The sequence below is a fragment of the Gossypium hirsutum genome, chromosome D09, assembly GCF_007990345.1.
Source record: "Gossypium hirsutum isolate 1008001.06 chromosome D09, Gossypium_hirsutum_v2.1, whole genome shotgun sequence".
Lineage (NCBI taxonomy): Eukaryota > Viridiplantae > Streptophyta > Magnoliopsida > Malvales > Malvaceae > Gossypium > Gossypium hirsutum.
Genome location: NC_053445.1, coordinates 22,416,303 through 22,488,391, shown reverse-complemented (window position 1 = coordinate 22,488,391; position 72,089 = coordinate 22,416,303). Strand labels below are relative to the sequence as shown.

Here is a 72,089-nt window from a genome sequence, read left to right as displayed (position 1 = left end):
CTTTGAAACAATTTTGTACTCCTCGGATAGCAACAAAGATCGTGTTGATGAACACTTAGATCGAAACGTGCTTGACTGTCCTATTTTATTTATTGATGATAAATCTATTTTGATGGTTGATAAAAAGATTCTTGTTTTTGATAATGCATGTGTGAGTGAATCTATAGACCGTTGATTAAGGCATGGTAATCTGAATCTGTCCATTCACATGCGTTATACCTGTTCTATTATGCTTATAATTGGACTACAAGCTTGTTTGCGTTGCTATTTACTATTTCATGGCTATTCTTTTCAGTGGACTCAATTGCCATTAGTCCCATTCGATCGAGGAAAGTCGAGTTCATTTGATTTTTTAGATTCGAGGACGAATCTTTTTGAGGAAGGAGGGAATGATACGAGTCATAAAGGCCCAATCCAAGTTCAAGAACGTGATGGGCTCAAATTGCCACAAGGCCCAATAACGAGATTAAAGGCCCGACAAATGCGGTCCAAACTAAATGGGACCATTCAAGAGCTTGTTAGAAAGGCCTTAAATGCATACACGAGAGAACAAGAAAATCAAGATTCACTTTCTTGTTTTCAAGAAAATCAAGAAATCGAATCTTGGCCCAATTTTGCTGTTCGAAGAGATTTCAAGAATCAAGAAAATCAAGATTTCAAATCTTGGAAATCTTGGTCCAAGAAACCAAATCTTGCAGCCAAAACGCATTGGATCTCCATTACGAGCGTTAACAACCCAATTTTGGTAGGAGATGGATCACGAGCCCAAATTCTTGAAGGCGAGGCCCAATAACCAAAATCCAGCCCAATCAAGAAATTTCTTCATACTTAGTTGAAAATCAGGCCAAAATGTCAAAGGGCCCAATTTGTAAACATCTTACTTGTTTAATTTAATTTTTAATCTTTAGGAGCATTACATGTAAAATTCGGCCCAAAACAGCCCATATAAGTGCATGGCCGAATTTACCTTGTTATTTTATTAATTAGGTTTAATTTTTATTAGTTACTTGTGAGATTAGGATTTGTTGGAGGCCTATATAAGCATTGGCCAGCCACCCTTTGTAAACACATCTTATTATTATTATTTTCTATCAAATTTCAGATTTGTTGAGTGCAGAATTTTCTTTGGGGTTTTCTCCAAGAATTCTCTCTTGAGTTTTCTTTAGAAGTTGTTTTAACAATCTTTTGATTGTGGGAGCCATCTTCAACCTTCTTCTTGCCATCGATATTCTTTGGAGGGGAGATTAGAGCCGTTTGAAGAGATTTGTGAAATCTTTCGGGATTTCAAGGATCTTTAGGACTTATCCTTTAATTTTTGCTGTTCAATTTCTTTTATTTAATTCTACTTATGCCGAATCTTAATTCTAATCTATTTGCTGTTTTATTTGTGTTTCCAGCCCTCGTTTATCTTAAAAAATTGATCAATTTCACTTTTTGCTGGAGTTCGACAATCAGCCCTAAATCCCCAAATTCTAGGGTTCTTGCCGAATGCACACTTATTCTTCTTGGGTGAATTTGGTTGTGGAAACTTAGGGGAAACTTTCGTGGTGGTCAATTGAGCAGATTGCCCTCGCTTTCTCAGCCTCAATAGCCGTTTTATGCCTTCAATTTCTTTCTTTCTCATTGACGCATAAACCCTAATTTGTTTCAAGAAATTCTGGTCGATCTAATTTGCTTGCTGATTTGGTGTTCTTTGACAGATTCGGCTTGTGGGAGTTCATTCTTGGGAATCAATTTTGTGTTCTTGGTTTCAAGAAACCTCTTTCATAAGTGTTTCGTTCCTTGATTAGATCTTGCTGATTTTTTAGGGTTCTTATTCCAGATTTTAATTTTCCAGATTTAATCTTGTTCTTTGTTTGATTTCAGATCTGTTCGTTTAGAGCTTTCGTAGGAGTTTCCCGTGACTTGGCAACTCGATCTTGGTCCGCGTGCGCCTCTATATCAGTTATGGTTTTTAATCCCATCTTAAACCAACGTTAGTCTATTTTCTTTTATTAAAAATATATAAACTTTAAAAATTTAGAAAAATAGAAATAAATATATATAAAAATTTAGGGAAAAATCTAATATATAAAAACTATAAAAATAGAAAGAATTTAATTTTTTTGTTAATTATTATTAAATGTTCGTCTTATTTAGTTTTTTGTTAAATAAATCATCTTCTTCTTCAACAAAGGTTACGCAAATCTAAGATCATTTGACCATCTACTTAGTGGTCAATCTCACCTGCTGCACTACATGAAACAAAAGCCATGCCCAAATTTAATCTACTTGGTGCTTAAGTAAAATTCCAAAGCCTATTGAAGATTAAAGCCAAGTACAAGAAGTAAACCAAATTTCCATTACAGTGTTGCATTTCATTCTGTTGCAAAGGTGAAGTTCATCGCAACCCCAAATTCCAACCTACTTGTCTTGTCCTGAGGCAGTCCCGAAAGACCATTTGACAATCTTCGTCCTCTCCCATCGGCCATCTCTACCATTACCATTTGACCATTTTAACTCAAAGAAATTATAAGCAACCAAAATTTCCACTCCAAAAATTCCATAACCACTAATACCTTAAACTACCATCTAAATCCTCCATAAACCACCATTTCTAACCCCATTAAAAACCCACTGCTAACACCCAACCCAATAGCAACTAAAATTTCAACTGCAAAAACCCCGATCCTTGAAATCCATTCTCGATCCGTTGCCAATGAACACAGAAATTGAAATGGTGCTGGGTTGGTAATAGTAATATATTTAATCTTTTTAATAAAAATATATTTTGAAATGAAAAATAAAAATAAAAACAGTTGGCGTAATCTAATCCATTTAAGATTGGACTAAAAACCTTAATGTTTGGATACTTTAAGTATCTAATTAGGACAAAAAAAATTAATATCAAATGAGAAAAGTGATATTCTTCAAAGTTGAAATAGTGAATTTTAAAGTATATAAATTAAAATTAAAATTTGGTAAGAGTATATAGGGTTTTGTCTAATCTTTTTGCAGGTTGATTAGTGGTGATTGGTCAGTCTTCATTTCTTCCTAATTTTGAATCACTCAAACCCTTTTTCTGAAATGGAAAAGTGATGAAGTATGCTATCTTATCCTGCTCTTTCATCTACTCTTTAAAAAAACACACAAAAAGCAACTCAAGCTTTAAAGGTCATATGTGTTAACTTTTACTCTTTAAGCATCAAGTTTATTTTTATATATATGGTAAAAAGCAGAGGATTTCAATTTTTTATCAAAGTTCAACTCTACAAAAGGCAGTAAACAGATTCCATACTTGTAATTTTCAGTGACTTTGATCTTTTTTTTTTCTTTATTTGATTGGGCTTGGATGATTTTGGAGGGAATAACAATTTTCTTTTTAAATACTATTTTTAGTTCATCAGATTTCCACATTCTCCTTTATTTCTAAAACCTCCAATTTTGTATGTTTAAGTTTGAAATTCACTTTATATAAATAATGTGTAAGCTATATATAAATTTATTTTAATTTTAATTTATTTTAATTTAAATTTCACCATACAAATCTTGTCCAGAAATACTTTTTTATATCAAAAGAAAATAAAAATGCTTTCAGTTTTATGCTTTCATGCTACAACTAAAATTATAACTATTTTCTTATTATAAATTAGAACTTTTCATATTTTCCTTAAAAAAAATTGATATTTATGAAAAATATATATAATTTGAAATTTAAGGAATAATAATATTTTCAAAAAGTAAATAGTTTTTTTCTAGATTAATATTGGGCAATTTAATTTTTTTTAAAAGATTTGATAGTTTAATTAAGAATAATGAGTAGATATATTGAAACGGATATATATAAAAAAAATTTGATCACATCATTATTCTTATAATTTTTTTAATTAATGACTTTATTTTTTTTCTATTTTAATAAATTAAATTAGTATTGTTTAACTCGTTACATCTGATTCTATATAATTAAAATAGGAAAATGTTAATTGATAAGTCATAGTGTTTATTATATAAAAGAAGCATGTATATAATAAATTATTTCTTTAAATTGAATTGAAATATTTGGTATAAAAATATATAATTGATTACTCAAAATACATATATTAATTTATTTGGCCTTCTGACTTTATTAAAAAAATAATTTTAGTTCTTCATTTAATTATTTACCTATTTTAATCTATAAGCTTGTATTATTTGTCAAATTACACTAAAACGAATGGAAAAGTCAACGTCTGTTAACTTTATTGACGTAGCATCCATGTGATAGTCCACGTGTATGTCATGTTAGTAATTAATTATTTTAAAAAAATTAAAAAAATTTAAAAAAATTATACTTTTTTTAAATAAATTTTAATTTTTAAAGTATATTGTATAATTTTAAAAAAAAGTTAATTATTGATGTGACATTCATGTGTATGTCACATCAATAAAGTTAACAAGCGTTAAATTTTTTATCTATTTTAAAAGTGATTTGACAAACCAAATTTAAGGGTTGAAAGAGAAAAATTAAAAGGATGACTAAAATATTTTTTTATATAAAGCTGAAGACTTGAATAAATATTTATGACAATTGATAATATGTTATTATTTTTAAATTAACGAATTAAGTTAAAGTAATGCTAATTGGAGACGAGGAATCAGTGAATATTTGGAACGATCCCTGGACTTGGGGATAGCAGAGTTAAATGTAAGCAAATAGATATAAGATTTACCAAAGTCGCTGATTTAATTAACTCGAAGCAAGGTACCTGGAAAGAAGATGTAATTCGGGAGATTGTCGAAGCTGACCAAGTAGAGGCTATCTTATCCATCCCTATAACCCAAACGAAACCACTAGATCTCAAATTTTGGGGAGTTGAAGGAACAGGGGAGTATACAGTCAAAAGTGGATACAAGCTACTATTACATGAAAACTTTTCCAACCAGAAAGCTCTTGTAATAGCCTGTTTTTCAATGGTGTCAGAAACAATGGTTTCGGGACCATAATTTTGTTGTGTCAGCCCGTAAATATTAATTATTAAATATGAATGAGGTCATTAGTGTCATATTAAAATTTGGTTATGAAATTTTATCGTTTAGATAGTTAATTAAGGGAAAATGATTAAATCGTAAAAGTTGAGAAAGTTAATTGCTATTAATTAAGGTTATCAAATAGCTATAAAAAAGTTAATTAAAGGTCTTGAATATTAAATAGACCATCATTACTTATTATGGACGGTAGTGGGCTTACAAATTGTGAATGCTAATTGTTTATTAAAGGGATAAACTTGTAAATAGGTAAATAAGTATAATAAAACAAAACATGTTAAAATTGTATCATCTTCTTCCTTTTCATTTTATCAAAATTTAAACCCAAAAGGAGTTAAAAGGGAGAGTTTTCGACAAATTTTGGTTCTTTAATTCGATAAGCAAACCTTGCCCATTTTTAATTCGATAAGTAAACCTTGCCCGTTTTTAGTAATTTTTATATTTTTGAGCTCGTATTAGTTTGGTCTAGCTAACTTGAGAACTAATTTGTAAAACTTTCAAACATTCTAGATAATATTAAGTTTGAGTTATTCTTGAAGTTTTATGGAATAATATTAAGGTTGGTTGTTAGTTAGGACTATTTTGTAAAGTAGTTTTTGTTGGTTTTAACGTTTAAGTGAGTTTGAGTTATTCTTGAAGTTTTATGGAATAATATTAAGGTTGGTTGTTAGTTAGGACTATTTTGTAAAGTAGTTTTTGATGGTTTTAACGTTTAAGGACTAAAATGTAAAAATAGTAAAATTACTTGTACTTGATGTGAAATAATTGCAAATATGGATTGAAGTGAGGCTCTTGAACGTTCGGCTAAGCTTATATTTGAATGAAAATGGTTAAATTGCATGTTTTAAGCTTAGGGACTAAATTGTATAAAAGTAAAATATTTGGGGTAATTTCGTAAAAATGTCTTTGCTATTGGTATTGGTTAATTGAATGGAATTATTATTTTAGATCAAGCACGAGTTGGTAATCGTAGAAAGGACAAGGTAGCTGAGTAGTCCTTGTACTTTGGTTGTTGCAACAAATCAGTCCAATAAGTTCGTGCTATTATTTTATGTTTATAATTATTTCTTACACACTACATGTTTTATTAGAAGTTGATCTAATTTTGTAATTATCTATTGAATGCTTAAAGAATAAATAATAAATGAGTATAATGAGTACGTGGTAATAGTAGGCCGTGGGCCGATGATTATTTAGCAGGCTTTGAGTCAGTGATCATTTATCAGGTACTATGTACCGGTGATACAGAACGTAGCGATGGCTTGAGATCCTGCATGTGTTGCAAATTCTCTATAGCTTGTATGAGCAGCATCGTGGGCCTGTTAAAATTCTAAAGTTAACTTGAATGAATGATACCCTTTCGATTACTTGAAATGAGATATTGATAGAACTATGACTTGGTTATGATAATTTATCATATGGCATTTTGATTATGTGAATTATCTAAGTATAAGTGTTTTCGAAAAGTTGAAATAATAGTAATTTGGAATATGATTTGAATTATTGTATTGTGCATTACTCATCTGTTGTGAGTTGTGACTGACAAGAACTTATTTTTTTTAAATCTTATACATTGTTTATTTATGTTCAAACCGATAAGATTATCGTTTAATCATCAAACTTACTAAGCTTCCATAAACTTACTCGTATCTTGTTCCTTTTCTTGTAGATTACATTTTATGGAGAGGTGATCTGATCAACGCGCAAAATCACACTATCCTGATGACTCTTTTGGTGGATTTTGTAAACATTTTGGTTATATGGCATGTAATAGGGCAAATGATTATGTTTGAAATGTTTCATAACCTTATGTGGTTTTTTGGTATGTTTGATGTTGTGGAATGGTAACTTTATATGGTATGCTTGTTAAACTCTAAGTTGAGCTTGAGTGTTTTGTCTAGGGAATGGTAAGTGACATGTTTAAGTACAATATGATGAGATTGAAATAGATTAGTTGGTGTGTATGTTATGACTTGTAGGTGATATGAAATGATAATGTTTGGGTATGGACATTATTTTGTAACTTCATGTATAACACCTTGGTTTGGTTTTAGGTGGTTCAAATTGGCATGTTTTGGTTGCTTTTAGGTGTGGTTATAGTCTTGTGATCATGTGTTATGAATTGGTTTAGGTACCTATGTAATTGGATGAAAAATGAGCATGATTTTGGTTACTTTTAGGTACACACGGCATGGGACACGGGCTGTCACATGACCGTGTGTCACACATGGGCAAACTATACAGACGTGTGCCCCTAGCATGTTAGGTGCAGGATTCACACAGGCTGACACATGGGCTGCGACACGACTATATGACCCAAGTTAAAAAGCTACACAGCCCATGCATACAAGCGTGTAGGATGGCCACACGGCTATGTCTGGAGCCACACAGTTTGAGCTTTATCACACTGCCGTGTAACCTTAGTTTTGAATTTTTTTCATTTTGTCCTAAATCTCCTATTTTGTTTCGAATTAGTCCCTAATTGTTCCTAAACTATTTTTAGGCCTCGTAAGCTTTATTTAAGTCCCATGACTGTATGTCTTGCTTCATTCTGAATTATTTATGAATATTGTCAATTAATTTGATGAATTAGATGCTATTGTTATGAAATGTTTTGCCTTGTACAGTAATACTCCATAACCCTATTTCAGCGATGGAAACAGGTTATGGGTGTTACAGCTCCTAACAAGCCTACTGCAACTCTAGGTACAATTTTTTCTCTACTCTATGAGCTTTACAAATTCCCCAAAAAATAAAAATTCACTTATGGAAAGTCTACAATGACTATATACCTATTTATGCTAACCTAAGAGAAATCTCCCTAGTCTTGGTGCTTGCCCGTTGTGCCTTGAGGGTACTGAATCAGTGGACCATCTCCTTAGGTTTTGTTCAATTACAGAACAAGTTTTGGGCTCTTTGCATGTCATCAGATCTCTTTTCTCAAAGCACTCAGACCATAGATATTGGTTAATAGAATCTTTCAACATGGCAAATGATAAAAACAAGAAGCTATTGATAGTAACAATATGGTCTATTTGGTTTGCCAGAAACTGATTGGTGCATGATGGCATCAAACAATCAATTTAAGATATATCAAGGTTTATTTTAGGGTAAATAACAGAACTAGAATCGTTATTACAAGAGAGCTCATCTGTTTGTATACCTAAGGCTACTTACTAGAGGCCACTAGAGGAGGGCACTGTGAAAATTAATTTCGATCCCTCTTTTAATGTGCATGAAAACAGATCATTCTTAGGCATTATTATATGAAACGAAGTGGGTTTGATAATGGGGGCTTGTACTTACCCTCACTCTCATGTTGCAGATGCATTTATGGCAGAGGCTCGGGCATGCGAACAGGCGATTTGGTTTGTGAGGGAGCTTGGGTTCTATTCTGTTTAGATCGAATGGGACTCTCTTCCGATTATCAAAAAACTACAATTGGACACACCAGATAGGTCAATTTTAGGCCCAATCGTTGCAAACATTAAGTAGAAAATAGGTTTGTTTGCTACTATTACCTTTCACCATGTGAGGAGAGATGCGAATGAGGCAGCCCATGTGTTGGCAAGGGAGGAACGTCAATTATCAGAGGAATGGTTATGGATCGAAGAAGCACTGGAGTTGGTCGAGAGAGTGGCTGCGGTGGATTGGTCAAAGTATTGTCTTTCACGCTAATCGGGTTTTTGCTTTGTTTTTTCGTAAAACTTCATCTTTCACTCTGATAATCTACTAAAGCTTGTCTCTCTATAGGATTTAATTCTTCTACTGATTTTCTTCTCTGGTTTTGGAGAGTTTGTTGGTTTCTTGGCTTGTTGTTCTAGGAGGTTCTTTTATGACATTTCAATTCTTTCTTGTTTAAGTTTTCCTTTCCTTTCCGTTTTATTTATTTAGGCTTTAAATTTTTTTTGTTTTTGTTGTTTCCCGATGATGGGATTGTGGAACACATGGTAGGTTCACCTCCTAATTTGTTTTATGGAAGCCAACTATTTACCATTCAAAAAAAAAGTTAATGTAATGCTTTGGATATAATTTTTTGCCACCTCTTAAGTAAATCCTTTTAAAAAAGGCTAAATTGTCTAGATAGTCCCTTTAAAATTACTTCATTTCTGTTTTAGTCACTCTAATTTTTTTTATTAAACATAGTACAGCTAAGTCGGATTTGTTTTGGTAGATATGCTCTCCAAGCACTTGAACCTGTTTGGATTATATCTAGACAAATAAAAGCAGGGCGCCAAACAATGACATGAAATGTACGCTACGGTGGAAAAATATGGGTACATATATTTCCAGACAAACCCGTTACCGGTAGACCTACAGAAACACGTATAGGTTTGGGGAAAGGATCTTTCGAGTATTGGGTAACTATCACTAAACCAAGCAGAATAATTTATTAAATTAGCGGAGTAACCGAAAATATAGCCAGAAAGGCTATTTCAACAGCAACGCCAAAAATGGCTATAAAAACTAAATTCATTATTTTAGGATAGGAATATAGAACCAAAGGAAAGAAGTCTTGTCTTGGGAATTAAAAAAACAATTGCAAGTTTTTTTTTTGACAAACAATATTTCTTTTTTTCTTCGTCCTTTGTTACATTGAAAAAAGAGATTTTAAAAAGGATTCAACCTCATACCCATTTGAATGTAGCAGATAACAACGAGGCCCAAGAATTGATGTGCATTGGAGTCATAGGAGCTAGTAATCGTCGATATGCTCATATTGGTGACGTTATTGTTGTTATGATCAAGGAAGCAGTACCAAATACACCTCTAGAAAAATCAAAAGTAATCAGAGCTGTAATTGTATGTACTCTTAAAGAACTCAAACGCGATAATAGGATGATAATATGATATGATGACAATGCTCTCGTTGTGTTTTGGTCACTATTTTGTTAAAACTCAAATGGAAAGTTAACTAAGATGCCACATGTTAAAAATAAAAATTGAAAAAAAAAATTTACACTTGATAAAAATAAAAGCTAAAAATTAAAACCAAGGCTAAATTTAGGTTAACTTTTGAAAAAAATTGGGAGTATTTTAGAACCTTAATCAAACCTTGAACTTAAATTTGGATTTTATTTGAAGTTTAGAATTTAATTTAGGGTTCCAAACACCCTAAAAATTTCCCAAAAGTTATCTCGATTTTTTAACCCAATTCTTTTTTTGTGTTTCCTTTTCTTTAATTGAAATGTTTTTGTTTTGCCCTTATTTAATTTTTTTTAGTTTTTATTTTTAATACGTGTAAATTTATTTTTATTTTTAACTTCTATTCTTAATATATGGTATCTTAATCAGCTTTTCATTTAGATTTTAAAAAAACAAGAATCGTTATTGATGACAGTGTTATATTTGATAAAAGAAAATTAAAATATGTAAAAATAGAAATAAAGTAATTTTAGAATGACTGTGTAGCTAAAAGAAACTATTGATATTCCTGACTGAAACTGAAAAGTGATTTAAATTTGTTTCGTTTAGTGTTTTTTTGCGGAGTAAGAAGAGAAGTGAGGGAGATGGTCTGATGTTTTGTTTTTGAGTTGTACTAATCATCTCTGTTTTCTTTTTTATGTCATTTAATTCAGGGAAAAAAAGTACAAATCATTACACCCTCTCAACAACAAACAACCCTCGAACCATATTTTGCTTTTAACAATACCACTTGACAGTTATACATCTAGAAGCCAAAGAGAGAGCCCGATTTTTTTCTTCTTTTTTTCTTTTTATGATGCCTCGCTCGCTCCCACCGCTGCAGCAACCGCCGTTGACCCACCACCGCCCTTTACCCATACGTCTCATCCTCCCACCTATCGTAGCTTTCACAGCGGCCTTTTCAATCTTACTCGTTCTATCCTTGTGCCTTCGCAAAATTCGACGTGAACGCACTGTTCCCGCCGACTCAAAGCCGCCATACCGGTTTTCGTACTCCGTCCTCCGTCGCGCTACCTCCTCTTTCTCCGTTTCACGGCGCCTCGGTCAAGGGGGCTTTGGCTCTGTTTACCGCGCCACCATCTCTAACAACCTCCATCATGACCACCGCCGAAGCAAAAACATTCAAACCGTCGCTGTTAAGGTGATGGACACCAGTTCTCTTCAGGGCGAACGCGAGTTCCAAAACGAGCTCTTCTTCGTTTCAAAACTCAATTCTTCCCTGGTCGTTCCAGTCCTCGGCTTCTCTCACGACCGAAAACGACGTCGAATGCTCCTTGTTTACGAGCTCATGCCTAACGGCAATCTGCAAAACGCGTTGCTTCATAGAAAATGCCCCGAGTTAATGAACTGGAAACAGAGATTTTCAATTGCTGTTGATATTGCCAAGGGAGTTGAATATCTCCATGGATTAGACCCTCCAGTAATTCACGGAGATATTAAGCCTAGTAACATATTGTTGGATCAGTATTTTTCAGCCAAAATTGCTGATTTTGGACTAGCAAGGTTGAAATCAGAGGAAGTTAAACTGGAAATTGCTGAGGATCATGGATCTATAGCGGAAACAGAGAGTGTAGCTACAGGATTTGAGGATTATGGATCTATTGCGGAGAATTCGGAGGTTGTTACAGTTGCCGTTTCTCCGCCGGCAGTTGCAACATCTCCTGAAATTATGGAGAAAGGAAGCGTGTCGGTCTCGGAGGGGAATTTCGATAGAGCAAGTGCTGAGAATGGAAAAGAATTGGTCAACTGTGGCGGGAAGCAGAGTGGCGGCTCCAGCAGCGATTGGTGGTGGAAGCAAGATATGGGCGCAGTGGGAGAGAGTGGGAAAGTGAAGGATTATGTGATGGAATGGATAGGAAGTGAGATTAAGAAAGAGAGACCCGGTAATGATTGGATTACTTCAGTGGCTTCTTCAAGTTACGAAATGAAAGCTAAATCGGGGGAGAAGAAGAATAAGAAGAGCAAAAAACGATTGGAATGGTGGGTGTCAATGGAGGACGATAAGGAAAACAATGTAAAGAGGAGACCGACGAGGGAGCGGTGGAAAGAGGAGTATTGCGCAAAGCTTTCAAAAACAAACAAAAAGAAGAGAGAGATGGCAATGTGCCATAGTGATGATAATGGTGGTTGGGAGAATTGGTGGCCGCTTGATGATGCGAGGAAGAAGAAGAAGAGGAGTAAAAGCAGTATTGGAAGTGTGGACTGGTATGATTCATTTAGTGGGGAGATTCCCAAGAGTGGTGGGATTAGCAGTACCCCCAGTATGAGAGGAACCGTTTGCTACATTGCTCCTGAGTATGGAGGAAGTGATCCATCAGAGAAGTGTGATGTTTACAGCTTTGGAGTTCTACTATTGGTTCTCATTGCAGGGAGGCGACCCTTGCAGGTTACAGGCTCTCCTATGGCGGAGTTTCAGCGGGCCAATCTCACTTCCTGGGCGAAGCATCTTGCACAAACTGGGAAGCTCTTTGATTTGATTGACCAGAGTATACAGTCTTTGAAACAAGAACAGGCTCTTTTGTGTATCACAGTTGCTTTGCTTTGTTTGCAGAAATCACCGGCTCGTCGCCCTTCCATGAAGGAAGTTGTTGCCATGCTCACTGGTGACGCCGACCCGCCTCAGCTACCTACTGAATTTTCCCCCTCACCACCATCACGTTACCCATTTAAGTCACGGAAGAAGGTCCGGTGAGTTACTTTTTCTTCGAACATAAGCGTGTTGCTGACTTGTTGTAGGTCGTTTTTGTAAAGAAACCATAGCATGTTCTTTTCAACTTCATTTCAGTTCCAGTTTGTTAATATTACTGGCATGGACTTGTTATTAGCAGGACATGTTAATTGCCTTCTTGTATCAATATTGTGAAGATACAAATTTAAGAATCTATTACTGATTCCTGAAATTTTTCTCTCAGAATCTAGTTTGTTTTTTCAATGATACAATGCATTTTGAGTGATGGGGAACCATGGGACAATTGCCCAGTTTTCTTAGATTTAAACAAGTTAGATCTAGTAGAAGTACAATGGATTCTCTTATCTTAGGAAGTAGAGTGCATTTTACTTTTACTTTAAAATGCATGTTAGGCCAATAAAACAAAATCCATCTTAAACTTGCTTAACTGAAAAGTGATTAAAATATTTAATTTCAAAAAGTTGAATGACTAAAAATAAAATAAAATAATAGTTGAGTGATCAATATAAAATGAATTGAATAGTTGAATGATTATTTATGTACTTTACCTCTGTTTAAAAGGTGAGGCCAAATTTAGCTCAAAAATAATAAAGGTCAAATTAATAAAAGATATAAACATTAAAGACTAAATTTATCATTATACCTTTAAAAAAATTTACAAGTGATGATTATATACATCTAAATTTCTAGCTACATATATTTATATAAAATTGTATAAGAAATAAACTTATAAATCTCTCTATGAAAAGATTTCTTTTTTGTTTTTATTTTCTTATCCTTACATGAGGTTAAATTATATAATTATTTTTACAAATCAAATACTAACATCTCATATATTATTAATTCATATATAAGTGCTTGTTTTAAAATTAAAAATTTATTAGAATAAAAAGATATTTGTAAAACCTAAATTCTGCCCGGCCCAATAATAAATAAAATGTCCAAAATAATTAAAACAATACACCCATTTTACAATTAGCCCAAACAGCCCAAATCTAACCAAACCCTAGCCCAACAAACTAAAAATTTTCAACAAAACAAAAAGTAAAAAAACCTAGCTGCTGGCCGCCGCTCCTGCCCCCTGGTTAGCCTCCACTGTCGCATCTCGCCAATCGCCTCACGCGTCTACCGCACGCCACCTCCTCCACGCGTCTGACATTGCTCTGTCACCTGCAAAAGACCACCAAACAAAGCAACAAACCAGAAAATGACAAACAAGCATAATCCAAATCGCAAACAACAAAATAGAAGTTTAGGGGTTTTAAGAATCGGCTATAAAAGCCATTAAATATTAATGTATTTTTCTTCTTCTTCCTTTTCGGACAAAAAAATATCGAATACAAAACAAAAAAATAGTTGACAGATTCAAAAAGATGTTTTTATGCTTTTATTTTTCTACCTTTTTTATTATTTATTTTTTACTTGCGTTTCGAAAAGAAAAAATACTAAGAAAAGGGAAAAGCGTTGAAACTTACCTGCTTCCTTCGTACATCGCCGTCATTGGAGGTTTCCTCCATCACAGAAGCCCTAGAAACCCTTCGAGGTTTCGTTCAGGCTTCGAAAAAGGCACAAGAGAGGTCATAAAGGGCGTGGACCGGACCTTTTCTTCCCTTTTTGGGGTTTTCACCCTTAAATCTAAACATAGGCTAAAAAGGGGGATAAAAAGGCTTTTTCGGAATTTTTCAGCCATCGAGAGCGGCGGAGACCGTCACCGGTGATCGGTGGCTACCGTGGGACTCGCCGAACTCTAGGCCGGAAAAAGGGGGAATTTTGAGAGAAAATGGGAGCACTTTCGGTTTTTTTTAAGAGGAGGGAAATGAGACTTTTTGAACAGATTTTGGCTTAAATAGCCTAGTTAAACGACATCGTTTCACTTAGCTCCCAAACACCCAAAATAGCGTCGTTTGGAGCCTTAACACGCGCGACCCGACCCGCTTCAGGGGGATCCGCGTGTTTTCTTTCAATGGTATATTTATGCCCTTGGCCCTTTCGCATTCTTGTTCTTTTTAATTTAGTCCTTTTGCTTATTTATTTATTTTATAAATTTGACCCCAAAATTTACAGCGCATTTCAATCGAGTCCCTGACCCACTGACGCTTTGAAAAATAGACACGTCTCCGAATTTGGGTCTTATTACGCATTTGGTCCTTGACCTTTGTGCGTATTTTGTTTTTAGTCCTATCTGTTATTTTATTATATTTTTACCCTTTTTATTTCATTTTTGTCCCTATTTAGTCCCAAATCTGTTAGATTTCACTTTATTTTTGCAATTTATTTATTTATTTATTTTAAACTTTATATTATTTATTTTAAATTGTTCTATTATTATTTATTTTAAGTTTTTTTTATATTATGCATTTTAAACTATGTTAATCTATTATTCATTTTAAATTTATATATGTATATTATTTATGTTAAACTACATATGTATATTATTTATTTGGAATTGTTTTTATGCACATCATTCATTATCATTTTTAAAAAATAAAATTTGTTTGCATATTATTCATTTAAGATTCCTTTTGACATATTATTTATTTTAAACTTTTTACATATTATTTTAAATTTTTTTATATGTTATTTGTTTTTAAATTGCTTTGAATATTATTCATTTTAATTTGTTTTACATATTATTTGTTTTAAATTGTTTTATACTATTTACTCCAAATTGTGCTATATATTATTTTGTTTCGTTTTCCTTGATTGTTAATATTGATATTAAAGTGACATGCTTCATGTGATTATTGCCATCATGCATTGTAATCCGTTTACTCGTGTTTTCATATTGTTGTCATTCATTAGGGTAATATTTTATTCGTATATCAATTTTAATATTACATTATTTTTTACCCAAATTCATAAATAGAAAATTTTGAAAATAAGACAATATTTTGCGTTTGGAAATTCGACAAACATGCCCTAACGTGCTGTGTTTCGATTTCTCGTTTAACCTAAATAGAAAAATATCCTTTTAAATTATGACTTTTGAATAAGCAAAATTTCGTGTTTAGATTCGATAAGGTCGTACCCTAACCTACGGGGTGTCAATTTTCCCGATAAATCTAAATACACGAATCTTTTCAAACTTAAGTTTTTAAATGATCTCGGGAATTAATAAAAGATCGTGTCCTAACTGACTGGGCATGATCCTTTTTTTTAAATCCGAGATAGCTAAATATCTTTTAAATAAGTAAGTTTTTAGCATTCATTCGCGCATCGGGAATTCAAGACATTGTGTCCTAACTTACTGGATATAATTCTCTTTCTCGATTAACATAAAATATGCCATTTTCTCGAAAATTTTCAACATTTGACAAAGGATCGTATTTTTAATCTCTTCAAAAGTTTCCAATTCTCGACACTAAGACATTAATTAATCAACTAGGTACCAATTTTGGCCATTACGAGGGTGCTAATCCTTCCTCGTACGTAATCGACTCTCGAACCCGTTTTTCTGAAATTCGTGGACCAAAATCGTTGTTTTGATAAAATTAAATTATTTATTAAAAATAACCAGTTTTCAAGGTGGCCCGATCACACCTTATCAAAAAATATTGGTGGCGACTCCCACATTCGTTTTTATTTTTTCAAAACCCAAGTCGACCCCGTTTTCACAACAAAAAATGGTGTCAACAGCTTGGCGACTCCACTGGGGAAGTAAAAAGAGAGTCAAGTCACGAGTTGATTAATTTTTGTCTTTTTATCGAAAATTAAAAATTTGGTTTAAATGTACGATCTTTTCGTTGCATTTTGTCCGTCGTTTTTGTGGTCTTTAATATGTTTACTTTTTTTTGGTTCAAGCCTTTTGATATTTCTGCACATTGCATTGCATGACCGAGGGTCACACCTTTTAAGTGGGAGTGAGAAGCTACGCCTTCGTGAGGCTTTCACCTCCACATGACCATAGGGAAATGCATTCCCCTGAACTGAACTCAGTCCGTATGAGCCTATAATGGGTGAGGATCGAGGAATCTGCCGGTTCAGGTACCCTTACTTTAGAGCCGGACTACATATAGTGAACCTTAGTTGCCCACCTTAGGAATAATTACACCAAACCCTAGTGGTTTCCCGAGTAAACGCTCAATTTGTTTCTTCCTTGCTTGCTTTTGTTTTGTACTAACCTGTTTCACTTTGCTTTGGTTATGATTACATTGCATTTTCATCATAAAAGAGGTGTTGATTCACGTTCAGTATCTAAATAGAGAGCTTGTCATAAGAAAATGAGTTTCTTGATAAAGTGGAAAACAATACGGTCGTCCTAATACAGTCTGAGAAAATGTAACGAGGGATGGATAAGTGCGTGACTGTGTTTCGTCGGTAGAAGAGTCAAACTAACGAAGATTATTCGAGAGTTACTAACGGAGCTAATGACGTGTGGACGAATGACCAGTGGGGCACGACCCAGATCAAGCAAACATGGTGATAGAAAAGGCATCCATTTGGAGAGTTCGCGAGATTCGATCTTGGCATTTGGACATAAGGATCGATGTCTTCACTTCGAGTATTAGGGCAATATGTAAATGTCCGTTTTATGTAAAAAGATTTGTTTTCTAGAAAAGTTGTTCTAATAGAATTGAATCAAGATCAACACCCTTTTTTGCACTCATGCATCAACATTACCTTTCATTGCATACAATAAATTCCCCAAAATCCAAAAGTACGTCGAGTTTAAAACTCTAGTACAGAGCCAGATGGATGATAAAGAATTAGAATTCTTTGAATATATCGATGGTTTGGAAAGAAAATATGTTTATGCCTCTGAAGAAGGAACTAAAAAAAACTATAAGGAATTTGTTTCTAAATCCCTAGAGGCGTTCTGAACAACGGGACTGTGGAGGAGATTCTTGTAATTTTTAGGACCATTTCAGAGTAATATTTGGAACGCTCTTATTGCTCTAAGCCTGGGAGCAATAGAAAATCCTTTTGTGAAAGAGGCGCATGCCCACTATTTTTTTTATTTCAATGAAATGCATCTTGTTCCTTCCATTTTCATTCATACTCATACCACACAAATAATTACCCTTTGATTCATTGGTTCTTTGAGTCTTCTTTCGTTCCTAGAACAGGTCTCTAGATATCAATGATATGAGCGTCACTACTATTGACTCAGAATCTCCTTTTGAGCAAGATATGTGTCCAGAGGAACCTCGGGACTTTGAAAACGACCAAGACTGTGTTTTATCTCCTGATTTGTTAAGGATGGTAGAACAAGTCGAGAAATAGATCCTACCTTACAAAAAAAAATCAGTAGAGATTATGGGCTTAGGAGAAAAGAAAGAGGTGAAGATCGAAGCATGTATCACTGCAAAGACAAAGCGAGACGTCATTGAGTTACTCCAAGAATTCAAAGATGTTTTCGCATGATCATACCAAGATATGCCTGGGATACTAAGACATGTGGACGCTCTTGACGCTAAGAAGACCTTGGAAGAGGTCTATATGAGTGTTTGAGGAACACATGCTAATGGTTTTACAATGGCCAAGTAAATCATGAGATTTGGGTACTGCTGGTCCACCATGGAAGGGGATTGCATCAGTTATACCAAGAAATGCCACAAGTGCCAAACTTACCAAGACAATATTTATGTGCTTCCTTTAACTCTTCATGTTATGGTTTTTCCATGGACTTTCTCTATGAGGGGCATGGATGTCATTGGGCCGACCTCGCTAAAAGCTTCTGGCGGTCATCGATTCATCTTTGTGGTCGTCGATTACATCATCAAGAAGGTAGAGGTTGTTTCATATGCCAATATCGCAAAGCTGACGGTCAGTAAATTCTTGAAAAAAGAAATCATATGCCGATATGGAATGTTAAAAGGATCATATTAGACAATGTATTTGAACAACCGCAGGACATCAGAAGTTTGTAGTCTGTTCAAGATTAACACCATGTTGCCCCAAAATGAACGGTTCAGTGGAGGCAAAAAAAACAAAAAAACACCGAAAACACGAAGACAAAAAAAACAAAAAAACCTTTACCGGGGCAACTCATTTCTCATTGGTATATGGAATAGAGGCAGTTTTAGCCATCGAAGGTGATATTTATTCCCTTCGAGTCTTTTCAGAGCTGAAGTTGGATGAAACAAAATGGATATAGGCCCGATATGATCAGTTAAATTTGATTGAAGAGAAAAGTTTGAAAGCTATCCGTCATTGTCAAATGTATCAAAAGTGAGTGATGCGAGCTCACCAAAAAAGGTTCACCCCAGAGGATTCCATGAGGGGGACCTGATATCGAAGAAGATCCTTTCCATACAAAAAGACTTCAGAAGAAAGTGGATGCCAAACTGGAAAGGACCTTATGTGGAAGGCCTTATCTGAAAAAGCGTCGATATTGACCAAGATGGATGACAAGAACTTGTCTAATCTTGAGAATTCTTATTCAAGCAATAAATAATTCACTTGAAAAAAGAAACGAAAAGAAAAAAGAAAAGAAAATAAGGAAAAGGAGAGGCCAAGGTAAAAACCCACAAAGGGCGCCTTAAGACCAAAGGGGTTTTGAATTGAAAACCCAGGAATGGGTAATTCAAATTTTGATTGAAGATGGGGCATGCAATAGCCTTGTCCTCTCTGAATTAGCAAGAATGAGAGATGCTATATCTTGGGGCATCGACAAAGTCTTCTAAGACTTCTAAACACATATCAAGTTCAAAAGGGTCCTCAAGAAGTTTGGGGCAGAGAAGCTCATGCTATGATATCTGGGGCACCTATTTCCATTTTATTTATTTTTTGTATTTTTGACAAAATACGCCATCTTGATTAATTTATTCTCATTTTGTATTCTAGCAAAATTTGCTATCTTGATTGATTCATTCATTTTGAGCTTTGCTCTTAACAAAATTTCATCTTGTCCATTTTGATAATCTTTTTCAAGCGTTTTTCATTGAAATAATGATTACTGGACTGATAATATTCAAGTAGAAGAAGTTCTGCATATTACTCTTAAAGCTTCTAAACAGTACGAGGACCTGAAACAGGACTATTGTTTAGAACTAACCAAACCTAAGGGTTAGAAGCATGGGAGAAAGAATAGTCTAAATTGCGACTATTTCTTTGGTTTTTCTGTCAAAGATACCGACTGAACAAGAAGGCATCAGTGACTAAAACCTTGATGAATGACGAGTAATGACAACCTAAGCATTAAAAAGGGATCATTCTCATGACATTCTACAAATATCATACATACACATCTAATTAGGAACATTTGATTCATTTTAATCATGATATCCTAAACACTAGGCATAAATAGTTCAATGAAATAGATTTTGCAGGTCATGTTCCCCAGAGAACAAATAAATGGAGTTACTCATACCCCTGAGATTACAATTAAAAATATTGAAGCCACAACGGCGAATTTTACTTCCCTGGCGGTGTAGTGGGACAGATTGAAGCCACAACGGTGAATCTTACTTTCCTGGCGGTGCAGTGGAGCAGATTAAAGCTACGACAGCGAATCTTGCTTCCCCCGACATTGCAATTGAAAAGATTGAAGCCATACATTACATATCTTATCTCTCTGAAGTTGTAGTAGAGCATATCACATCCAGTCTTATCTCTCTGAAGTTGCAGTGGAGCAGACAAAAGAAACCAACCCTATCTCCCTGAAGTTGGAATGGAGCGGATTAAAACTACAGATCTTATCTCTCTGAAGTTGCAGTAGAGTAGATCGCATCAAGTATTATCTCCCTAAGCAGTAGTGGAGCAGACTGAAGAAAACCAACCTTATCTCCCTGAAGTTGCAGTGGAGCAGGTTGAAGAAACCAATCTTATCTCCCTGAAGTTGCAGTGGAGCAAATTAAAACCACATATCTTATCTCTCTGAAGTTGCAGTAGAGCAAATCACATCCAGTCTTATCTCCCTGAAGTTGCAATGGAGCAGACAAAAGAAACCAATCCTATCTCCCTGAAGTTGCAGTGGAGCGGATTAAAACCACAAATATTATCTTTCTGAAGTTGCAGTAGAGTAGATCACATCCAGTTTTATCTCTCTGAAGTTGTAATGGAGAAGACAAAAGAAACCAATCCTATCTCCCTGAAGTTGTAGTTGAGCGGATTAAAACCACAGATCTTATCTCCTGAAGTTGCAGTAGAGCAAATCGCATCCAGTCTTATCTCCCTGAAGTTACAGTGGAACAGACGAAAGAAATCAATTCTATCTCCTTGAAGTTGCAGTGAAGCAGATTAAAACCACAGATCTTATCTCTCTAAAGTTGCAGTGAAGCGGATTAAAACCACAGATCTTATCTCTCTGAAGTTGCAGTAGAGAAGATCGCAACCAATATTATATCCCTCAAGTTACAGTGCAACAGACAGAAGAAATCAATCCTATCTCCTTGAAGTTACAGTGGAGCGGATTAAAAACACAGATCTTATCTCTCTGAAGTTGTGGTAGAGCAGATCGCAACCAATCTTATCTCCCTGAAGTTACAGCGGAGCATATTGAAGCTATTAATCCTATCTCCCTGAAGTTGCAGTGGAGCGGATTAAAACGATGAATCTTATACCTCTGAAGTTGCAGTAGGTCTGATTAAATTTACCATAATAAGTCTTATCTCCTTGAATTGTAGTGGAGCAGACTAAAACCACAAATCTCGTTCTCCTGAAGTTACGGTGGAATGGATCGAAGAAACAAGACGCAGTGGATTAGAGTAGTACCAAGAAGTCAAGAGTCGGCGAGACCGGGCAAAATTTGTCTTTCTTAAAAGTCTTTCCTTCATTCCCGTTACACGACATTGAACAAAGAGGGGCAGCTGTAAAACCCAAATTCTGCCTGACCCAATAATAAATAAAAGGTCCAAAATAATTAAAGCAGTACACCCATTTTACAATTAGCCCAAACAGCCCAAATCTAACCAAACCCTAGCCCAACAAACTAAAAATTTTCAGCCAAACAAAAAGCAAAAAAACCTAGCTGCTGGACACCACTCCTGCCCCCTGGTCAGCCTCCACCACCATATCTCGCCAATCGCCTCACGCGTCTGCCGCACACCACCTCCTCCACGCGTCTGACACTACTCTGTCACCTGCAAAAGACCACCAAACAAAGCAACAAAGCAGAAAACGACAAACAAGCATAATCCAAATCGCAAACAACAAAATAGAAGTTTAGGGGTTTTAAGAATCGGCTATAAAAGCCATGAAATATCAATGTATTTTTCTTCTTCTTCCTTTTTAGAAAAAAAAATATCAAATACAAAACAAAAAAAATAGCTGACAGATTCAAAAAGGTGTTTTTATGTTTTTTTCTCCCTTTTTTATTATTTATTTTTTACTTACGTTTCGAAAAGAAAAAATACTAAGAAAAGGGAAAAGCGTTGAAACTTGCCCGCTTCCTTCGTACATCGCCGTCATCAGAGGTTTCCTTCGTCACGAAAGCCCTAAAAACCCTTTGAGGTTTCGTTCAGGCTTCGAAAAAGGCACACGAGAGGTCATAAATGGCGTGGACTGGACCTTTTCTTCCCTTTTTGGGGTTTTCACCCTTAGATCTAAACTTAGGCTAAAAAGGGGGATAAAAAGGGCTTTTTCGAAATTTTTCGGCCACCAGAAGCGGTGGAGACCGTCGCTGGCGATCAGTGGCCACCGTGGGACTTGCCGGAACTCTAGGCCGGAGAAAGGGGGAATTTTGAGAGAAATTGGGAGCACTTTTGGTTTTTTTTAGGAGGAGGGAAATAAGACTTTTTGAAGAGATTTTGGCTTAAATAGCGTAGTGAAACGAAGTCATTTTGCTCAGCTCCCAAACGCCCAAAACGACGTCGTTTGAAGCCTTAACCCGCGCGACTCGACCCGCTCCGAAGGGGATCCGTGTAATTTCTTTCAATGGTATATGTATGCCCTTAGCCCTTTCGCATTCTTGTTCTTTTTAATTTAGTCCTTTTGCTTATTTATTTATTTTATAAATTTGACCCCAAAATTTACGGCACATTTCAATCGAGTCCCTGACCCACTGACACTTTGAAAAATAGACACGTCTCTGAATTTGGGTCTTATTATACATTTGGTCCTTGACCTTTGTTCGTATTTTGTTTTTAGTCCTATCTGTTATTTTATTATATTTTTACCCTTTTATTTCATTTTTGTCCCAATTTAGTCCCAAATCTGTTAGATTTCACTTTATTTTTGCAATTTATTTATTTATTTATTTTAAAATTTATATTATTTATTTTAAATTGTTCTGTTATTATTTATTTTAATTTTTTATATATATTATGCATTTTAAACTATGTTAATCTATTATTCATTTTAAATTTATATATGTATATTATTTATATTAAAGTACATATGTATATTATTTATTTGGAATTGTTTTTATGCACATCATTCATTATCATTTTTAAAAAATAAAATTTGTTTGCATATTATTCATTTAAGATTCCTTTTGACATATTATTTATTTTAAACTTTTTACATATTATTTTAAATTTTTATATGTTATTTGTTTTTAAATTGCTTTGAATATTATTCATTTTAATTTGTTTTAAATTGTTTTATACTATTTACTCCAAATTGAGCTATATATTATTTTGTTTCGTTTTCCTTGATTGTTAATATTGATATTAAATTGACATGCTTCATGTGATTATTGCCATCATGTACTGTAATTCGTTTATTCGTGTTTTCGTATTGTTGTCATTCATTAGGGTAATATTTTATTCATATATCAATTTTAATATTACATTATTTTTTTACCCAAATTCATAGAAAGACAATTTCGAAAATAAAACAATATTTTGCGTTTGGAAATTCGACAAAACGTGCCCTAACGTGCTGGGTTTCAATTTCTCGTTTAACCTAAATAGCAAAATATCCTTTTAAATTATGACTTTTTAATAAGCAAAATTTCGTGTTTAGATTCGAGAAGGCCGTACCCTAACTTACGGGGTTTCGATTTTCCCGATAAATCTATATACACGAATCTTTTCAAACTTAAGTTTTCAAACGATCTCAGGAATTAATAAAAGATCGTGTCCGAACTTACTGGGCATGATCATTTTTTAAATCCTAGATAGCTAAATATCTTTTAACTAAGTAAGTTTTTAGAATTCATTCGCGCATCGGGAATTCAAGACTTTGTGTCCTAACTTACTATATATAATTCTCTTTCTCAATTAACGTAAAATATGCCCTTTTCTCGAAAATTTTCAACATTTGACAAATGATCGTATTTTTAATCTCTTCAAAAGTTTCCAATTCTCGACACTAAGACATTAATTAATCAACTAGGTACCAATTTTGGCCATTACGAGGGTGCTAATCCTTCCTCGTACGTAACCGACCCCGAACCCGTTTTTCTGAAATTCGTGGACCAAAATCGTTGTTTTGATAAAATTAATTTGTTTATTAAAAATAACCACTTTTATTTATCCATTAAATTTTATCCATTAAATTTTATAAAAAATTTTTATAAAAAAATATTTTAATTATTTATTTAATTTTTAGTCTCTTTTAATTTTTAAACTTATATTTTTTGTCAAATTATTTTTAAATATATAAAAATAACAAATATTAACTTTGATGATGTAGACATATATGTGAATTGTCACATGGATGCCACATCAATAATTAATTATTTTTAATATTTTTTTAAAAATATAATATATGTTTTTTTATTTTTACAAAATTTTTAAATAATTTTAATAATTTTTTATATTTTTTTTGGAATTTTTTTAAAATTTAATTAATTGTTGATGCCTTCTATATGACAATTTAAGTGTATGTCCATGTTAGCAAAGTTTAAATTTGTTAATTTTTCTATCTATTTTAAAATGATTTAACAAAAAAATTCATATTTAAGAATTACAAGAGACGAAAATTTAAATAAAAAGCTAAAAAAACTTTTTTATAATGTTTGAGGGCTAATAAGTTATTATACTGTTTACCATATGCATCAATCAATGCGTTACACACGGTGTTGAGGGAGAAGCTTCGATGCAAAAGGCTGATAGCCATAGGGAAAGCCTTGGTGTTAATGGGAATGGGAACGGTAAAACCCAACAATATATACCAAAAACAATAGCTAAAACATGATAGAAAGATGCTAGGAACGATTATCTGATTCTAAGAAAGATAAAGAAATTAAAAAAAAAAAACAGGTTGGTTGTAACCAGAGGTGGCAAACGATTGAACGATTGTGAACTTCATCCGAAAAAAGAACTCTGTCTAAATCTATTCAAATCTGAATTGATAAAAAAAATTAGAAAATTTGTACTAAAAAAGCCTAAACATAAAGAGCTTAGACCCAAAAGGGTTTGAATTCAAAAAAAATTCGAATCTAGAAGACTCTAGACTTAAACCTAAATTCGATACTAAACAAAAAAATAAAAATATATTTATATAAATAACTTTAATTATTATTTTTATTCCAATATTTTTAATAAATTAATATTTTATTTTATATATAATGAAATAGTATTTTGAGGAAATGATATTACCATCATACATAAACACAAAAGTTTTATGCTATTACTATCTAGTTTTTTCCCTAGCTTTTTCGTCATTACATTTCATTACTTTAGCTTGGGATTCTTAGAACATAAATTTACATTTAATTTTTAATTTAAATAATTTAGATTTAAGAAATATTTATATATTTTATACTAAAAACATAGAATTTATGTCATCAATATTAATATATATTTTAAAGGGTAAACTATCAAAATAGTCATTTTTGTTTGCCACAGGTTACATTTTAGTCACTTATATTTGAAATGTTACATTTTAGTCACTTACATTATCGTGTTGTAACATTTTAGTCACTGAGCCATTAAATGTCGTTAATAGTGTAACGGTAAGCTGATGTGGCACATAAAATCGTCATTTCAAATGAAAATTTTAGGTTAAATTATACAATTGGTTCCTATATATATATTTTTGTTTTGAGCAATTTAATTTTTTTCTTTTATATTCTTTTAACTTTTATTTCTTCTTATTTTCCATTCTCTTGTCAGGAAGTCTAAATAGAAAGATTAACTTGTCAGTAAGAAGAGGATTATTGAGTTAAATACAAGGGTGAATATTTTTTTTCTTAAAAAAAGAAAGGAAAGATGATGACGGATGTAGTGTTAGGGCAAAATCTTGAGAAGAAAATAAGGAAACAAATGGGATGCATGGCTAGTTTCCTTTAGATCTTTGATCGTCACTAGCTTCTTTCTGGCAAATGCCTTTACTCCCCTAAGCGCCTCCCTCCCGTGGAAACGCTGGTTGGTTTTTATTTTCTGATCTCCATCTTCTTCTTTTTTACGTTGGTTTGTATTGTTTTGTCAACTTTTTTTTTAAATTTTTTTAGGCGAGTTAAAAGAAAACAGAGCAAGTGAAGACCATTGAGACACAAAAAATATAGAGAGAATTAGAAAAGCAACCATAAGGACGAGCAGCAGCGCCATCGGACCGTTCGAAGCAATCTCTGGTTACATTAGAGCTCTAATCTTCGGCATCGGAACTTTCCACGCTTACTGGTAATCAGAGCAAGTTACCTCTCCCCCTTCTCGTTTTTTAGTACAAAAAAGGTAGCACGAGGTCACCATGGAAATTCTTCAAGGAAGCTTTGAGGCTCTCTTTAGATAGCAGAGCCATCGTTCATGCCAAAGGAAGCCTTCAGCCCCGGGAGATCCATACGAATGCCTCCATATTATTTTTGAACCAATGCAAAGATGAGATGGACGATAACAATAAATAACGGCAGTCACCAAGCATAATTGCAAGGCTCATGGGTCTGAAACCGTTATCAGATTCATATCCCAAACCGAATGGAAAAGCTCAAAACGAAAAAATATATGCAGTAATTGTATAATTTAACATAAGATTTTCATTTAAAATGATGATTTAATGTGTCATATCGGCTTACCATTACACCGTTAACGGAAATTAATGGCTCAGTGACTAAAATGTTACAACAAGATAATGTAAGTGACTAAAACGTAACATTTCAAATATAAGTAACTAAAATGCAACTTGAGGCAAACAAAAGTGACTATTTTGATGATTTACCCTATTTTAAATTATTATTACATTTATTATTTAGTATTACACCTTATCAGAATTTTATATCAATTCAAATTGTAATCTTTAATAATATTTTTTGACGAAATTTAATAATAAAAGTTTCTTGAGTAATAATTTTTTTTAACAAACTTTAATAATAATTTCATAGTTTCTTAAACGAATATAAGAAGGAGGTTCGACCAAATATTGTTGCTCTTTTTAAAACTAGGATAAGTGGATGTAAGGCAGATACAGTTATTGCAAAATTGGGTTTTGATAATTCGTTCAGGTGGAAGCTTTTGGTTTCACAAGAGGTTTCTGGATTTTTTGGAATGATGATATTGGTGTCGAAATTTTGAATGTTCACTCTCAGTTTATTTATATGCGTATTTGGGTAATTCATATGCACATCTCATTTCTTTGTACTATTGTTTATGCTAGCCGTCATTGCAGTTCAAGGGCTCAACTTTGGGATAAACTAAGTGAGATCTCGACTGTAGCACAAGAACCATGGTTGATTGCTGGAGATTTCATCGCTATCTTGAGTGGCGATGAGCAGAAAGGAGGGTCTGATATGCGAAAAAACTAGTTGTAAGCATTTCAGATCCTTTGATAATGGTTTATATGATTTGGGATTTCAAGGACCTTATTTTACTTGGAATAGAGGGAATTTATTCTAAAGATTGGATAGATCTCTTTGTAATGATTTTTGGCATTCCTTTTCCCCTAAACTTACTGTTCGACATTTGTATAAACTGAAATCAGACCATTGGCCTATTGTTGTCTCACAACTTCAACAAAGACTAATAATAAAGTAAGACTGCAACAACCCGATTTTGACCCTAATCAGACACAGTGGTTTTGGGACCACGAATCCAAGTTAGAAAAATATTTTAAAATTATTTTTTGTATTTATTATGTGTGAATTTACTTGTGTGAAAATTTTATGCTTTAATTTTGTCGTTTGAGTATCTGATTAAATAAAAGGATTAAATCACGTAAAATAAAAAATTAGGTGGTTATTTTTAAAAGGGCCGAATAGTGGTTGTCTTTATAAATAGGAGGTTTTATGATGAAAATAGCCCACTACGTAAGTTAGTGGGTGGCAAAGGACTAATGTAACCTTATTATATATGTTATCTTTATTAATTATTAAAGGTTAAAATAGTAAACTAATAATAATGTTAATATATGCTATAATATAATAAATTAAAAAGCCATTTTTCTTCATCTTTCAATGCCAAAACTTAGAAAATAGAAAGGGTTAGGACCTTTGAAACATTCGGTCACCATTTAGCTTAATTCAAGGTATGTTTTACTTCGGTTTTTGATAATTTTTACGTTTTTGAGATCGTTGCTTCGAGTACTACAAAACCCATGCTTGAAATTTTGAAATTGATGATGATTTTGAGTTATGCCATTGATGAATAATTGTGTTTTGTGATGTTTAATGATGAATAATGAAATATATGTTTTAGATTAATATGTTTTGTATTGGAATTTTTGATGAAATTGAGTATTTAGGGCTAGATTGAAAAAATAATAATTTTAGGGACTAAAATGTGAAATAAATGAAATATATGGACTTGTATGGAGCCTATGAATATTCAGCCCTAGCATGATATATGTAGATTTTGTGTATTTTGTGTTTTATGCAATAGGGACTAAATTGCAAAAAGTGTAAAATGTCAGGGGCAAAATGGTAATTTTCCCATTTATGTGTTTTTATACTAAATTAAGTAAAATTATGATTAAATAATTTTAATTTGAATATGTTTAGATCAAGAAAGAATGAAAACAGAATTAGATCGGGGGAAGTCGAAAATAGTCGAGTAGTTAATTTTGTACGCCGATATCCGAGGTAAGTCTTTAAACATATAAATGTCGTTAAATTTGATAATAAATATATGTTATACGAGGAATGGAATTTTTGTGAATCTAATTGTGTATGGCCGAATGTATATTGGGTAAAAGAGCTGTATTTTTTAATTCTATCCAGTTGAGATTCAATGTCCGAAAGCCCCGTACGAACCCTAGGAATAGTTAGGATACACATGTCATGACATAGGATCTCCGATATGTGTTTTCATATTAGACCACGTCTGGGACGTTGGCTTCGAATTGTATATATGTGTAAGACCCTATCTGGGACAGTGACATCGATATGTGCTTACATGTAAGACTACGTCTGGGACATTGGCATTGTACGAGTTTTCTGACTATCCGCGTATCCTTTTTAATTTCGAACGGTTCAATGGGCAATGTTAAATGAAGACCAAATATGAAATTGAATTAAAAGACTCAAGTATGTACTTATACTAATTTGTGAAAATTAGGTAAGTTGATTGTTAAATTGATTGTTTATGTGCTAAAGTTATAAATGTGTAATATGTGGATATATCTGTGATTGTGTATAATCGGCCAAATATTGTATTTGTGATATTAATAATGATAATTGAATAAGTTCATGTGTATTTGTACAATTAGCCATATAGTATAAGTTTGTGAGATTATCATATGATCTAGTAGTAAATGATAACTCGTATTTGATATTATGTAAATTCGACCTTGTTAACAAAATGTTAATATGTAATTTATGTTATATATGTTTGTGTTTAAGACATACTAAGCTTAAATAGCTTACTGTGTGTGTGTTTGTGTTCACCTCTGTTTTATAGATTTTGGAGTCACGATACGAGCTCGGGGATCGTCAGTAAAGTCTATCATACTATTGACATCTTTTGGTATTTTGATAAATTTTGAATTCAATATTATGGCATGTATGGGCTTGCTTATGTTTTTGGTTAGTTTTGGATAATGTATGTAAATGGCCATGCGAAAAAGGCTTAACATCTATGCTTGTGTTCGGTTTGGTTTTAAATTAGATTATAAATGATTGTTTTGTTTAATTTGGAATTTATGTGCCTTCGAGTAGGTGATTGAAATGTTTAATTATGATGTTCTAATTTGATTATAGGTGATCATGTTTTGAGTTCGCATTCGAATGAGATAACCAAATTATATGTATGAGTTTATTTGGTTTATGTTAAGTATTAAAGTCTTGAAATTTGATTTGATTAAAAAGGATGATATCTAAATATGTGTTTCGGTAAATAGGTTATTAATTTGGGTATGATCATTTTTTTTTGGGTTGCTATTAAATTGATATTATAACATGCTTGTGTACTCGGATATGTGATGAACTATAATAGCTAAATATATGGCTTGGTTGTGTTGTATGTACTGTTATACTGATGATTAATTAGGGTTGGTTTATAAAGACATGAATGTATATGTTTTGAATGCTATAAAATGAAAATGAAATAAATAAGTTTGGTATAAGATTCAAATTGTATATGTGGCTAGTTAGTAATTGGTTTATAATGGCATATAGATGAAATGAAGTTGATGTGGATTATTAATGTTTAAAGTTTAGTTTCTTTGACAATGTAAGTGACTATAAGATTTGGTTTTGGTGTTTATATCATATTAGAAAACATGTATGGTGATTTAATAGATGTAAAGGTATATTCAGCTAAAGGTTTTGACTTTACAATGACATTTATGTGTTTTTTTTATTATTATGAATATATAAATAGGAAGTAAATAAGGTTTCCTATATGACCGAATAGGTAATTAAATGTATTGGTTAAGTATATGTATTTTAACTATGATATTTGGGCATGTGAAATAAGTTTAATATTAGTTATTATTTGTGTTCAAGATGATTTAAATTATTATGGTTCATGCGCATAATCTTGAAATAAATTATAATGGCTAAGAATATGATAAATTTGGTAATAGTTAAGCAAACGAAATTGAATTAATGGATGTTTAATGCATATTAGGTATGAGATGATTATATGTTCAAATATACTTTAAGTATTTTGATTTGGTTGTAATAGCAAAGTATGCAACTTTAGTATGCTTGAAATGTTCGGTATATGTATTTTGAATTGATTATAGAGCATGCGAATTCGGTATATTATGATTTGTTCTTTGTGTTCAATAAACCCTAATGTGACTATAGTGGTATGAGTATGATATAATAATATTAAAGTTATGTTCAGCTATGATGATAATGTGATATGATTGAAGTATGTTTGATAATGTTTTAAACATTCGAAGGTCATGCATTTGATTTTCACACTAATCGAACTTTGTATTAATGCAACATGATTTATATATGTGAAATGATTAAATATATATATGAATTGAATTAGAATTTTTTTAAAAAATTATTATTATTTTACCTAGTACTTGAATTCAATTGAGTGTCTGTTTTGAGTTGTGTTTTGTTAGGTAATGCCTCATAACCCTAATCTGGCGATGGATTCGGATTAAAGGGTGTTACACTTGATTAGTATCAAAGCTACGGTTTAGTCGATTCTAGGACTAACGTAGCGCGTGTGAGTCTAGCTATACATGTCATAATTTATATTGTGCTAGTGTGATGACTTCAGACATCTGAAAATGTGTTTTCGTATAGTAATGGATCCCGATCGAGTCGTAGTTGATGATGTTGAGAGTATAGCGCCTACTCCCGCGTAAGGGACAGCACTGGTAGATTCTAGACCGATCTCGAGTAACCAGGAGGGAGATGCTAAACAAGCCTTTTTCCAAATGATGAACGACTGGTTTACTCAATATGTCCGGACTAATCCGGCTGCACAATAACTTCCACCCCCGAGTAATCCATCTTCGATACCTGTTATACCTCAAGTGAATGATCCGTTGAGATTGCTTAAGCCTTCTGTTGATAAAATCTGAAAACACGGGGCTGAAGAGTTTAGAGGCACTTATGATGATGATGCTGAGCGAGCTAAATTCTGGCTTGATAATACTATTCGAGTGTTTGATGAGTTGTCTTGCACCCCTGACGAGTGCTTAAAATGTGCCATATTTTTGCTACGGGACACTGCATATCACTGGTGGAATACACTAGTATCGGTGGTTCCGAAAGAGCGAGTGACTTGGGAATTCTTTCAGACTGAGTTCCGTAAGAAATAAATCAGCTAGAGATTCATTGATCAGAAACGTAAGAAATTTCTTGAATTGAAATAGGGTCGGATGACAGTGATAGAGTATGGGCGAAAATTTGTGAGACTCAGTCGGTATGCTCGAAATTGTGTTTTGACCGAAGCTATAATGTGTAAAAGATTTGAAGATGGGCTGAACAAAGACATTAAATTGTTAGTTGGCATACTGGAGATAAAAGAGTTTGTAATACTTGTTGAGCGAGCTTGCAAAGCCGAAGAGCTTGGGAAAGAGAAAGGAAAAGCTAACTCTGAAGCTAGAGATTCATGTAAAAGACCATTCAGTAAGTCATTCCAGTCGACCTCAAAGAAGTTCTGAGATGATACTAGCCGTTCAAAGGCTACTGCAGCGACGGGATCGGAATAGACCACCTGTGAGCTCGAGAGCTACCTCAATAGCTAGTGTGGGTAATGTCAGATCAAATGAACCCGAGTGTAAACATTACGATAAATGACATCTCGGTAGTTGCAGATTGCATGATCGGACTTGCTTTAAATGTGGATCGACGGATCATTATATTCAGGAGTGCCTAGAGTTGGCAGAGCAAAATTTGGTACACAATAAGAGATCGAGTAACATTGCAGCTCGGGGTAGACCACCCAGAAATACGGGTAATGTGAGTGGCAGTCAGAGAGGGACCAAAGATGCTGCCGTTAGATCCGAGGCTCGTGCACCTACCAGAGCCTATGCTATTCGCGCACGCGAGGAGGCCTCATCCCCAGATGTTATTACTGGTATTTTCACTCTCTATGATACTAGTGTTGTTACATTGATAGGTCCTGATTCGACTCATTCTTATGTGTGTGAGACTTTAGTATCCAGTAAGACTTTGCCTGTAAAGTCTACTGAGTTTGTGATTAAAGTATCGAACCCCCTGGGCCAGCCTGTTTTGGTTGACAAAGATGATTCGAGATTCATGTTTTTCGACTGATTTGATGCTATTACCATTTGACAAGTTTGATATAATTCTGGGTATGGATTGGTTAACTCTGCATGATGCTATTGTGAACTGCAAATGGAAGACTATTGATTTACTGTGTTAGAATGATGAGATTATTCGGATTGAATCTAATGATCTGAATGGTTTACCGACAGTAATATCCTCGATGTTAGCTCAGAAGTATGTGAGAAAGGGTTGTGAAGCTTACTTTGCATATGTACTTGATTGTAAAATGATCGACAAGAAGATTGAATCAGTACCAGTTGTGTGAGAATATTCGGATGTGTTTCTTGAAGAATTGTCGGGTTTGCTACCGATACGAGAGGTAGAGTTTGGGATTGAGTTAGTGCCAGGGACAACTCCTATTTCGATAGCTCTTTACAGAACGACACCGACCGAGTTAAAAGAATTGAAAGCTCAGTTGCAAGAGTTAACAGATAGAGGTTTCGTACGATCGAGTTTCTCACCTTGGGGAGCTCCTGTTCTATTTGTGAAAAAGAAAGACGGAACTATGATAATGTGTATCGACTACAGACAGTTCAATAAGGTGACTATAAAGAATAAGTATCAATTGCCATGGATTGATGATTTATTCGATCAGTTGAAAGGGGCTACTGTGTTTTCAAAGATAGATCTGAGATCAGGCTATTATCAGTTGCGAGTTAAAGACTCTGATGTTCCAAAGGCTGCTTTCTGAACGAGGTACAGACATTATGAGTTTCTGGTTATGCCTTTCGGACTTACTAATGCACCTGTTGTTTTCATGGATTTGATGAATCGGATCTTTATATAGTATCTGAATCGATTTGTGGTAGTATTCATAGATGACATTTTGATTTATTCCTGTGATCAAACCGAGCGTGCCGAACATCTGAGACTTATTTTACAGATTTTGTGAGATAAGCAGTTGTATGTAAAGTTTAGTAAATGTGAGTTTTGGTTACACGAATTCAGTTTTCTAGGCCATGTTGTATCAGTATCGGGTATTCGGGTTGATCCGAGTAAAATTTCAGCTATACTTGATTGGAAACCACCGAGAAATGTCTCTGAAGTTCGGAGCTTTCTAGGACTTGCTGGTTACTATAGACGGTTCGTGAAAGGTTTTTCTATGATTGCGACCCCGATGACGAAGTTGTTACAGAAATATGTTAAGTTTGAGTGGTCAGAAAAGTGTCAAAAAATTTTCGACCAGTTGAAAGTCGTGTTGACTGAAGCTCTAGTATTAGTTCAGCCAGAATCGGGTAAAGAATTTGTCATTTACAGTGATGCATCTTTGAGTGGTTTGGATTGTGTTTTAATGTAGGAAGGCAATGTCATAGCTTATGCCTCGAGACAGCTAAAGCCGCATGAAAAGAACTATCCGACATATGATCTGGAATTGGTAGCTATTGTGTTTGCATTGAAGATATGGCGTCATTATCTGTTCGGTGAGAGATGTCATGTTTATTTTGATCACAAAAGCCTAAAATATTTGATGACTCATAAAGATTTGAATTTGAGACAATGTCGATGGTTAGAGTTGTTAAAAGACTACGAGCTTGTAGTTGACTATCATCCAGGAAAGGCTAATATGGTTGCTGATGCTTTAAGTCGAAAATCATTGTTTGCTTTGCAAGCAATGAATACACATATGACTATGTCTAATGATGGTTTGATAATAGCTGAATTAAAAGTAAGACCGTTATTTGTTCAACAAATTTGTGATGCTCAGAAAGTTAATAATGATTTGTTAGCAAAGCGAGCTCAATGTGAATCGAGTGGTGAAACAGAATTTTGAGTTGATACCAATGATTGTTTGAGGTTTAGAAACCGAATATGTGTTCTGAGAAATTTAGAGTTGATTCAGATGATTTTGAACGAAGCTCATAGCAGTCGGTTATCTGTTCACCCGAGTAGTACAAAAATGTACAATGATCTGAAATAGCTTTACTAGTGGCATGGTATGAAACGAGACATTTCTGACTTTATTTCGAAATGTTTAGTCTGTCAACAAGTGAAAGCCAAGCATCAGGTACCTTCTGGGTTACTTTAGCCGATTATGATACCTGAGTGGAAGTGGGATAGAGTTACAATGGATTTTATATCTGATTTACCGTTGACACCGAGAAAGAAAGATGCAATCTGGGTTATTGTGGATAGATTGACCAAATCGGCACACTTTATTCCGGTTCATACAGATTATTCGCTTGATAAGCTGGCTGAATTGCATGTTTCTCGGATAGTGAGGTTGCATGGAGTGCCTATTTTTATTATTTCGGACAGAGACCTGAGGTTCACATCGTGGTTTAGGAAGAAACTGCAAGATGCTTTAGGTACAAAACTACACTTTAGCACAACTTTCAATCCACAAACAGATGGCCAATCTGAACGAATCATTCAGATACTCGAGGATATGTTGATATGTTGCATTCTTGAGTTTGAAGGTATGTGGGAACGATACTTACCTTTGATTGAATTTGCTTATAATAATAGCTTTCAATCTAGTATCAAAATGGCACCTTACGAGGCTTTTTTACGGTCGTAAATGTAGTACACCATTGTATTGGACTGGGCTCAGTGAAAAGAAGATACATGGGGTCGATTTGATTAAAGAGACTGAACACAAAGTGAAAGTGATACGCGATAGTCTGAAAACAACATCGGATCGTCAGAAATCGTATGCAGACTTGAAAAGAAAAGATATAGAGTTTCAGATCGGAGACAAAGTCTTTTTGAAAGTATCACCGTGGAAGAAAATACTCAGATTCAGTCGTAAAGGCAAATTGAGTCCGAGATTTATTAGGCCATATAAGATTATAGAGCGTATCGGGCCGGTTGCTTATAGATTGTTATTGCCACCTAAGTTAGAAAATATTCATAATGTATTCCATGTTTCGATGCTCCGTAGATACCGATTCGATCCTTCACATGTGATTAGTCTAACAGAGATTGAGATTAAGTCCGATATGACATATGAAGAACCGATTCGCATTCTGGCTCGTGAGGTTAAAGAATTGCGAAATAAGAAAATTTCGTTAGTTAAAGTACTATGGCATAAACAAGGAGCTGAGGAAGCAACTTGGGAGTCGAAGGATCCAATGAAAGAGCGTTATCCAAACCTATTCACTGTAAGATTTTTGGGGACGAAAATCCCTAATGAGGGAGAGTTGTAATAGCCCGATTTTGACCCTAATCAGACAGTGGTTTTGGGACCACGAATCCGAGTTAGAAAAATATTTTAAAATTATTTTCTGTGTTTATTATGTATGAATTTACTTGTGTGAAAATTTCGTGCTTTAATTTTATCGTTTGAGTGTCCGATTAAATCAAATGATTAAATCGCGTAAAAAGAAATATTAGGTGGTTATTTTTACAAGGGCTGAATAGTGGTTGTCTTTATAAATAGGAGGTTTTATGATGCAAATAGACCACTATGTAAGTTAGTGGGTGGCAAAGGACTAATGTAACCTTATTATATATGCTATCTTTATTAATTATTAAAGGTTAAAATAGTAAACTAATAATAATGTTAATATATGTTATAATATAATAAATTAAAAAGCCATTTTTCTTCATCTTCCAATGCCGAAACTTAGAAAATAGAAAGGGTTAGGAGATTGAAACATTCGGTCACCATTTAGCTTAATTTAAGGTATGTTTTACTTCGGTTTTTTATAATTTTTACGTTTTTGAGATCGTTGCTTCGAGTACTACAAAACCCATGCTTGAAATTTTGAAATTGATGATGATTTTGAAGTTACGCCATTGATGAATAATTGTTTTTTGTGATGTTTAATGATGAATAATGAAATATATGTTTTAGATTAATATATTTTGTTTTGGAATTTTTGATGAAATTGAGTATTTAGGGTTAGATTGCAAAAATAATAATTTTAGGGACTAGAATGTGAAATAAAAGAAATATATGGACTTGTATAGAGCCTATGAATATTCGGCCTACCATGATACATGCAAATTTTGTGTATTTTGTGTTTTATGCAATAAGGACTAAATTACAAAAAGTGTAAAATGTCAGGGAAAAATGGTAATTTGCCAATTTATTTGTGTATTAAGTAAAATTATGATTAAATAAGTTTAATTTGAATATGTTTAGATCAAGAACGAAAGAAAACGAAATTAAATCGAGGGAAGTCAAAAATAGTCGAGTAGTCGATTTCGTCTGCCGATATCTGAGGTAAGTCTTTAAACATATAAATGTAATTAAATTTGATAATAATTATATGTTATATGAGGAATGTAATTTTTGTGAAACTAATTGTGTATGGTCGAATATATATTAGGTAAAAGAGCTATATTTTTTAGTTCTATCCAGTTGAGATTCAATGTCCGAAAGCCCCGTACGAACCCTAGGAATAGTTAGGATACATATGTCATGACATAGGATCTCCGATATTTGTTTTCGTATAAGACCACATCTGGGACGTTGGCTTCAAATTGTATATACGTGTAAGACCTTATCTGGGACAGTGGCATCGATATGGGATTACATGTAAGACCATGTTTGGGACGTTGGCATTGTACGAGTTTTCTGCCTATCCGCGTATCCTTTTTAATTCAGAACAGTTCAACAGGCAATGTTAAATGAAGACCAAATATGAAATTGAATTAAAAGACTCAAGTATGTACTTATACTAATTTGTGAAAATTAGGTAAGTTGATTGTTAAATTGATTGTTTATGTGCTAAAGTTATAAATGTGAAATATGTGGATATATCTGTGATTGTGTATAATCGGCCAAATATGGTATTTGTGATATTAATAATGAGAATTGAATAATTTCTTGTGTATTTGTACAATTAGCCATATAGTATAAGTTTGTGAGATTATCATGTGATCTAGTAGTAAATGATAACTTGTATTTGATATTATGTAAATTCGACCTTGTTAACAAAATGTTAATATGTAATTTATGTTATATATGTTTGTGTTTAAGACTTACTAAGCTTAAATAGCTTACTGTGTGTGTGTTTGTGTTTATCTCTATTTTATAGATTTTGGAGTCATGATACGAGCTCGGGGATCGTCAGCAAAGTCTATCATACTATCGACATCTTTTGATATTTTGATAAATTTTGAATTCGATATTATGGCATGTATAGGTTTGCTTATGTTTTTGGTTAGTTTTGGATAATGTATATAAACAGCCATGCGGAAATGGCTTAACATCTATGCTTGTGTTTGGTTTGGTTTTAAATTAGATTATAAATGATTGTTTTGTTTAATTTGGAATTTATGTGCTTTCAAGCAGGTGATTAAATGTTTAATTATTATGTTCTAATTTGATTATAGGTGATCATGTTTTGAGTTTGCATTCGAATGAGATAACCAAATTATATTTATGAGTTTATTTGGTTTATGCTAAGTATTAAAGTCTTGAAATTTGATTTGATTAAAAAGGATGATATCTAAATATGTGTTTCGGCAAATAGGTTATTAATTTGGGTATGATCGTTTTTTTTGGGTTGCTATTAAATTGATATTATAACATGCTTGTGTACTCGGATATGTGATGAATTATAATAGCTAAATATATGGCTTGGTTGTGTTGTATGTATTGTTATAATGATGATTAATTAGGGTTGGTTTATAAAGACATGAATGTATATGTTTTGAATGCTATAAAATGAAAATGAAATAAATAAGTTTGGTATAAGATTCAAATTGTATATGTGGCCAGTTAGTAATTGGTTTATAATGGCATATAGATGAAATGAAGTTGATGTGGATTATTAATGTTTAAAGTTTAGTTTCTTTGACAATGTAAGTGACTATAAGATTTGGTTTTGGTGTTTATACCATATTAGAAAACATGTATGGTGATTTAATAGATGTAAAGGTATATTCGGCTAAAGCTTGGGACTTTACAATGACATATATGTGTTTTTGTTGATTATTATGAATATATAAATAGGAAGTAAATAAGGTTTCCTATATGACTGAATAGGTAATTAAATGTATTGGTTAAGTATATGTATTTTAACTATGATATTTGGGCATGTGAAATAAGTTTAAAATTAGTTATTATTTGTGTTCAAGATGATTTAAATTATTATGGTTCATGCGCATAGTCTTGAAATAAATTATAATGGCTAAGAATATGATAAATTTGGTAATAGTTAAGCAAACGAAATTGAATTAATGGATGTTTAATGCATATTAGGTATGAGATGATTATATGTTCAAATATACTTTGGTTAGTTTGATTTGGTTGTAATAGCAAAGTATGCAACTTTAGTATGCTTGAAATGTTCGGTATATGTATTTTGAATTGATTATAAAGCATGCGAATTCGGTATATTACGATTTGTTCTTTGTGTTCAATAAACCCTAATGTGACTATACTGGTATGAGTATGATATAATAATATTAAAGTTTTGTTCAACTATGATGATAATGTGATATGATTGAAGTATGTTTGATAATGTTTTAAACATTCGAAGATCATGCTTTTGATTTTCACACTAATCGAATTTGGAAATTTTCACTCAACTCATCCAAGTTTGGAATAGAAATGTTTTTGGTAATATCTTTTTTAGAAAGCGTAGGGCCATGATGGAGCTTGACCATATTCAAAAAGCTCTAGAGTAAAGGTATTTTGTGAGACTTAGAAGTAGAGAATTAGGCGCCTTGAAATTGAGAATATTTTAAACCAAGAGGAATTACTATGGTTTCAAAAATCAAGAAGTGAGTGGCTTTCGAATAGGGATAGAAATATACTTTCATAGTCGAACAATGAAACAAATGAAGCAAAACAGAATCGAGGGGCTGGTGATTGATGATATGGGTTGGTGTTATGATAGCAACACTTTCAAGTCTCATGCAACTGAGTATTTCTCAAAGTTGTATATAGTAGATCAATATTCGATGGAGGAATTCCCTTTCAAGGGACGCTTTCCAAAATTTTAGGACTATCTTATGAATGGACTTATTGTGGAGGTATCTTTGGATGAGGTACGACATGTTGTCTTTAGTATTGCGTCGCTTAAAGCTCTTGGAATTGATGGTTTGCATGATAAATTATATCAAGCGAATTGGGATATTGTAGGGAACTATGTTCTGAATATGGTTAGGCACGTTCTTAAGGGTGGGCAGCAGGATTTAGATATAAATAGGACATTTTGGTTTTGATCCCAAAAGTACTCAGTGCAGATTCTATATGTCAGTTTTGACATTAGACTTTGTACTGTATTATATAAGATCATTACCAAGACGATTGTCATTCGCCTTCGACAAGTGATGTAGGTTCTTGTGGAAATGAATCAATCAAGTTTTATAGCTTCATGTTCCATTTTTGATAACATCATTATTGCATAAGAGGCTTTTCACATGATGAAAACGACAAAAAGTATGAAGGGATGGATGGCTATTAAGGTTGATATGGAGAAAGCCTACGACATAGTTTGATGGGATTTTCTACAAGATACATTATATGATGCTGGTTTGCCGAAAACTATATTTCGGACAATAATGAATTATGTAACGTCGTCATCTATGCAACTTTTTTGGAACGATGCTCTGTTAGATAAATTTATTCTATCTAGAGGAGTTAGACAGGGGGATCCTCTCCCTCATTTTTTTTAGTGATGGAAAGGCTTGGGCATATGATTGAAGTAGCTATGGAAAGGGGGTCTTGGGGACTTTTGTTACTTTCTCGTAGAGGTCCTACTTTATCTCATCTTTTTTTATGCAGATGACCTTATGCTTTTTTGCATAGCTAATGATAAGGGAGTTGATTATCTCAAACATGTCCTGGATAGTTTTTATCATTACTCAAGTCATTGTGTTAATAGGTTGAAGACCAATGTATTTTTCTCTAGGAATCTTTCCAAAAAGGTTACTTCAAGTTTGAGTGCCAAACTTGGTTTTACTAAATTTGACGATATGTGCAAGTATCTTGGTGTACCTTTCTTTCATAGAAGGGTAGGGGTTGATATGTTTCAGTTTCTAGTTGATAAAGTCCGGGCTAGACTTAACGGTTAGGATGCTCGGAAACTATCGTTGGATGGCCGTCTTACTCTGGTAAAGAGTGTTAATTATGATCCCCAATTATTTTATGGCTACTACTAGAATTCCAACGTCGGTCTGCTATGGAATTGAAAAATTGGCTTGTAATTTTTTCTGGGGATCATCAGCCTTGGAAAGAAAAGTGTCTTTGGTCAACTGGGGTGTTTGTTGTACACTGAGTTTAAATGGAGGACTCGGGGTTAGGAGACTTCAAGATAAAAAAAAAACTTTTACTGCTAAAATTGGGTTTCAACCTAGTAACCAATACTGAGATGCTTTAGGTTTAGGTATTAAGGAATAAATATAATTTCCATGGGATTTTTTTAATGATATTTAACGTGGTAATTGCTCCTACATCTGGCGGTCCATAGCTAATGTTTGGGAGGATGTAAAGAAGGGCCTCATCTAGGCGATTCGAGATGGTCGCTTGGTGAATTTCTAGCTTGATCCTTGGCTTGAGGAGTCGGGGCCTTTGGCACTATATTACATTGGTAACAGACCTATTCAAGTTTCCCTGCATGTTTGTGATGTTGTAAATATGGATGGTTCATTGAATGTGGTTTGGTTACAATCGGTTCTTCCTTATGAGTTTTTGAAGCGAATACTAGGTTGCGCTCTACCAGTGGAAAATGTTGGGCAAGATTACTTAACATGGAGATGGATGTCAAGAGGTGTTTTTTCTATTGCAGGAACATACAAGAATTTGCTTGCCCCTAAGGTCTAAAGGAAACTCAAAAGCGATTCCCTCACTTGGAAAATTTTGGCTCCACTAAGAGTTCATATTTTTCTTTGGTTACCTGCCTATAGTAAACTCTTGACTAATGAGGAATGTATATGACGAGGTATGTCTAATTATCCCTTTTGTGAATGTTGTGGCTTGTGTATAAAATCTGTAATTCATGTGGTTCGAGATTGGGGATTTTCTCAAGTTGTTTGGGAGTTGATTTTCCCAAGGTCTAGTTGGAATTTTTTCTTCAACCTTTCACTTGTCAAGTGGATTATTTGGAACATTAGAAATGCAGGAAAGTTCAATTTCCAAAATGGTGAATGGGGTTCTTTCTATTCGATTATTTTTTGGTTCCTTTGGAAGAATCGAAATGATTTTATCTTCAATCATTCCAATGGCAACAACCATGATCTTATTTCCTTGGCGATTGCTTGGATAGGGTCTCTAAACACCAAAGTTTTGCCTTAAGCTTGGACATCTAGATCCAATTTGAGAGGGTGGTGGCAATTCTCGAACACCGGATGGGCCAAAGTTAATATGGATGGCTCAGTTTCAAAGGTAAACTCAAGGGCGGCCTTAGGTGGAGTGATAATAGGACTTTATGAGGGCTGGCTTGTGGGTTTTGGAATGGTAACAGGATTGACTGATATATTTCAGGTTGAAGCCAGAGCAATGATTGAAGGTCTAAAGTTAGCTTGGGCACATGGTTTTCAACAAGTGGTGGAGAGTGATAATGCTCTTTTAGTTAACATCCTACAAAATGGATTAGCTGAAAACAATAGTGTTGCTGAAGTTAGAATGATTCATACTTGGGTTTCAAAAAATTGGCAAGTGAGGATTAGACTCATCTCTAGAGATTGTAACAGAGTTGTTGACTGTATGGAAAATGAGGCTAGAGGTAGTTTGGATCAATTGATTAATTTTTTTGACCCACCTATCTTTGCGCGACGGATTTTGGAAGCAGATATGCATCACGTGTTGTCTGCGAAAGCTACTTTTAGCCTAAGTTTTTTTCTTTAAAAAAAAAGATAAAAGTTAAATGCGGAGTTATATTCTTTTTCTTCTAAGCATAATTGTTTTTCCATTATAAAAATATATAAAATAAATCGTTTGATTTTTTTTAGTAAATAATAAATAGCACTAATCAATTACAATAAAATCATAAATCAAAACTCAAATTGTCCTTTTGAATCAACCTCCTTATAGCTTGAGGAGGGATGGAGAACACCTGGATACTTGTGAAACTTGAGGCAGCATGTTTTGCCATAAAATCTACAACTTCATTGGGAGCTTTGGGAATGTGGCGGACATGAACTTTCCAATTTCTATGCAAAATTTTGTGAATAGCACGTAATTCTACAATATGACTAGCAGTAGAGTTACCAGCTAACATTAATTCAACTAACAAAGCATTATCTGATTCAAGCTCAACTTGTCGATAGCCCTTATCCCAAGCTAGTCGAAACACCTCTAACATCGATCTTGCTTCAATTCGAAACACTTTATCCTTCCCTAATGTCATCGAGTAACCACAAACCCAGCTACTCCTATCATCATAAATGACGCACCCAGTAATAGATTGAGTACAAGTCGAAACAACTCCATCTTTATTGATAACTCGTTTGATTTGTTGAAAGGCTCTTATTTAATAACAATATATAATATATTATTTGAGAATCAAGTTTATCTAATCAGCCACTTTAAATATCAATATAATTAAAGTTAATATACCATATATTTATAATGAAACTATTTAACAGAAATGATTTCATATAAAAAATTAATGTTATATCATATTGATATGCTAACAAATAACAATATTAAATATTGATTTTAATAAAAATATAATTTAAAAAATATATTACTTAAAAGTTAAATAAAGTAATAGTTTATATTGAAATATAAACATTTAAAATATAAAGATTTATAATTACATCAAATATAAAATAAACTTAAGACCAAATTTCCAAATTCGAAAACCTTGAATCAAAAAGTTCGAGCTTGAAAAAGGCAATGAAAAACGCCAAATTCAATAAAATTGAAGGAAAAAGAACCCCCGAAAGTATCTAATGGAAACAGAAATAATGCTTTGTTGGCATAGCAAGAACTCTAACAACTGACGCAATTTTATATCTAGAAGATAAGTGGAGGGATTACTTTCAACATAAACCCTTCAATTTTTATTTTTTATAAGGCATTTTGCCTTTTCTATTTACTACTTTAGTCCCTACAATTTTATAACTATTTTTTGTTGTGCAAATAACTTAATAATATTATCTACATTAGTCCTTCCATATTTTCAATTACTTATGAAAATAACTAGTTTTATTTTCCCCTTTTTATTTATAAAATCTTACTTTTATTTAATTAACATAAACATTTTAATCTCAATAATCTTATTACTTAGCACATAAATTCAATTAATTAAGTTACAAATTTTATTATTATATTTAAATGTTTAACTAATAAATATTAAAAAATATATTTAGTAATTTTAAATTAATTAATTAAATATATTTCTAATACATCATGCAACAAACCTAATTAGAATAAATAATAAATGGTAATATTATTTTATCAAAATTTAATATGTACATAACCTTATCCAAAAGTATACATTTATAATCACATAGGAATAACTTAAGTATTAGACTTAAATATATTGTCCAAACATTAATTAATAAAAATGTATTTTAAATATTAATTTCCTTTATTCTTAACTTATATTAATAAAAATTCAAACTATAAATATTCTAAAAGTAAACATATTATTCTGTTTTTACTTTCTTGATTATAATATTTCTAAAACATTATAAATTTTATAATAAAATTTTTAAAAAATAAATATAATATATTTTAATTGATATATACAATTAAATCCATACATCGTACTAGATTACAAACAAATTATTTAAATTGTTAACTCTTACACATTGTTAAAATGTGTGCTACAATTGTTTCTCCACCAAAAAGCCAAAAATTACTTAATTTTTTTTGCCAATAAACTATAGTTTTCATTTGGCTGTTATAAATTCTTATATTTTTCGTAAATTTTAAATTTAGTTTTTATATTTTTATTTTTAAGAATATAATTTTTCTACTTTTTAGATTTTAAAATTTAAGTTCAAGTGTAATACAATTAAAGTTAATTTTTTAAATTTAGATTTATTACATCGTTATTTTTTTTGTTATATGACTATCAAGTGTGTAGTGTTTTTCATTTCAAAATATAATATCAACAAATTTAATTAAAAAAATTAAAAATATTAATAACTGAATCTGAAATTTAAAATATAAAAAATATAAAGACTAAATTCCTAAAAATAAAAATATCCAAACTAAATTCTAAATTTCGGAAAAGTACTTCTAACATATTTTATCCTTTTCATTTTAGCCATTTCAGTTTCCAGGTTCCCAGCTAGCCTGGTACTGAAGCCCATACAGGTAAAGAAGAATCAAGAAATTCTGCAAAATTGGGCTAGTCGGACTCTAGCTTTTTTAAATTGAGCCTATTCTAACTAAACATTGAGCCCTTGATCTTCTGGCATTTACATTAGAAATTCATTCAGCGTAGATTTGTTCGGTGTAAAATTTTTGCAGAAAATGATTTTTGAAAAATATATTTTTTTCAAAAAATTGAAAAATATATATTTTTCAATGTTTAGATAAATTTATAAAAAATATTTTTCACAGTTTGATAAATTATCTTAAAATAAATTTTTAAATCATTTTTTAAAATTTATTTTAAGTGAAATAAATATAATATTAATGAAATATTTTTTCATAATTGATTTGGAGAACAAAATTTAATTATTAATTAATCAAATTAAAAAGATTTATTTGAAAGGATATTTTTTATAATAATATAAAAACTAAAATTTAAGTATTCTATAATATATATAAGCAAAAGTTTAGAAAATTTTTTGAATCGATGAGAATACCATTTATTATTCATTACATTATTTAATTGACATTAAAAGAATAAGTTTATATTTTTTTAAATAGAAAATTTATTCATTCGAACTATAGAATTGAGTATTTTGATTAACTAATTTTCACATATTGCATATGATTTTACACATTTACTTTTAAAATTCATTAAATAATATATTTTTACAAATTTTAAAAAAATATATATTAAAAATAAATAATATATTTTTATAATTTATTAAATATCAATTTAAAAGTAATGAAAATAAAAAAGTGGGAAACAACAGATAGTAAAATTTTAAGTACTTCGATAAAATAACTTGTCATTCGGATATGAATAAAAAATTCACTTACAAAAAACCAATACTTTAGTATTTCATTGCCTTTGACATAATATTTCACAACAAAATGAATTATCGAATATCAAATAATAATAACTAAACATCCCAAATACTAATGAAAATCATACTCTCTCTTTTTTTTTTGTGATGAAAACAAAACCTATTAAATACTGCTTAAATATAATTTTTCAGTAATTCTTTAAATGTTATTCTGAATGAAAATGTCTTACTAATGCATATATTTAAAGTGTTAAATATTAGTTTTAATTGGTATATAACTGTACTACTAATTAATTGATAATTAATCTAAAACAGTCAGTGTAATTTAATATGCATCAATAATTAAGTGATAATAACTATTACATTGATAATAGAAACATTACAAGTAAAATAATTAGAATTATTTATATTAATAATTTATTATCAACGTAATTTAATATTCAAGATTTAGCATAAATATTATTAATAAAATAATTATATTTACATGATTGATTTTATAGATTTAAAAAATGTCATTTTTATTTATTTTTTTGATTAATTTATATCTATTCTATTATTTATGCATTTGACTGAGTTATTATCACACATCAATCAAGTTCCAACTTAGTTGGGAAATTATCAAAAACACATTTCTTTTATAATTTTTTATAAGGCTATTTATATCTATTTATATTTTTGTATAAAATTTTTAAAAATACATATAATGAAATTTGAACCTAGTACAACATAAATTTCAACATCTTTATTTTATCATTTTAACTAAACTTTCATTTACTTTTAACATTAAATTTTTATAAATATATTTATAACATAATATTTTTCACCTATATGTACAACAATATAATATATATAAAAAATTTGATTCATATGTTTACTCATGAATCGTATGGTATTTATATGTTTACTCGCATGTTAATTTCATATCCATAATGTGAGAAAGAAAAAAATTATAGTTATCGCTAAATAATTATTACAAATCTAATTTAATAATTGACTATATAATATATTAATAATGATATTCTTTCTTAAGTATTATAACTAATATTATTAATTTAATCTTAAATTTAATGAGTAACAAAATATAATTGATTAAAACTAATTAATATTTTTTTTGAAAGGTAAATTCATAATTCATTCGACGAATGGAACTATACAATTCAGAAAGAAAAATAATAATAAACACTCGTCGTAGATATTGAAGGACAAGCTCCACCAACACAACAAAGGCTTTAGCCTCAACATCAATAAAACATTATGACACGTTGACAATTGACTTTGTCACAACTCAGGTACAAGATATCTGGAGTGATTGCAAGCACTTAATACGATAAGAAAATCAGCCCTGGATGATCCAAAGTGGCGAGCAAAATCGACAACAGAATCGAACATTCACCAAACTAGAGAGGACGACAACAAAATCATCCCTAAAATCACTTGTAAAACTAAGATTACATGCATAAATAAGACTAAAAAACATGCTACAAAAGCAAACAAAAACTTCTAAAACTGAAGACTTATTAAACAATGGAAAAACAAACAAAAAACATATAAAACTTAAGAAAACATGGGTCAAAATCGACATGTGAAATCATTTTTTATTCTGAAATATTTTCAAAACAGAAACAAATTAAGAAGTTGATGAGAGCCACCCACTTTCCAAGAAAAACTACTAGTGGCCGGTGGAGTTTTAGCAAACGATAGACATCGACATCTGTCCATCACAACTTGTGAAAACAAGAAAGATACCCACAAAATAGATCTATAAACTGAAAAGAGAGACGACATGTGTAGTGAGAAGAAGAAAGAAAAAAAATGTTGATGCTAGAAGAAAAAAGCAGGCAATAACCAACTAATTAATATTCTTAATTTAAATATAATGATATATTTTAACTTATTCCTCTTTTGAAAGATCTAATATGAGATGGGGGCTGTAAGGCCCAATTTTTTTACCCGGGGCCCAATTAAACCCCAAAATCAAAACAAAGCAAAACCCAAACAGAACAAAACCAGATCAGCCTGTTACATGCCCAAACTACCTAAACCTAACCTATTAAACCCGAAGCCCAACAGGCCCAATACCTAATCCTAGCCCAAAACATATTTTCAGAAAAAAGAAAACCCTAATTCCCCCTAACCCTAGCCTAGGTCGCCCACTTGCCCTCTGCCAGCCGCCATCGCCGCTCGTCTGCCACCAGACGTCCCATCTGCGTCCATCACCGCCCATCCACTTGCACCTGCAAAAAAGAAAAAGCAAGCAAGAAACAACAACAATAGTAGAAAACAATAGTATAATCGACTATAAAAGCCGAAAAGAAATGTAACTTGGTCTTCTTCTGCTTCCGATGTTTGTAAAGAAAAAGAACATTAGTAGAGAAATAAAAGAACAAAAACAGATTTACTCCAAGGTTTTTTTTCTTCTTTTTCTTGTTTCATTTCGCATCTTTTTTTCTTTTTATACCCGTTTTTATTTTTATACATATATATATACATATATATATTAAAAATGTTTCATATTTGTGAAAAAAATACCTTTTGAATTTTTTGGCCACCGCGTGCGGTAGCCGGCGTGGCGCCGGCGCGGTAGGCCGATGATCGGCGCGGGGAGGGTTTAGAACCCTGAAAGTTGGGTTGTTGAGAGGAAATGTGGAGCTTTTTTTTAGGGGTCAGTTAAAATGAATTTTTCGAAGAAATTTGGGTTTAAATAACCCCCTAAAATGGCGCCGTTTGGGCTTAGGGTTCAGAGACCAAAAACGACGTCGTTTTGGTCTCTGACCCGCGCGGTGACCCGACGCTGGGGAAGGATCCGCGTGTTTTCTTCGAATGGGTTATTTCCGCGCGCAGTCCCTCCTATTTTGCAGCGCATTACAATCTGGTCCCATTTTGTTATTTTCTTTTATTGTGATTTAGCCATGATACTTTATTGTTGTTTCAGTTTAGTCCTCTGCAACGCCGCGTTTTGGGAACTCCGTCTATTTACTGTTTTGGTTCCTCTCTGTTTGGCACGAGTTGCAATTTAATCCTTTTTATTTTTATTTTATTTTGAATTGGCCCTGTATCTTTATTTTTATTGCGATTCAGTCTATTTTTAGCATCCTTTATTATTTAGCTAATTATTTTTAACATTATTATTTTCATATTATTATTATTATTATTATTATTATTATTATTGCTTTTATATGTATAGGAGTATATTTTTTTTTATATTTTTACATATATATACTTATATACATACTTTTTATATTTTATGATAGTTGTATACGTATATATGTACATATATATTTTAGCATTTTATAATTTTCATCTATTTTCCTTTATTTTTTTATGTTCATTTATGTATTTATTTATGTGTCCAATTTTATGCTTTAGTTTATTTATTTATTTATTTATTCATCTGCTATGGTATATGCATGATTGATTTATTTTATTCGTTTTTGTTCATATTATCTATGTTCACATTATCATATTTATTGTTCCATTATGCATATTAACACCATACTTCAAAAAGGAATTTTTTTTCAAATAAGGCAATGTTTTGTGTCTGGAAATTTGAGAAAACATGCCCTAAGGTGCTAGGTGTCGATTTTTCTCGTTCAACCAAATGGCTTAATATCCTTTTTAAAAATTTTAAAATAAGGCAATGTTTTGCATTTGGGAAATTCGAGAAAACATGCCCTAAGGTGCTGGGTGTCGATTTTTCTCATTCAACCAAATGGCTAAATATCCTTTTAAAAATTTCAAAATAAGACAATGTTTTGCGTTTGGAAATTTGAGGAACGTACCCTAAGGTGCTGGGTTTCGATTTCTCGTTTAATCAAATAGCCAAATATCCTTTTGAATTTCAATCCATATCGTTTGAGTTTTTTTAAAGATCGTATTTTAAATCTCTCTAAAGTTTTCAGTTTTTCGACACTAAGACATTAAGTAATCAACTAGGTACCAATTTTGGGCGTATCGAGGGTGCTAATCCTTCCTCGTGCGTAACCGACTCCTGAATCCATTTTTCTGAATTTCGTGGACCAAAAACCGTTGTTTTAATAAAATCAAGTCGTTTATTAAAAACAACCACTTTTCAAGGTGACCCGATCACACCTTATCAAAAAAGATTGGTGGCGACTCTCGTTTTTTTCGTTTTCATTTTCAAAATCCAAGTCGACCCCGTTTTTCAATAAAAAAAATGGTGTCAATAGCTTGGCCACTCCACTGGGGACCTAAAATAAGAGAGTCAAGCCACGAGTTGATTACTTTTTGTCTTTTTGTCGAAAATTGAAAATTTGGTTTAAATTTATGATCCTTTCATTGCATTTCATTCGTCTTCATTACAATTTTCATTATTGTGGTTTATGGTTGCTGTGTTGGCTTAAACTTTGGCATCTTTCTGCATATTGTATTGCATGAGCTTTGGTAACACCCTTTTAAGTGGGAGTGAGAAGCTACTCCTTTGTGAGGTTTTCACCTCCGTTCAGGATAGTGGATTGCTTTCGGGATACATCCGTACCTATGTCTTCGTAAGATTTTCATCTCCGTGCAGCCATAGGGAAATGTATTCCCTTGAACTGAACTCGATCTATATGAGCCTATAATGGGTGAAGATCGAGGAATCTGCTGGTTCGGGTACCCTTACTTTAGAACCAAACCTCATGTAGTGAACCTTAGGAGCCCACCTTAGGTAGAACCACTTTGAACCCCTAGTATTCACCCGAATAGGTGTTCTATTTATTCTTGCTTGCTTTTGCTTTGTACTAACCTGTTTTCTTTTTTGTTTTGATTGCATTGCATTTTCATCATAAAAAGAGATGTTGATTCATGTTCGGTTGTTAAATAGAGAGCTTGTCATAAAAAAATGAGTCTTTTGATAAAGTGGAAAATAATACGGTTGCCCGAATATGTTTCGAGAAAACAAAACAAGAGAAAGATGATAGCTTAATAGAGGACAACACAACTATTGCTCCGTTGCCCAAGGATTTAAGGTGACAAAGATTATTCGAGAGCCGCTGAACTTTCTTAAAGAGAAACCAATGAGCATCACGAGGATGAATGAGCAACGAGTCACAGCCCAGATCGAGAGAAAATGAGATAGAAGATACTCCCTTTTGAAGAGTTCGTGAGATTCATCTTAACGCTCGAATGAAGAAAATGATCGTTGTCTTGGAATATAAGGGCAAAGCCGTATATATGTATCCGCTTTATGTAAAGAGATTTGTTTTCTAGGAAAGTTCTTCTAATAGAATTGAACCAAAAATCAACGTCTCTTTTTGCATTCATTTCATGCATTTACATTACATTGCATCATATGCATTAGATTTTCACAAAAAGACCCTAATTAGGTAAAATTATTTCAGCTAATTTGGAAAACCAACATTCTTGCGGTACCCGAATAGAAACTAAAGGAATGGACCAAAGGTTGGATAGATTAGAGCAGATGCAAGTACAGATGTTAGAGCAATTGGTCAAATTTCAACAAGATATGAAGGATCAGATGCTAGAAGTCCAAAGAAATCTGATGAGCCAGTTAGCCGAGCTATTGGATATGAGGTTAGAAAAAGAAAAAAATCTAGTGGTCCACTTTGGGAATGATAATGAAGGCCCTGTATATCTTCCAAGCTTTACCCCAACAAACATCCAAGCACAATCAAACACATATCCACAAAGGGTAATTGTTAACATCCGACCACAATACCAGACCAATACCTCAACACCGGTGAATTTCGCGACAGGTTCAGGTTCCAATCTGAGGGGCAATCTAACTAATCCTGTTGTCCTTAATGATCTAGCGGGAACAAAACAAACAAGGGTAGAGTTCTCAAAACAATTCGAAGATCGTTACAAACGGAAAGGGCAAGAGTGGAACTCCCAAAACAATACTTCAAAGGTCTCGAGGAAGAGGAAAAATGAGGTGAACAATGTGGGTAGGCATAATGAGGGTTATTCAAAGCCGATTACCGTAGGTCAGCAAAGGTCGGTTGCTACTGGCCATCAGATATCCCCAAGACAAGAATCTAGCACAAAGTAAAGCATTAAGAAGTCTCAATTTACACCAATCTCAATGTCATACCAGGAACTGTATCAGAGTTTTTTGACGCACATGTTGTCTCCCCTTTCTACTTGAAGCCTTTACAACCTCCTTACCCCAAATGGTACGACACAAATGCGCAATGTGACTGTCATGCGGGAATTATGAGGCATTCTATAGAAAATTGCACTGCCTTTAAAAAGTTGGTCGAAAGGTTTATCAATATGGGCATTGTCAAATTTGAGGATTCACCCAACACAGAAAACTCACTACTCAATCACACGGATAATGAAGGGAATGCGATGAATGAAGAAATGTTGGGAAATGTTCACATCAGTGCCGAATACGAAGAAGTAACTGGAGAAGAGATCTTATTAGATGTTCGTTTTTATAAACTTAAGAGTGTTTTGAATAATTAGACTGCAAAAGAAACCCCTGTAGTATTTAGAGCTTATTCAGAGTAATGTTCAGAACACACTTGTTGCTTTTAGCCTAGAGGCAACAAGAACTCTTTTGTGAAATAGGCTCATGTCTAAACATCATTATTTTAATGGAAATGCATCTTTGCGATCTTTTTGAACCAATATTCTTTCATTTCTTATGAATGATTATTTTTATTCTTTTATTATTTCTTCCAAATCATTATGGCATTCATAATCATATTGTACATAACTTCATATATTCTTTGTATATTCTTTTGTACTTACAATAGGTCCCTGAATATCAACGACATGAATGACACTGCTACAGACTCAGAATCTCCTTTTGGGCGAGACATGTGTTTAGAGGGATCTCACGACTTTGAAGATGACATAGATTGTAGCCTATCTCCAGACTTATTGAGGATGGTAGAACAAGATGAAAAACAGATCCTACCCTATAAAGAATCATTGGAATCCACAATTTCTCCCTATGTGGGGCATGAATGTCATTGAGCCGATCTTGCCAAAAATTTATGGCGGTCAACAATTCATCTTTGCAGCCGTCGATTACTTCACTAAGTGGGTGGAAGCTGCTTCATATGCCAGTGTCACGAAGTCGATAGTCAGCAAATCCTTGAAAATCATATGTCAGTATGGAATGTCAAAAATGATCATATTTGACAGTGCACTAAATTTGAACAAGAACACGATATCAGAAGTTTGTAGTCTGTTCAAAATTAACACCATATCGCCCAAAAAAAAAAACTCTGTCGGGGCAACGCCCTCTTTTTGGCTTATCGCGGTTTCACCTATTGAGGTCGAGATTTTATTCTCTTTGAGTTTTTGGATTCAATCCTAATTGAAGAGGAATGTTCAAAGTTATCCATCACGGTCAAATGCGCCAAAAGCAAATGATGCGAGCTCACAAAAAAAGGTTCACCCTAGAGAATTCCATGAAGAGGGACCTGATATTGAAAAAGATCATTCCCATACAAAAAGAACTTTATGCCGAGTTGAAAAGGACCTTGTGTGGATGGCCTTATCTGGAAAAGCGTCAATCTTGATCAGAAAGGATAACAAGGACATGCCTAATCCTATGAGTTTAGATGCAATCAAAAAATATTTTGAAAAAGAAAAAAAAAGAAAAAAAAAGAAAAAGAAAAAGGAGAGGCCAAGGTGAAAACCCGCAAAGGGCGCCTTGAGACCAAAAAGGCTTGAGTTGAAAACCTGAAAAGGGCGACTCAAATTGTAGATCAGAATGGGGCATGAAGTGATCAGATTGGGGCATTTGGTGATCTTGCTATACCTGAATCAATAGGGAAGGGTAGGCGACATCTTGGGGCATCGACAAAGTCCTATAGATCTCCTAAACACATGTCAAACTCAAAATGGTCTTCAGAAAGTTTGTACAGAGAAGTTCAAGCTGCGATATCTGGGGCACCCAATTCTCATATTATTTGTTGTTCTTGGAATACTTTTTTCTTTTCCAAGATATACATTCCCAATTAATTCCTTTGTCATCCTCCTTTACTATTTTCGATAATTTGTTCTTTCGAGCTATGCTCAAAACCAACTTTATTCTTATCCATTGTTATGACCTTTTTTGCAAACATGTTGCATTGGAATAATGATTAATGGACTAATAAAACTTTCACAAAGGAAGTTTTGCATATTACTCTGAAAAGTTTCTAAATAATATAGGAACCTGAAACAGGACAATTGTTTAGAACACACCAAATTTTAAAGTCAGAAATTTGAGAAGGAAGAGTCCAAACTTGGACTTTTTCTTTGGATTTTGTTGTCAAGTGCATTGATTGAACAAAATGACAAGATGCCGTGTCAATGACAAAGCTTAAATAAATAAGCAAGCAATGATTATCAGGCAATAGGAAGAGGTTACCTCGGAGAAGAGATTCTTCATTTGCACATTAGTATGACACATTAGGAATGGTGTGAGGAACTAGAACGATTCAGGTCCTGTATCCTTGAATTGTGGTAGGAAAGGATTGAGGAAAGGCCATATATTTCTACCCTTGGATTACAGTGGGAGAATGGTGGTAGAAATTTTGCGCCCTAATAGATTAAAATTTGAGGTTTACAGTGGGGGAAACCTGGAAAAATGTTTCTTCAGAAAAACCAGTCAAGCAAGAAGGTGTCGTAGCACGTTAGTCACAAAGGCTTAATAAACTTCGAGTAATGACAACCTAAGCAGGATCATTCTCGAAAAAATAAAATTTTGCAAACACTATTCACACATGTGTAGTTAGGAGCATTTGATTCATTTTGATCATGCCATCCTAATCATTAGGCATAATTAGGTTCATTGTACAGGTCATGTTCCCCAGAGAACAGATTAATGAAGACAACAGATCTTGTCTTCCTGTATTGACAGTGAAGCAGATCGAAGACACAAACCTTGCCTCTCTCGGTTGTAGCGGAGCTGGTTGAAGACAACAGATCTTGCCTTCCTGCATTGACAGCGATGCAGATCGAAGACACAAACCTTGCCTCTCTTGGTTGTAGCAGAGCTGGTTGAAGACAACAAATCTTGCTTTCCTGTATTGACAGTGAAGCAGATCGAAGACACAAACCTTGCCTCTCTCGGTTGTAGCAGAGCTGGTTAAAGACAACAGATCTTGCCTTCCTGTATTGACAGCGAAGCAGATCGAAGACACAAACCTTGCCTCTCTCGGTTGTAGCGGAGCTAGTTGAAGACAACAGATCTTGCCTTCCTACATTGACAGTGAAGTAGATCGAAGACACAAACCTTGCCTCTCTCGGTTGTAGTGGAGCTGGTTGAAGGCAGTAGATTTTGCCTTCCTGTATTGACAGCGAAGCAGATCGAAGATCAAAGATGACAAATTTTACCTCCCTGTGACTACAGTGGAGTACATTGAAGCCGATAATTCTATCTCCCTGATTGGCAGTGGAATAGATTGAAGATCGAATATGGCAGATTTTACCTCCCTGTGACTACAGTGTACATTGAAGTCGATAATTCTATCTCACTGGTTGGCAATGGAATAGATTGGAGATCAAAGATGACAGATTTTACCTCCCTGTGACTACAGTGAAGTAAATTGAAACCGATAATTCTATCTCCCTGGTTGGCAGTGGAATAGATTGTAGATCGAAGATGGCTGATTTTACCTCTTTGTGACTACAGTGGAGTACATTGAAGCCGATAATTCTATCTCCCTGATTGGCAGTGGAATAGATTGCAGATTAAAGATGGCAGATTTTACCTCCCTGTGACTATAGTGGAGTACATTGAAGCCGATAATTCTATCTCCCTAGTTGACAGTGGAATAGATTGAAGATTTCAAATCTTATCTCCCTCAGTGGAGCAGATCGAAGATGTCAGATTTTACCTCCCTATGACTACAGTAGAGTACATTAAAGCCGATAATTCTATCTCCCTGGTTGGCAGTGGAATAGATTGAAGATTTCAGATCTTATTTCCCAAAGTGAAGCAGATTGAGGATGGCAGATTTTACCTCCCTGTGATTACAGTGGAGTACATTGAAGCCAATAATTCTATCTCTCTGGTTGGCAGTGGAATAGATTGAAGATCGAAGATGGCAGATTTTACCTCTCTGTGATTACAGTGGAGTACATTGAAGCCGATAATTCTATCTCCCTGGTTGGCAGTGGAATAGATTGAAGAATCGAAGATGGCAGATTTTACCTCCTTGTGACTACAGTGGAGTACATTGAAGCCGATAATTCTATCTCCCTGGTTGGCAGTGGAATAGATTGAAGATTTCAAATCTTATCTCCCTAAGTGGAGCTGATCAAAGATGGCAGATTTTACCTGCCTGTGACTACTGTGGAGTACATTAAAGCCGATAATTCTATCTCCCTGGGCAGCAATGGAATAGATTGAAAATTATAGATTCTATCCCCCTAAGCAGTAGTGGAACAAATCAAAGACGGTGAATCTTATCTTCCCAAGATAGTAGGGAAGTAAATTTAAACCACAAGCCTCACCCCCTTGAAGTTACAACAGAGTGGATTGAAGCGACAAGACACAGTGGACTGGAATGGAGGCTACTTGAAGAAGAGAAGCATTAAGAGGTCAAGATTCAACGACACCGGGTAAAAATTGGTCCATTTTAATGTCTTTGCTCTATTCTCGTTACACGACAATGAGCAAAGAGGAGCAGCTGTAAGGCCCAATTGTTTTACCCGGGGCCCAATTAAACCCCAAAATCAAAACAAAGCAAAACCCAAACAGAACAAAACCAGATCAGCCCGTTACATGCCCAAACTACCTAAACCTAACCCATTAAACCCGAAGCCCAACAGGCCTAATACCCAATCCTAGCCCAAAACATATTTTCAGAAAAAAGAAAACCCTAATTCCCCCATAACCCTAGCCTAGGTCGCCCACTTGCCCTCTGCCAGTCGCCATCGCTGCTCGTCTGCCGCCGGACGTCCCATCTGCGTCCATCACCGCCCATCCACTTGCACCTGTAAAAAAGAAAAAGCAAGCAAGAAACAGCAACAATAGCAGAAAACAATAGTATAATCGGCTATAAAAGCCGAAAAGAAATGTAACTTGGTCTTCTTCTGCTTCCGATTTTTGTAAAGAAAAAGAACATTAGCAGAGAAATAAAAGAATAAAAACAGATTTACTCCAAGGTTTTTTTTTTCTTCTTTTTCTTTTTTCATTTCGCATCTCTTTTCTTTTTATACCTGTTTTTTTATTTTTATACATATATATACATATATATTAAAAATGTTTCATATTTGCGAAAAAAATACCTTTTGAATTTTCTAGCCACCGCGTGCGGTGGCCGGCGTGGCGCCGGTGCAGTAGGCCGATGATCGGTGCGGGGAGGGTTTGGAACCCTGAAAGTTGGGTTGTTGAGAGGAAATGTGGAGCTTTTTTTTAGGGGTCGGTTAAAATGAATTTTTGGAAGAAATTTGGGTTTAAATAACCCCCTAAAACGTCGCCGTTTGGGCTTAGGGTTCAGAGACCAAAAACGGCGTCGTTTTGGTCTCTGACCCGCGCGGTGACCCGACCTTGGGGAAGGATCCGCGTGTTTTCTTCGAATGGGTTATTTCCGCGTGCAGTCCCTCCTATTTTGCAGCGCATTACAATCTGGTCCCATTTTGTTATTTTCTTTTATTGTGATTTAGCCATGATGCTTTATTGTTGTTTCAGTTTAGTCCTCTGCAACGCCGCGTTTTGGGAACTCCGTCTATTTACTGTTTTGGTTCCTCTCTGTTTGGCGCGAGTTGCAATTTAATCCTTTTTTTTATTTTATTTCGAATTGGCCCTGTATCTTTATTTTTATTGCGATTCAGTCTATTTTTAGCATCCTTTATTATTTAGCTAATTATTTTTAACATTATTATTTTCATATTATTATTATTATTATTGCTTTTATATATATAGGAGTATATTTTTTTATATTTTTACATATATATACTTATATACATACTTTTTATATTTTATTATAGTTGTATACGTATATATGTACATATATATTTTAGCATTTTATAATTTTCATCTATTTTCCTTTATTTTTTTATGTTCATTTATGTATTTATTTATGTGTCCATTTTTATGCTTTAGTTTATTTATTTATTTATTTATTCATTTGCTATGGTATATGCATGATTGATTTATTTTATTAGTTTTTGTTCATATTATCTATGTTCACATTATCATATTTATTGTTCCATTATGCATATTAACACCAAACTTTAAAAGGAAATTTTTTTCAAATAAGGCAATGTTTTGCGTCTGGAAATTCGAGAAAACATGCCCTAAGGTGCTGGGTGTCGATTTTTCTCGTTCAACCAAATGGCTTAATATCCTTTTAAAAATTTTAAAATAAGGCAATGTTTTGCGTTTGGGAAATTCGAGAAAACATGCGCTAAGATGCTGGGTGTCGATTTTTCTCATTCAACCAAATGGCTAAATATCCTTTTAAAAATTTCAAAATAAGGCAATGTTTTGCATTTGGAAATTTGAGGAACGTACCCTAAGGTGCTGGGTTTCGATTTCTCGTTTAACCAAATAGCCAAATATCCTTTTGAATTTCAATCCATATCGTCCGAGTTTTTTTAAGGATCGTATTTTAAATCTCTCTAAAGTCTTTAGTTTTTGGACACTAAGACATTAAGTAATCAACTAGGTACCAATTTTGGGCGTATCGAGGGTGCTAATCCTTCCTCGTGCGTAACCAACTCCCGAACCCATTTTTCTGAATTTCGTGGACCAAAACCATTGTTTTAATAAAATCAAGTCGTTTATTAAAAACAACCACTTTTCAAGGTGACCCGATCACACCTTATCAAAAAGAATTGATGGCGACTCCCGTTTTTTTTTCGTTTTCATTTTCAAAATTCAAGTCGACCCCATTTTTCAATAAAAAAATAGTGTCAACAGAGGCAATAATAAAACTGATCAAAGTTTATAAGCCCTGATCAAAGCTTATAAGCCCCAAGCGTAAGCTGGAAGTTTAACTTAGCATTTATTTAACTAAAAAACTTGAATTTTTATTAATTTTAATCTTTTCATTTATAAATGATTTATATATTTATTATTTTATTAATTAATAATATGATATATTAATTTTAAGTAGGAATATGACTAAATTAATTAATTTTACTTCAATATACGATTATTAATTAACATTAATTTTATTATTATCACATAATAATACTAGAAAATTATTATTCTAATATTAATTTAGTAATATAATTAACAACAAAGGGTATTCTTATCAGTTTAATTTTTTTAAACTCGTGCTTTTTATATATATTATATATTAAATATTATTCTATATTAATTATAACTTAATTAGTGTTATAGTTATATATAAATTAAAATTAAGAATTATTGGAGTATTATTATATATTACTTTAAACTAATTATAATTTAATTAGTGTTACATTTATATATCAATTAAAATTAAGATTTACCATTATAAATAACATTTAATAATATTATATCAATAATATTTGTTATTTTTATTTGTAGTATAATACAATTTTTACTCATTTGAACTACATAATTGAATATATTAATTAATATATATTATTTTAAATTAATTATAATTTAAATAGTGCTACAAGTATCTATCAATTAAAATTAAAATTTACCATTATAAACAACATTCAACATTTAATCATTTTCAAATAATAACATCTAAACATACCCACATTATTCATGAAACTCCACAAGTATAAAACAAAAATTAAAGGTTGAAGATGAAACATTTTGGTGGCAAGATAAAAATCATTTTTAAAATGGATAATAAGTTTTGTTTTCTCAACTTTGTTTTATATCCTTGTAAATGTAAGATTATATTGATGGTATTTGTTTGCAGTTTTAATTCTATACTTTGCATCATGAACTTGATGTGCATTGTGATTTAGTCGAATCCAATTATTATTAGTAGTGATAAGTTTGAGTTATCTAATAAAATCATGATTAAGAAGTTGGAATTTTTTAAGTTTATTTGAATATACTTTTATTTTAATTATTTTTAAGAAGGTGAAGTTTTTTTTTATATTTTCTTTAATTTCTTTAATATTATTTTTATAATATAAGTAGATGTTATAAATATTTTATTAAGTGGATGTCCATCAAGATATAGATAAGTTTTGATATACTTTAAATTCTAGTAGTCATTAGAAGTAGAGTTCTATTTCATTTATGCTTCTCATGTCTATAAATATAGACTTTGGAGAAGCATTGTGAAGATTCCCGATTGATCAATAAAATACGCTCTCTATTTGCTCTCCCATTCTCTTTGTTCTTTATTTTCTGTGTATTTATTTTATAACATATTATCAACACAATTCTCTTTTAAATATTATTCTGTTTAATCTATTTCCTATAAACCAAACAAAATTCTTTAAAAAAATCCCTTCAAAACAAAAATCAAGGTTTGAACCAGCGCCCTATCCCTATCATTGCTTCCAAGTTCTTTAGCTTTTTGTGTTTGTGTACGAAGAAACCTGTAAAGGCAATCAAGTCTGGATGCAATAAGAAAAAAAATCCAAACTTTTCTACAAGGATTCAAACTTGTGTTTGCTTGTTTCCGTTAAAGACCTAAATCACCAACCATATTGCCAAAAGTAAGATTCATACTGCGCCCTCTAGTAACGACTGAAATATTCAATCCTCATGTACTCTTAAATCTTTAGACTTTTTATGTCTAGAAATTTATATAATTGTATTTAATATGTTTTCTCTATTATTTTTTGGTAAATCATTCTTTTTGAAGTTTTTTTTTAAATTAAGTTACATTATGCATAATATTTGATGTTTAAAGATTTGGTTATTCAATTCTTATTATTAAATATTCTTTAATTTGATTAAAATTATGGTCAAAAGTATTATTAATTTACCATTGTTGATTAAAGGGAAATTTGATAGGATCTATTTAGTTTGATTAACTTGCTAATGTTGAATGATTGTATTATATCTTTTAAATTGAATTTATAAATAATTTATTAGAGCATCATAAGATTTTATAACTTATATGTAGTATGTTCTTATGAAAATATTGTTACTTTAGTACTTGTAATAGTGCTCCTGATAATAATTGGAGACTAATCATGACAACATGAATAGATAGATTCTGATTTGAAATCCACGTATGTTTGCGATGGTGATTATGAAATAAAGAATCAATGGAGGTGTTTAGAAGTCTATCCTACTATATTTGTTGCATTCCCCGAAGTGAATGCAAACATATAGGAAATAAAAGATATAATCATGGAGCACTAAAAGTGGGAACATAATAATAAATAAGAAAACAATGAGAGTTCTCAAGATAACTCTTTAAAGGATAAATATAACTTATATTATCAAATTTGATATGAAAGATTATTGGCCACATATGTGACCCAAATATTTTGTTTCTGCTAATATTCTCTGAGGAAGGATATGAGAATGTAGTAATGAATTCTATCATTACATATAGAAAATATTTATCTTATTTGGTATTGAAACAAAAAAAATATTATTCCAATATTTGATAGTACAAAATTAGTTAAAAGCTCTAGAAGAGCTAATATATCAATATCTAAAAAACACAAAATTTGTGATAGTTAATGCATTGATTTTAAAAGATATTCATTATAATGAATATCATATTGAGATTGTGAAAGAAGAAAAGATTATATTTCATACGAATCATTATTGCTATAAATATCTATTTTGAAAGGATGAAGAAAAAGGAGGATCGAGTTATTGATTACTCTTGTTATTAAATCGAATTAACTATGACTATCTTTGTGATCTTCTTTTGTCATCATCCCCATTAAGGGATTGAAAGCAAAATATTTGACTATGAAAGATCTACTTATGAATAATAGAATATGGTAATTATATCTAAAGCTCGTTATGGTTAGATGCACTTGAAGTTGCAAGTATTTTTTTTAAATTGTGAGTATAACTCTACAGTATTCAGAATAAGTTCTCAATTAAAATCATTTGAAAAAAATATTACTGATGAGAACTTGCAAGAGAGAAAACTTATGTATGAAAAGTCACTGGTAATATACCTGTTGTACACATGGAAAATAAGATCCACTTTCAAAGTTTGCTATTAATAGATTTTGATTGGATTCAAAGTCTACTACTAGAGTTTAATTTGCTTACTTCTTGATAAAATCGTCAAGACTCAACGTAGAAAAAAAAATACATTTTTAAATATTAAATCAACTTGATATATGGTTTAAATATTTGAGATGATCTTTTGTTTAAGTTTTGATTACATGAGTTACATATTATTTTAAGTATCTTATTTGTTAATGAAAATGAATATTAACTGATTTATTTATGTTACTATAGTAGGTTTTATAATTAAATAATATATTTGATTAAAACATATCTAGTATGCAAATTTGTATTAATAAATCAATGAATTTTATGGTTATTCGGATTTGGTTTAGTTCAAAGAATTGTTAAAGGTAGTAGTTCATATGTTTTATATTATTCCATGTGTTAATTATTTAAAGAAATGACATGAGCAATTGTAAATGAAAAGTTCTATGAGCATGAATGGTTGTATTTTGAATTAAATTTCATGCATGTTTATGATAATGGTTATGAAAGAAAAAAAATTGCTACTTTTTCATTATGTCATATTTTTATGTTTGGGATGTAACTTTTATTGATATATTTAATTTAGACTTGTTTCTATACATGACCTAACCAATTATTCTTGGTAGTTAATTGATTATGCAAAACTCTTTTTAAAAGGGCTTTAAAAGTATTTTGAATTGATCTCATATCTCATTATAGATAAACAAAATAACAAGTTATTTATTCCACCAGTTTTGCTCCATTCCTTGAAGTGAATATAACAATTCATAACAATTATGAAAATTTAACTTATTGTCATTATAGAAAAATAGATAAGAAGAAGGTGGATGATTCAAAATATTGTCAAATGTTTATTCTTAGTACAAAATGTTCAATGACTTATATTAATTTATCAATATTAATTTATCATTCCTTGAAGTAGATGATATCTATATAATCTTACTGGTAAGAAATATGATATATGCTTACATAATTGTTTGAATTATTTTTTGCACATTCCTTGAAGTGAATGTCTGCAATCAATATAATAAATTTTATAATTATTATTTTTAGACATTTGAAGATTTTGGCATATTCCCTGAAGCGAATATTGCATATAATTGTTTGAAAATTCTATTTATTTTGTTGACCTAGTGGCATTATAGACTTCACATTGATTTAGACATTTCCAATAGTAAATGTCACAATAGTACATATATGTGGATATAAAGTAAAAGGAATGAAAGTAAAAGTATCAAGTTGTCACAATTTATATTGACATTATTAGTACAATTGAAATGCATGTTAAAGAAAACCAGAAGTTTACTGATACAAATGCATTTACTACTTGGCGTGACCAGTTAGACCATCTTGGATCATATATAATGCAAAAATTAATTGAAAATTTATATGGACATTCATTAAAGAACCAAAAGATTCTTTAATTTAAAGAATTCTCATTTGTTGCTTGTTCTCAATGAAAGTTACTTATTAGAAACCCACTAGCTAAAGTTGAGATTTAATGTCTTGTATTTCTGAAATGAATATGGGCCCATTCATCCACCATGTGATTGGTTTTGACATTATATGATTTTGATAGATGCATCTACAAAATAATCACATATGTGTTATCAACTTGCAACCTGTCTTTTGCAAGATTGCTTGTTTAAATAATTAATTTCAAATTATGCAATTATGACAACTCATATTGCTAAAGCTAATGAGTTTATATATCAGTGTTTTATTGATTGAGTTTGAATTTTTTTTGTAAAAGCTTGTTATTTATGCACATAATGGTTTAGAGAAATTATTGATTGAACGCATCTAGTTAATATCTAAACCATTACTTATGAGAACTAAACTTCCTATTTCAACATGAGATTGTGTTTATTTAAGTGTTGTACGCATCAAACTAATAAGTTATAAATACTCCCCATTACAATTGGTTTTTAGTCGAGAGCTAAATACTTCTCATCTTTGAATTTTTGTATGTGCGTATATGTTTCAATTGCTCCTCCACAACACATAAAGATGAGCGAATCCTCAAATAAAGTTGGAAATATATATTAATTACGAGTCTCATTGTATTATTAGATGTTTCGAATGTATTGGAGATTCAATTATGACATGATTTGTGATTACTATTTTGATTTGATGGTTTTCTCGACATTAGGGGGAGAGAAATAATAACTGAATGAAATTACTGCTTGTAAAGAGTTATCATTATCTAGAATCCTTATAGAGAGTAATTTGAACTAGAAGTTTAAAAGGGATAACTCACTTTATTACAAGTTAACCGTCAGATGTATTTACAAACTTAATGAGAATAGCCAAGTGTTATATACCGTCTAATATTTTAATTTGAATTAAAGTCCTAGTAGGACAATCAGTTAGAATAAATGATAGATTGATCAGTTCCAAAGATAAAAATTCTTCTAGATGGTTATATAGTGGAGGCGAGTGCTCTAGAAGAGACTCAAGACATAACTAAAACTCCAGAAGAGATTTAGGTACCTGAAATTGAAAACTAAAATAGTGAAAATAAATAAATCTCGATATGTTATGTCAATTCGAGAAAATGTGGAACCGATAATAAAAGTAGTCGACAAGGTTTTACATGCTATATTATTGTTGAAATAATGAAATAAAAGGAGAATCTTGGATAAATCTATTGAGAAATATAGATATGAAATATATTGTTCAAAATAGAAAGGCACAACTCAAGTACAATTAACTTCGTGGAGTTTTTGGACTAGTTGTCCAAATATCTAAAGGTATAAAGCCAGTGAGGGTACAAATGAAGTAGTTTTGCAAAAACGGAATAAAATATGAAGTTTTTGCTAAGTCCTGGCATTGATTATGAAAAGATATAATGTTCTTTTGTGGTAGATGCAATAACTTTCAGATATATTATTAAACTAACAGTTCCTAAAAGATTTAACTTGTTTCTAAGGTTGTTGATACAACCTTTTATGAATCACTATATAGTAAAGTTTATATTAAAATCATTAAAGGATTTAGAATGCTAGAAGCATATTGAAATTCTCGGGAAATTGTTCAGTTATATGAATTGAAATAATTTGAACATATGTTGTAAATTTGATTGAGTGAATAGTAGTTGGAGGATTATAAGGTGATCCAAAATACCTATTTATATTTTTATAAAAGAATCATGATTAAATTTTGCTATGATTATTGTTGAAACTCCTAAAGAGATCAAAATATATTTCCCCCAAATTTTCTTTCACTCATGACTTTCAAAAGAATGGTGATATAAATACTTAGCAAATACATTCACATAGTCATTTAAAAAACTAGTATTCAATCTCGAATATGTAGAATATGAGAAAGTATGTGATGTTTTCATGAGGGGGAGTAAATATGCGCTGTACTCTTTTCCCCTTAACCAAGGTTTTGTCCCATTGGATTTTCTTGGTAAGGTTTTTAATGAGGCAGCATATTATGCGTATTATAGATATGTGTACTCTTTTTCCTTCTCTAGGAATTTTTTCCCATAGGGTTTTTATTTTAGTAAGGTTTTAACGAGACACACTATCTACAAAAGGACATCCAAGAGGGAGTATTATGAATATTTTATTAAATGGATGTCCATCAAGATCTAAATAAGTTTTGATATACTTTAAATTCTAAATGTCATTAGAAGTATAGTTCTATTTCATTTATACTTCTTATGTCTATATATATAGACTTTAGAGAAGCATTGTAAAAATTTCCGATTGATTAATAAAATACGCTCTCTTTGCTCTTCTATTCTCATTGTTCTTTACTTTCAGCCTTTTTATTTTATAACAGATGAGATTTAATTTTAGTTTTTATTTCACTTACGAAAATAAACTATTATAAAATCAAAAAATATATTATGATAATCTTATCCAATTAAGTTAATTTTGAATAAGATTCATAAAGTTTAATTTGATTATATTTGATATGATTTGAATTTATTTTGTAATTAATAAAGTTGTTATTTGGTTTTAAATAGAAAATATCTTTAAAATAAAAAATGTTAAAAAATAGGTTTTAATATTAAAACTAAAAGTTAATTCAATAATTTTAATACATTAACCCCTTACAGTTTTATCTGTTATTATTGTAAATATGCAAATTAAATCACACTCTAATATCAATTCTCAAAATAATTTTTATTTATTAGAATTCAATTTCTAAGATATTTACATGAAGTTTCAAGACAGAGTTGTTATTTTACCTTTATTCAAACCTATAAGTGTTGAAGTAATCTCTATCTTCAATTATAAAAAATAAAAACATTTTATTAAATAATAAAAACATAAACGCATACATTTACGTTCACAATCATATGGTTCATAGAAATATAATCCAATAACAAAGTCCGAGTTCATAACTAAAGCTAAATCGAAATGGTCCACAAGAACAAATTGTTCAATATACTAACATTATTAAACTGATCTTGGGTAAAACTTTGATGCCAAATTTTATAAATAGGTTACATAATAAAGATAAATATTACATAATTAAAAAAATTGAATTTACCTTTAAAAATGGATTTACAACCAATCTCAATCGGATTTATAAATTAAAATTTTGATTTATTTTGTAAGTCAATTAGCAAATTTAATCAAAAGGTTATTTGTTTGGTTTGTTATTATAAATTTAATTTAAGGTTAACTCGTCAAAATTCAATAGGAGACAAAATTTTCATTTTTGTTCAATAAATAAAAAAATCATGATGAATTAATTTAAAAAGAAAAAAAAAAGATGTAGGTTATCTAAAAACAGGGGAAATAGCTTTTGTAAAAAAAATTTACCCTTTGAAAAAGGGTAAACCATTTTACCAAGAAATAAGGTAAATTTGGGTTGACTTTAAAAGTTTTTACATTGATCAATTTTATTTTTAGAAACAAACACATAAAAATGAGTAAAATATTTTTCGTAAATTTTTTTTCGACAAACAAACAAACTCTCAATTCAAATAAATTAAGTAATATTTAAAATGTTAACTTTTTGAAATTCTTTAGTTAACTTAAGAATCGAGGAATCTCTCAAAGTGTGAACTCTTGACACCACCCTAATTTTCTTTATATTGTAGATCACTATTTGACAAGAACTAGTCTAATCAACTGGAAACACCATAAACAAAGTTGTTTCATGATTTAGAAAACTTTTGCTTACATTAATAATGGTGTGTGCCCAATTGTAAACATGTGACTTGGATTTCAGATATAAAAGTTGATTCTTTTGTGACGATTATATGAACCTAGGTTTTTAAGTACATTAGTTAATTTTTGGGGTATTGTTCTCCAAAAGTACATATTAATTGGTATTAGAGTCGATCATCATGTCTCTCAATTATAGTCATGTGGTGTAGGTGGTGAAAGTTGTATTGTAGTGGTCACTAAAGGCTAAAGTATGATAGCGCAAAGCTATCTTGTGTGGTCGGTGAGACTATGGGGCGTGGTGGACTAATATGTACCCAATAACAAGGTATGAGACTTCGATCCTATACAATAAAGTATGAGATTTTCATGTGAGGTTTATTCTTTCTTCACAAGTTTGTAACAATTATTGAAAAATCAAGCACCTTCCAACACACATTCTCCTTTTGCGTTAGTGACCTCACAACCTCCTTTAGTGAAACCCACGATATATCCATCATCACATAACTACCTTACGCTAATAAAATTTTCTCGAAGACTTTTAACAAGATGAACACTCTCAGGCCTCACAAGACTTTTTACATTCAAAACTCCTTTTTTGATGATCCTCCTTTTGTGTCTATATCCAAAGGTAACTTTCTCAGCATCACACATTTGTAGTTCCTTTAGAAAGTTTTCATTATCAGTCATGTGCCTCGAGCATCCGCTATCAAAATACTAGACTTCTTATGTGACAATCTTTAGAGACATGCCAACAAAATTTTTACACCTTTTTAAACTCATATCTGCCTTGACTGCCTTTTTTTCGTCTTAAACCTTGTATGAACAGTGCTGATGTAACACCCCAAACCTGACCTAGACGTTATGGCCAGATCTGGAGAAACTTTCATGATATTCTTTGAAAAATCCAGAAATTAGCTAGGCTTGTAGAAATAACGTCAGATTTTAGTAAAAATAATTTTGAGTTATTTTTAGTGAAAATATCCCTCATAATTAATTCATTTATACTAACGACTAAATTTGTATTTTTAAAAGCGCACTTATTTGCAGCAGAACTCTTAGTTAAATTCAGTTTGGAAAGAATGAGTCATATTTTGAAAATCCAACATTTTGTTGATAGTGAAATTTAACTTAAAAAATTATAAACGGTTTAAAACAGTAAATAGTTGTCCAAAACTAAACAATCCCAAAAAGTTTAAAATAGTCAAACAAAACCAAAACAGAATAAACCCAAAACTTTAAAAAAGAACATATTTAACAAAAAAATGTGAATAATCGAGCTCCCGTCGCATTGACCCGTCTTAAGTCTGGGGGTTACTTGAAAGTAAACAGACAGAGGTGAGCTTTCAAACTCAGCGTGTAACTCCTAAAAACAGTAGCACATATATAATTTCAAACATGCTTTAAGAAATTATTCAAACATATTTTATAACAAATTAGAAACAACATATATCAGATGCAAAATCACAATCCTACCCCCATCCGCTACACACCATCTTTGACCATCCCTACACACCATATAGGGTATTATTTACCGGTCCAGCCCTACAAACTACTTAGTGACTGTATGCCAGTTTTATACCATACAGACCCTACATGAGGCCCACATTTGACTCGTATGATGAACATGACCCTAGGGAAAAATTTTAGGATTTGGGCGCACACGCTCGTGTGGCCCACACAGGCTACTTGGCCAGCCCGTGTGGTCCACAAAGTTTGGCACATAGTCTCACACATGCCGTGTGGCCCAGATTGTGTGTCTCACACGGTCTAGCACACGGACTGTCAGATGGCCTACCACCGACCTGGTACACGGCCATGTGGTGTATGTAGTTTTAGATTTTGGCTTTCGCCATTTGCTATTTTCTTAGGTTTTCGTTACACACCTGATTCGATTTTGTTACAGAAGCAACCACGAGACTCCCAGAACCCAAAAAAAAGATTCAATCGACTACTTAAGCGATGACTTGTGAAACTTAAATCAAGAATTGATCACAAACATCCTTATTCGACCCCCAAAAGCATATTCTAACACTTGTCGATAAATGAACAACAACCATAGATACTTAAGTCATTGGAGGAAAGCCAAACGTTTCAGGATTCTTCCCTAATCGTGAATAAAGAAAATCCTAACATACTCCTCAACTAACGAAAATAAAAGCTTTACCTCTCCGAGTATTTACCAAATCGGAATAATAAGAATGGAATTGAAAGAAAATGGAGTTACGAGTAGAACACTAAGGATAAATAGACAAAAGAAGAACCAAGATCGAATTGAATTTTGTTTGCAAAAAGGGATGCAAGAAACAAAGAACCAGAAAGGAAAAATTAGAAAAAAAGTGAAAAAAGAAGATGAAAAATAAAGTGAAATCAACGTGAGAAATTTAGGGATTTCCTAAGGAATAAAATTAAAACCAATCCCACTACTAACCACCACCCACATCTTATAATTTCAATTTGACCCCATTCTACCATGTGGACCACACATGCAAGAAATAAAAATAAATATACCCACTTGCTCGTGTGAGAATTCAAACACAAGATCAAAGGGTAGGCTAACATCTTACCACCGAATCAACAGACTCATTCTGTCACAAGTTGAATGAAAATAACATTTAAGCCAAATAAATAGAGATAGGGCTAGGAGCAAAAATAACAAAAATTTTCATGAGTGAGATTTGAACCCATGATCTCAAACACACAATCAAGACCCTTAACCACTAAAGCAGATACTTAATTATGATGAATTTTAAACTAATTAAGAATTTAAAACTTTAGGGCGTTAAAGCTGACACTAAGATTAAACTTCTTGAAGTCTTTCAATAACTTATAGCAATAGGGTCATATGTGACCCTCCTTTCCACAATAGTTACACACAAACATTTTTGACTTCCTGTAACCTATATTTATTACAATAGAAGACCTTTTTTTAGCCTTAATGAAAGAATTGGGAACATCAGTATTCCTACCATCTTTTGGATAACCAAGACCACACCGACTAAGTTCAAACCTCTTTTGGAAACTAAAACAAAAAAAATTAAGTTTCATAAAAATATATATTTCAATAGTTAGTGAATCAAATAGAATATTATGTAAATTAAAACAAAAGATTAATATTAACAAATAAAAACACCAAAAGTGGATTATGCAAATCCTAAAGATAAATTCCAAGAAATTTTTCTTAACAATAAACAAGAGAACTACTTTATGCATCTTGGGACTTGTATTATTCTAACATCAACGTAGCTCCTTCCACTACCAAATCATTCCTGTCCAAATACAACTCTAATGCAACAACTTCAATTTTCTTCATTTCTCCTCTATAGCAACTACCTTTTCACCCCATATTTCTATTCAAAAGTAATTGCCTCATCACCCACAATCATTCAATGCATGCTTTAAAAATTCATTTCCAAAGTTACCCACACCAGACCAACTCCTAAAAATTTCAAATCCCTTCATAGTAGCCACCACACCATCCACCGCTTCCTTTGCTTTCAATGTACCCTTACCATTACTTCCCTTTGTACCAAGCCCTTCTTTATCCCAAATCCTTTTGATCAAATAAAAAATTTTCTCTTCTTGTGGATTAGAAAAGCTACTATCCTCATCATTTTTACCTTTCCTAGCATTTTTTTTTCAAACCTTTTCCTCAACCTTCTAACTTTATCCATCAGTTAAGCTTTTGTAACATTAGCATCAAGAGATTTCTTAACAAAAATCATGAAACACATTCGCATCAGAAAAAGGGTCAACCCTTTTTTTCTCTAAGTAATCTAATAAGCATTCTAACTATAACAACTCAATTTTTAGGGGTGTCAGAAATTGAGGTTTTGAGACTCTATTTTCGTAAATTAAGTATGCAAATATTTAATAGGGATATTTACGAAGTTATTATATAAAAAAATTAAAATTTTGTAAAGCAATTAATCTAAAATTATGGTGAATTAAGGCCTAGGACTAAATTATAAAAATTCAATCGCTATAAATTTCTAATTGGAAAAAGGCTTAAGGATTAAAATAGCAATTAGCCAAAGGCCTAAAACAAAAATTAAACCATTTTTAATTTAGTATTAGTGAAAGATGGTGGCATGTTCATTATGTAATTTTAATGATTAATTAAAATAAAATTAAACATGATTATTTAAGTTAATTATGCTTTAATTAAACTATAAATAACGTAATAAGTGGAAAGAAAGAGAATGTAAACATCTTATTGGAAACACAAAATATAGACACTTTTTCATGCCGTTTTAAACTCAAATTCATGCAATTTCGTAGTAATTCTTGTCGAAAAATATATAATAATTATAAAATAATTAAATTGTATTTAAATTATTAACATGTTAGATTTTAATTAATTTTATAATAAATTTTGATTAATTTTGATCATTTTCGACAGATTCGCACAAAGGGTGAAAATTGGCTCGACAGACACTACTAGAAGTGCAAAACTGAGAAGCGATTTTTGAAGCATCGAGGTGAATTAATATTTCAGCCAAAGATGGTCCAAATTATGAATTTTAATTCATAATATAATTAATTTTAATTTTAATCCAATTTATTTTGTGTTAAATAATTATTATTAATTAATTATGAAAAGAGGCCAAGTTGAGCTCAACCGAGATAACCGATCCAACCGAGCACTAGGCTGCCCAAAACTGTCCCACATGCTGACCCAATCAACTTGTTTGGCTGCTTATTTGGCTTGCAAAACAACCCTTGGAGACTCCTTGAATTTGCATTCAAAACCCTCCACTTATCATGCCGTCATAGATTTGCCTATACCTTAAAATAACAAGTTTGAAACCTTCAAACTTGGCACAGGTGTGGCTGGCCATGGGGGAAGTTTGTGGTTGCTGATTTTTGCTCTTTTTAGTAGCCATCTCAACCTATAAATACCCCATTGGCTGCTCATTCAAACACACCTCAAAACCTCTCATCCTTTCAGTGCTCTCTTACTTACTGTCTTCAAAACCCTTCCTTTGTTCTTCATTTTCCTTCCCATTCCCTTGCCGATTTCAACTCTTGGAAAAGAGTCCTTCATCCACCGTTTGAAGCTGAAGCATCATTCAAGTATTCATGGAAGCCTCAATTCAACAAGAACAAGCAAAAGAACAAGCCTCAGAGAAACATCAGATTTGATTCTTGTTCCTTATCCATTTAATTTTATTGTTGTTGTTATGAACATGTCTATGAATACTTGTGATGTTGGTATGTTTAATTTAATTAATATGGCTTGAATTTAATTCGTGTTAGGTTGATTGCTTTTCGTCCACTTATTTTATTAAAATTGTGTTTGTGTTGTAATAGGCCTTGGTAAGTTGTTTGATTAAGTAAAACCATGACTAGGTTATTCTTGCATTACAATTG

The 72,089-nt window shown here is 32.3% G+C and overlaps 3 protein-coding genes across 3 annotated transcripts; 2 read left to right on the top strand and 1 right to left on the bottom strand.

Moving 5' to 3' along the window:
- The first annotated feature begins 10,468 nt into the window (after positions 1-10,468).
- On the top strand, positions 10,469-12,830 carry LOC107916235 (receptor-like serine/threonine-protein kinase At4g25390). Its single transcript, XM_016845393.2, has one exon. It carries the CDS (start codon positions 10,724-10,726, stop codon positions 12,620-12,622), a length of 1,899 nt encoding a protein of 632 aa, XP_016700882.1. The 5' UTR covers positions 10,469-10,723; the 3' UTR covers positions 12,623-12,830.
- A 29,011-nt stretch (positions 12,831-41,841) lies between these two features.
- LOC107915633 (uncharacterized) lies at positions 41,842-42,324 on the top strand. The gene has a single exon (XM_016844769.1). It carries the CDS (start codon positions 41,842-41,844, stop codon positions 42,322-42,324), a length of 483 nt encoding a protein of 160 aa, XP_016700258.1.
- Positions 42,325-42,463: 139 nt separating this feature from the next.
- LOC107915632 (uncharacterized) lies at positions 42,464-48,454 on the bottom strand. The gene is made up of 3 exons (XM_016844768.1): positions 48,442-48,454; positions 47,734-47,809; positions 42,464-42,851 (listed from the first exon to the last, which is right to left on the bottom strand). Exons 1-3 carry the CDS (start codon positions 48,452-48,454, stop codon positions 42,464-42,466), a joined length of 477 nt encoding a protein of 158 aa, XP_016700257.1.
- Positions 48,455-72,089: the final 23,635 nt, after the last annotated feature.

Bases quoted from the DNA above. Each gene is read 5' to 3' on its own strand.
- LOC107916235 (XM_016845393.2), top strand. From the start codon at position 10,724: ATGATGCCTCGCTCGCTCCCACCGCTGCAGCAACCGCCGTTGACCCAC.
- LOC107915633 (XM_016844769.1), top strand. From the start codon at position 41,842: ATGGATGGCTCAGTTTCAAAGGTAAACTCAAGGGCGGCCTTAGGTGGA.
- LOC107915632 (XM_016844768.1), bottom strand. The intron at 42,852-47,733 runs GCAAGTGGGCGA...TTATGATGATAG, and splicing joins GCGATGGCGGCTGGCAGAGG to GAGTAGCTGGGTTTGTGGTT.